The sequence below is a fragment of the Schistocerca nitens genome, chromosome 7 (genome assembly GCF_023898315.1).
Source record: "Schistocerca nitens isolate TAMUIC-IGC-003100 chromosome 7, iqSchNite1.1, whole genome shotgun sequence".
Classification (NCBI taxonomy): Eukaryota; Metazoa; Arthropoda; class Insecta; order Orthoptera; family Acrididae; genus Schistocerca; species Schistocerca nitens.
The window spans coordinates 297,616,735-297,688,823 of NC_064620.1; the positions used below are offsets into that span (position 1 = coordinate 297,616,735).

At 42.0% G+C, this 72,089-nt stretch overlaps 2 non-coding genes across 2 annotated transcripts; both read left to right on the plus strand.

Moving 5' to 3' along the window:
• The first annotated feature begins 39,901 nt into the window (after window positions 1-39,901).
• On the plus strand, window positions 39,902-39,973 carry Trnaa-ugc (transfer RNA alanine (anticodon UGC)). Its single transcript has one exon. It is a non-coding gene; the product is annotated as a tRNA-Ala (tRNA).
• A 475-nt stretch (window positions 39,974-40,448) lies between these two features.
• On the plus strand, window positions 40,449-40,521 carry Trnar-ccu (transfer RNA arginine (anticodon CCU)). The gene has a single exon. It is a non-coding gene; the product is annotated as a tRNA-Arg (tRNA).
• Window positions 40,522-72,089: the final 31,568 nt, after the last annotated feature.

A 72,089-nucleotide genomic window follows, 5' to 3' on the forward strand; every position in this document is an offset into this window, starting at 1 on the left:
GCACAAAATCCTGCACCGGCAACACGTTCGCAATTATGGACGGATATAGAAGCAGTATGGCTCAATATTTCAGCAGGGAAATTCCAGCGACTGCAAAAGGAGATTATACAGGGTATTGGGAGGTATCCCATGACTTTTGTCACCCCTGTGTAAACGCTTATGTTTCATAACTGTAGTCTGTATTCACGTCCAACGTCAATTGAAAGTTACGGCGTTATAACTAGGTTCCCCCTACCAGTGAATATGTGTAAAGCAGTCTCAAGTTACCAACGTGAAATATATCTGCTTCTCGTCACTTCGTTCAGCATTTGTGAAACTTCGTTTCTGTCACCTGAAAATGTAAGACGGACATTGTGTTCCCCGTATCTGTGTTGTTCATTTTCCTGTAATGATAGGGTAGCGAAATCTGAACTCATTCTCTTCACAGGCCCTAAGGGTATCGTTCCACTGAAAAGGCTGTGCAACGGTTAATGAACGTCCCAATTACACCGACATCACGTAGTGTGAATGGACTTGCTCTGATTGTAGCCTTGTGCACCCAAAAGCGTGCTCGGCGGCATAATTAATTACCATTACGCTCGCTGTCTGATCCAGCTAGAAAGCACGACAGAAATTTTTTTCAGATGAGATACGTCTAGAGAGAGCGGGCCAGAGGTGGCCACGCTAAATCACTGACCACGAATTCCAAATTATTGTCGGCTAATTATGTTCGGACAATATACAAATTTATGGTGCACAGTCAACAATCCTAATATTTGTTAGTCGAGAAGTTGTTTTTGGGAATGGGGAAGCGCAGAATTTTGACTTGTGGTCTATTCATTGTTATCGTTTAATAGACACGACGGCTAGTGAAATTATATTGCACTTTCTCTCGGCAAAATACACTCACGAATTTCTCTGATTCTTATAATTCCCCACAAATTGACAGTAAGCAGACTTGTTGGAATGACGCTCACAGCGAAGCTGTTTCTCAGTGGTGAGATGAAAAGATTTAAACAGACATTAAGATATGGCCAGATAGGTGCTATTCCATGCGGTATTATAGACAAATTGGGTAGAATGGCGTACAACGGTCACACAGTCGTTTCTTCAGAACTACTATCCAAGGGATATAGGAACCCTGCCAGTCACTTTACAATGGTACACTGGAACAACGAAGGGTACCTAGCGACTGGAGAAAAGCGTAGGTTGTAGGACGGATGCATATAATTATAGGCCTCTATCGCTGATGTCGGTCAGTTGCAGAACTATGGAACATGTTTACGTCCAGCTATTATGAAGTTTTTTGTGAACAAATATCTCTATAAAAATCAACATGGATTCCTCAAAAAGATATCTTGCGAAACTCAGCTCGCTGCGTTCCTCCTCGAGATCCACGAAGTTCATATTGCCTAGAAGCTTGTCATTCACACAAAACGGATCTGTTGGCCGTGATTATATGTAAAATACAATTAGTAATGTAGTAACTATGAGTACAAATTAATAATTAGTAATGGCTCGTACTGTCAGCCTCCGGTCCTTTTGGAGCTGGTCACTTGGCTGCACCTTTTGCACCCCCATATAAGGCTGCCTCTTTATGTAAGTGCTACTCTGAGATGCTGATTTTGGCGCAGGAGAGAAAGTCGAGGAGGACCACATGAAACCAGTGAGAAAGATATGATGGCTTTCAGCGCAGATAACTCCAAAACACTTACAGTGGGTGGTCAAAAATACACACATCAAAAAAAGTATTGCATCACCTCGATTCAGAGAGCTCCGGAACCTGTACAGAAAATTGGGATAGAGAGCTCCGGAACCTGTACAGAAAATTGGGATAGAGATCAACATAAACATCATTTCCGCCCTTTTTATTGCTCATGAAAACCACATATTGCATGTTGTACCGCCATACAGCGAGATCTTCAGAGGTAGTGGTCCAGATGGCTGTACACACCAGTACCTCTAATACCCAGTAGCACGTCATCTTGCATTGAGGCATGCCTGATGCATGCCTGTATTCATCGTGGCATACTATCCACAAGTTCATCAAGGCACTGTTGGTCCAGATTGTCCCACTCCTCAACGGCGATTCGCCGTAGATCCCTCAGTTGGTAGGTCGCGTCGTCTATAAACAGCCCTTTTCAATCTATCCCAGGCATGTTCGATGGGGTTCATGTCTGGAGAACATGCTGACCACTCTAGTCGAGCGATGTCGTTATCCTGAAGGAAGTCATTCACAAGATGTGCACGATGGGGGCGAGAATTGTCGTCCATGAAGACGAATGCCCCGCCAATATGCTGCCAATATGGTTGCACTATCGGTCGGAGGATGGCATTCACGTATCGTCCAGCTGTTACGGTGCCTTCCATGACCACCAGCGGCGTATGTCAGCCCCACATAGTGGCACCCCTAAACAGCAGGCTACCTCCACCTTGCTGCATTCGCTGGAGAGTGTGTCTAAGGCGTTCAGCGTGACCGGGTTGCCTCCAAACACGTCTCCGACGATTGTCTGGTTGAAGGCATATGGGACACTCATCGGTGAAGAGAACATGATGCTAATCCTGAGCGATCCATTCGGCATGTTGTTGGCCCATCTGTACTGCGCTGCATGTCGTCGTGGTTGCAAAGATGCATCTCGCCATGGACGTTGGGAGTGAAGTTGCGCATCATGCAGTCTATTTTGCGCAGTTTGAGTCGTAACACGACGTCCTTTGGCTGCACGAAAAGCTTTATTGAATATGGTGGCTTTGCTGTCAGGGTTTCTCCGAGCCATAATCCGTAAGTAGCGGTCATCCACTGCAGTAGTAGCCCTTGGGCGGCCTGAGCTAGGCATGTCATCGACAGTTCCTGTCTCTCTGTATCTCCTCCATATCCGAACGACATCGCTTTGGTTCACTCAGAGACTCCTGGACACTTCCCTTGTTGCGAGCCCTTTCTGGCACAAAGTAAAAATGCGGACGCGATCGAACCGCGGAATTGACCGTCTAGGCATGGTTGAACTGCAGACAACACGAGCCGTTTACCTCCATCCTGCTGGAATGACTGGAAATGATCGGCTGTTGGACCCCCTCCGTATAATAGGCGATGCTCATGCATGGTTGTTTACATCTTTGGGCTGGTTTAGTGACATCTCTGAACAGTCGAAGGACTGTCTCTGTGATACATTATCAACAGTCAACCTCTATCTTCAGTCAAAGGGACTATGTTTGTGATACAGTGTGCACTGTCAACGTCTATCTTCAGGAGTTCTGTGAACCGAGGTGATGCAAAACTTTTTTTTGATGTGTATATGAAAATATCAGAAACACAATACATAACCGTGCCTAATACGGCACCGGGAAACGGGTGGCAGTTGTATCGCAATGAATAAATATAGGCCCTACCGGAAATCTTATACCATTCATCCTGCAGAACAGTGGCGAGCTCAGATAAAGATGATGGACGTCGTAAGCACTCACGCAGCCTTCTCTCCAAAGTAGACCACAGAGACTCAATAATATTGAGATCTGGTGTCTGTGGCGCTTTCCCTAATTGTGGTATAAACTTTTGATACGGTACCTCTTGAAACACCAACTTCGGCTACCTTGGTTGTGGTAGTACCTGCCATACGAGCACCACAAATTTGCCCACGTTCGAATTCACTTAGCTCCTGTATAATGCACTCTCAACTATAAAGAACACTTTTATGATCACGACTGCAAGCTTTAATTCTTCGTAGTTACTCCTCTATACATCAGACGTGTTTAAGAGCCGTACTTAACAGGAACCCATAATTAACGTATACTCCTTGGTGTAAGGTTGCTACATCCGCGTATACTGGTGAGCCAGAACATAATGACCAGTTGCTTAATAGCTTGTTTGTCCGTCTTTGGAACGAAATACGTCACTGATTCTGCGTATCAGGGATCCAGTAGTCTGTTGGTAGGTTTGTGGAGATATGTGGCACTAGATGTCTCCGCACAGGTCACGTAATTCGCGTATATAACGGGCCGCTGATTTGCGTACGCAGTGATGGCGCCCGCCAAGACATCAACGTGAGTTCACCATAAATGCTCTTCAAACCACTGTAGCACGGTTCTGACTCCGAGAGGCAAAGATGACGTAGCCGTCGGGGAAGAAATCAAGCATGTAGGGATGCGGATGCAGCTGTCAGCGTGTCTTCGATTACTACTACAGGTTCCTTGCAAGCGCGGGAGAATGTCTCCCATAGCATAATACTGTTCCCACCAACTTGCGTCCGCGGCGCGTTGCACGTTTCGAGCCGCCTTTCATCTCGATGACGGCGTTTGTGGAGACAATCGTCGACCTAGTGTAGCAAAAATGTGATTCACCCGAAGAGCCGACACGTTTCCATTGATCGACGGTCGAATCCCGATGGTCGTGTGCCCAATGCAATCGTAATTGACGATGTCGTGAACACGCAGGGGTGGTCTGCTGCGGAGCTCCGTTCAACAATACACTATGAACGGTGTGCTCCGAAACACTTGTGCGTGCACCAGCATTGTGCTCTTTCGGCAGAGGTACCACAGATCGTGATCTATCCTGCTTTACAGAGCAGACAAGCGTCCGCACCCCACATTCTGTGAAAAGTCGTGGACGTCCAACCATTTAGCGCCTAGTGGTAGTTTCACTGTCCTTCTACCTCTTTCCGTAGATGCTCACGACAGTAGCACGGGAATATTCGAACAGCTTCGCCGTATTCGAGATACTCGCTTACAGGCTCTGTGCAGTAGTAATCTGTCCTGTATCAAAGTCGCTTATCTCAATGGATTTCACCATTTTCTGCCAATATCTTCGCTAAGGTGACCCCTCTTCCGTATCTGCTTCGTTTACATACCATAGTTACTGCGTCACGTGCCCGCAACGCCACTAGGTGGTAATTAGTGTAATACATTACCTTGTGAATTTACCCATGTGTTTACAGTAGGGAGAGAGATAGTTTGTCAGCAGCTCCCTAAGCCACTCGTGAATTACAACTACCGACGTAGCAGGGATCCCATTTCATTCACCTTACATTCCCTACCTGATTCTTCAATCCTTTGGAATATTTTCAGTGTGCACTATATTGTTGCTAGTCTAGTAGACAATGGACTTCCACGACTCTATTGTCAGTCTTGGAAAAATACTGACAATAAGAAAGAGGAGCGTAGCTGACGAATGAAGCGTCAGTCTCCATCTGCTCACTATCACTGACTTCCCGCAGCGCCTTCTCACTCGTTATCGCTCTCTCAATCTGTATGCCGCATTAACGGACACACTCTCGAATTACCACCCCCTTTTCATCCTCTATTCTTGCCGTAACTCGTTTAGTAACCTATATTCCTTTCATTGCTGTCCCGCACTTTCACAAATCCTCTTCACTAAATACTTGGCCATAAAGTTAAACTGGCAGGTGAGCTGTGCCATGAAAGAGGGGAGCTGGACTCGAATACAGCAGGGCACATTCACTTCCAGACCGCACAGAGCCGGGGACTGTAGAACAGCTGACGTCTGACTTTCGCCACCTACGCATCGCTGGTAAGAGGGACTCCACTCTCTGCGCGTCAATGTGTTAAGAGTGAAGTTTTTCACGGCCTGTTTGTGAACTTTCAGTGAAATGTCCCGCAGGCTGTCTGTAGGCAAAACGTTGAACCTGAACCAAATTTCAAATTGATGTAGTGAATGGCTGCCTTTTTTAAATGTGCAAAAATGGAAATAATGGCTAGAACGATAAGGAAGTACCTCTTGAGCACGTCAAATCATGTTAGTATTTAGTTTAACGCATTTTAGGTAGCAAATTACATGGGAAGACCACATAAAATCAGTATTAGAGAAGCCAAATGGAATACTCACATTTGCAGGAATGGTATTGAACAAATGCAATGAAACTGTAATGGAAATAGCACAAAAGAAGCTAGTGCGACCAGTTCTGGAGTATTGTTCCAGTGTTTGGAGTCCTTACCAAGTAGGCATGGCAACAGGCATCGAACAGATTCAAAGAGGCGCTGCTAGGGTCATAACCTGTCGGCATAGCCCATACGGATGTGTCATAGAAATGCTCTGGGAAAGTAAATGAGAACCCTTAGAGGAAAGACTACGTAGTCCTCGCGAAACCCTGTTAGACAAATTTGGAGGACCTGTCTTTGAAAGGAAGGAAGAACGAAGATTATGGTTTAACGTCCCGTCGACATCGAGGTCATCAGATGTGGAGCGCAATCTCCGGTTGTTTCAAGAATGGGGAAAGAAATCTCCTGCACCATTTCAAAAGAACCATCCCGGCATTTGCCTGGGGCGATTTAGGGGAATCGCGGAAAATCGACGGCTGGACGCGGATTTGAGCCGTCGTCTTCCCAAATACGAGTCCAGTGTGCTAACCACTGCAACCTGTGTTTGAAGAAGCGCTTGCGGCCATTATGCTGCCAGGTCATATATCTAGGGTAGGAATCATAAGAGATGTTATAGCACGTATAGAAGCGTATATATATCGGTCATCAGTCTTCTGACTGATTTGATGCGGCCCGTCACGAATTCCTTTCCTGTGGTAACCTCTTCATCTCAGAGTGGCACTTGCAGCTTACGTCCTCAATTATTTGCTGGATGCACTCCATTCTGTCTTCCTCTACAGTTTTTGCCCTCTGCAGCTCCCTCTAGTACCACGGAAGTCATTCCCCAATGTCTTAACAGATGCATCATCCTGTCCCTTCTCATTATCAGTGTTTTCCACATATTCCGTTCCTCTCCGATTCTGCGTAGAGCCTCCTCATTCCTTACCTTATCAGTCCACCTAATTTTCAACCTTCGTCTGTAGCACCACATATCAAATGCTTAGATTCTCTTCTGTTCCGGTTTTCCCACAGTCCATGTTTCACTATCATACAATGCTGTACTCCAGACGTACATTCTCAGAAATTTCTTCCTCAAATTAAGGCCGATATTTGATGTAGACTTCTCTTGGCCAGGAATGCCTTTTTATCGATAGCTAGTCTGCTTTTGATGTTCTCCTTGCTCCGTCCGTCATTGGTTATTTTACTGCCTAGGTAGCAGAATTCCTGAACTTCATCGACTTCATGACCATCATTTCTCGCTGTTCTCATTTGTACTACTTCTCATTACCTTCGTCTTTCTTCGATTTGCTCTCAGTCCATACTATGTACTCACTAGACTGTTCATTCCGTTCAGCAGATCAAGTAATTCTTCTTCACATTCACTCAGGATAGTAATGTCATCAGCGAATCGTATCATTGATATCCTTTCACCTTGAATTTTAATTCCACTCCTGAACCTTTCTTTTATTTCCATCATTGCTTCCTCGGTGTACGGATTGAACAGTAGGGGCGAAAGGCTACATCCTTGGTCTTACATCCTTCTTAATACGAGCATTTCGTTCTTGGTCGTCCACTCTTATTGTTCCCTCTTGGTTGTTGTACATATTGTATATGACCCGTCTCTCCCTATAGCTTACCCCTACTTTTTTCAGAATTTCGAACATTTCGCACCATTTCAAAAGTATATTGTCGAACGGTTTTTCCAGGTCGACAAATCCTACGAACGTGTGTTGATTTTGTTTTAGTCTTGCTTCCATTATTAACCGCAACGTCAGAATTGCCTCTCTCGTGCCTTTACTTTTCCTAAAGCCAAACTGATCGTCATCTAGCGCATTCTCAATTTTCTTTTCCGTTCTTCTGTATATTATTCTTGTAAGCAACTTGGATGCATGAGCTGATAAAATGATTGTGCGATAATTCTCGCATTTGTCAGCTCTTGCTGTCATCGGAATTGTGTGGATGATGCTTTTCCGGAAGTCAGATGGTATGTCGCCAGACTCCTATATTCTACACACCAACGTGAATAATCGTTTTGTTGCCACTTCCCCCAGTGATTTTAGAAAGTTTGATGGAATGCTACCTATCACTTCTGCCTTATTTGATTTTGTCCTCCAAAGCTCTTTTAAATTATGATTCTAATACTGGATCCCCTATCTCTTCTGAATCGACTCCTGTTTCTTCTTCTATCACATTAGACAAATCTACCCCCTCGTAGAGGCTTTCAATGTATTCTTTCCACCTATCCGCTCTCTCCTCTGCAATGGAATTCCCGTTGCACTCTTAGTGTTACCAACCTTGCTTTTAATGTCACCTAAGGTTTATTTGATTTTCCTGTGTGCTGAGTCTGTCCTTCCGACAATCATTTCTTTTTCGATGTCTTCACATTTTTCCTGCAGCCATTTCGTCTTAGCTTCCCTGCACTTCCTATTTATTTCATTCCTCAGCGACTTAGATTTCTGTATTCCTGAGTTTTCGAGAACATATTTGTACTTCCTCCTTTCATCAATCAACTGAAGTATTTCTTCTGTTACCCATGCTTTCTTCGCAGTTACGTTCTTTGTACATATGTTTTCTTTCCAAACTTCTGTGAAGGCCCTTTTTAGAGACGTCCATTCCTCTTCAACTGTACTGCCTACCGAGCTATTCTTTATTGCTGTATCTATACCTTACAGAACTTCAAACGTATCTCGTCATTCCTGAGTGCTTCCTTAACCCACTTTTTTGCTTATTGATTCCTTCTGACTGATGTCTTAAACTTCAGCCTACTCTTCATCACTACTATATTGTGATCTGAGTCTATACCTGCTCCTGGGGACGCCTTACAATCCAGTATCTGATTTCGGAATCTTTGTCTGACCATGATGTAACCTAAAAGAAATCTTCCCATAGCTCCCGGCCTTTTGCAAGTCTACCTTCTACGTCGGCATGTGTACATCAGCTATCGTTGTCGGTGTTGGTTTTCTGTCTATTCTGATAAGAACGACCCTGTCACTGAACTGTTCGCAGAGACACACTATCTACCCTATCTTCATATTAATTACGAATCCTACTCTTGTTATACCATTTTCTGCTGCTGTTGATATTACCCTAAACTCATCTGACCAGAACTACTTGTCTTCTTTCCACTTCACTTCACTGACCCCTAGTATATCTAGATTGAGCCTTTGCATTTCCATTTTCAGATTTTCTAGTTTCCCTACCACGCTCTTCTGACATTCCACGCCCCAACTCTTCGAACGTTATCCTTCCGTTGATTATTCGAGCTTTTTTCCTGGTAACCTCCCCTTCCAGAGATCTGAATGGGGGACTATTCCGGAATCTTTTGCCAATGGAGAGATCATCATGTGTAAGATGGCAAGAACTATGCCCCTTACATCAAGTCATTAAAGATCACCTAACTCACGTTGAGCAAACAGTGGGGCTGAATAAAAAATGACTGACAATGCACAATGCATCTTGTAGAGGGTATAGTATGGACGTATTGGAATAATAAATATCAGATGATGGTTTTAAAGTAATTCACACGACATGAAAACTTTGTGGGAATGAGTCGATTTACTGGACGATAGTTTACCCCAGGGAAGCATTTAAGAGTTGAACGTGGCCGGCTGGGGAACGGCGAAGGGAAGCGACAATAGGCAGCTTAGGGCGGCTCAAGCTCTGAGAAAGTGGTAATGCGGCGCAGCCTCCAGCCGCCTTAAGATGAGTGACAGTGAGTGGGTGGTTGACTCTGACTCCATGCTGGTGTACCGGGAAACAGATGGAGAACTTGTACGCCTGTTGATAAATGTCCGTCATCCCGTTTTCTGTAAAGCATGCGACAAAGCCGCACAAAGCTACGGTGGAGCGGTCAACAGAGGTCAAAATATGCGTGTTCGTGACTATAGCAACTTCACGCTGAATTCACGGTCCGCAGAGCCTGAAGTAAATCAGGTGAAGAGCGACAGCATGAAATACGCCGGCCTCCGATGGGAACATAGAACCAAGGAATTTGAAGTACTCTCCTGGGAGTCAGAATTCCGGAAAACTTGGTGTTTGTGCAGACGCTAACCTTGATGGGTGGCCAGGAGGGAGCTAAATAGAAGAAGTTGAGAGGAAGGGAAATTTTGTGGGAATTTGTTCACTTCCCAGAGCAGGCATTGGTCGGCGCTGGGAAGTGATGCATAATTTACGCGACTTGCGCTGCAATTGGCGTAAGTGATTTTGCTGGAGGGGAAACCGAGGCGAAGAGCAGACTGGCAGAAGTCTCAGTAGAAGTCTTCCATTCCCAGCTTGCCTAGAGTGCGGACGTGGCGTTCTTTACTCAGCTTACCTGAGAAAGAGTGAGCATCTCTGCAGTTTAGGACTTAGCACATGGAACGATTGAGCTTGGAGATAGAAAGTTTTTGTTCAGCTATGTACTGAGCAAGATAGCTAGGAGTGAATAGACAAGCGCACCTTGCAGCACCATGAGGTCGGCCGACGTCCACACGACGATGACGCTCCACCACACTGTATTCGGTGATATTGCGGCCACTGATTAATTTGTTGGATCACGTCGGCAAATTTTCCACGAGGGTTTCATTGGCCATGTACTGTAGAATTCTTCTCGCACTTCGAATTACGCCTGGGTCAGTCGATAGGAATTACTTTTGAATTATCGAGCTTTACTCCACGCAAATGCAATTTATTACCACTGCCTGGTAGGAGAGTCTTGTGATGATTGAAGGTCGTGAGTTAAAATAAATACACTCCTGGAAATGGAAAAAAGAACACATTGACACCGGTGTGTCAGACCCACCATACTTGCTCCGGACACTGCGAGAGGGCTGTACAAGCAATGATCACACGCACGGCACAGCGGACACACCAGGAACCGCGGTGTTGGCCGTCGAATGGCGCTAGCTGCGCAGCATTTGTGCACCGCCGCCGTCAGTGTCAGCCAGTTTGCCGTGGCATACGGAGCTCCATCGCAGTCTTTAACACTGGTAGCATGCCGCGACAGCGTGGACGTGAACCGTATGTGCAGTTGACGGACTTTGAGCGAGGGCGTATAGTGGGCATGCGGGAGGCCGGGTGGACGTACCGCCGAATTGCTCAACACGTGGGGCGTGAGGTCTCCACAGTACATCGATGTTGTCGCCAGTGGTCGGCGGAAGGTTCACGTGCCCGTCGACCTGGGACCGGACCGCAGCGACGCACGGATGCACGCCAAGACCGTAGGATCCTACGCAGTGCCGTAGGGGACCGCACCGCCACTTCCCAGCAAATTAGGGACACTGTTGCTCCTGGGGTATCGGCGAGGACCATTCGCAACCGTCTCCATGAAGCTGGGCTACGGTCCCGCACACCGTTAGGCCGTCTTCCGCTCACGCCCCAACATCGTGCAGCCCGCCTCCAGCGGTGTCGCGACAGGCGTGAATGGAGGGACGAATGGAGACGTGTCGTCTTCAGCGATGAGAGTCGCTTCTGCCTTGGTGCCAATGATGGTCGTATGCGTGTTTGGCGCCGTGCAGGTGAGCGCCACAATCAGGACTGCATACGACCGAGGCACACAGGGCCAACACCCGGCATCATGGTGTAGGGAGCGATCTCCTACACTGGCCGTACACCACTGGTGATCGTCGAGGGGACACTGAATAGTGCACGGTACATCCAAACCGTCATCGAACCCATCGTTCTACCATTCTTAGACCGGCAAGGGAACTTGCTGTTCCAACAGGACAATGCACGTCCGCATGTATCCCGTGCCACCCAACGTGCTCTAGAAGGTGTAAGTCAACTACCCTGGCCAGCAAGATCTCCGGATCTGTCCCCCATTGAGCATGTTTGGGACTGGATGAAGCGTCGTCTCACGCGGTCTGCACGTCCAGCACGAACGCTGGTCCAACTGAGGCGCCAGGTGGAAATGGCATGGCAAGCCGTTCCACAGGACTACATCCAGCATCTCTACGATCGTCTCCATGAGAGAATAGCAGCCTGCATTGCTGCGAAAGGTGGATATACACTGTACTAGTGCCGACATTGTGCATGCTCTGTTGCCTGTGTCTATGTGCCTGTGGTTCTGTCAGTGTGATCATGTGATGTATCTGACCCCAGGAATGTGTCAATAAAGTTTCCCCTTCCTGGGACAATGAATTCACGGTGTTCTTATTTCAATTTCCAGGAGTGTATGTGATAATCGACTGCATCTGTTTTCAATCAAGTAGTTGAAATCCCAAGTCACTTTCTTAATTAATTCTATGTTCAACAATTGCATCTGGTGTTCAATAGCTGCATATAACATCAATGTGCACCCCTTTTTAATTAAAAGTGATCAATTCTGAATCAATTAATGTCAACACTGCCACCGCAGTTCAATCAGGAGTCACAGGGCCTTATTACTTTCTTTGCGTTATCTGATATTGGAGCAGTTTTGCACTCTTTGTTGATCTGTTAGTCAATTAGCTAGGGTGAACACACGCCAGAACCAGATAAGTGACGGGTGGGGTTTTACACATGACACTTCTTCAATTACAGGCCACATGTGTTGTGGATATATGTTACGTGTCTTTAATGCAGTGGTTTCCATTGCTTTCTGCATCCTCATGCCGTTGATCATTGCTGATTCTTCCGCCTTTATGGGCAGTTTCCCACCCCTCGGACAAGAGAGTGTCCTGAACATCTGTCCGCTCCTCCACCCTCTTTGACAAGGGCGTTGGCAGAATGAGGGTGACCTCTTATGTTGGAAGTCTTTGGCCGCCAATGCTGATTATTTATCAAAATTTAAACAGCGGCGGGATTCGAACCCGGGACAGAAGATGTTTTGATTATGAATCAAAGACGGGACCAGCCATTTTTTTTAATTCTCTGCATTTTGTTCGGTATTTGTTCGATGCGCTTGGTCTGGGCGGATGTCAGATGACATCCGTTCACGTTGACCGTTGATTCCTTTACTCAGTTTTTTTTTTTATTACAGAGGGCAACCAGCCCTTTGACCGAACACGCTGAGCTACCGTGCCGACGTGAAATGATGACGAGGACGAGACAACACCCGCTCCCCGAGCGGTGAAAATCTCCAACTCGGCCGGGAATCGAACCCGGGCCCGTTTGCATGGGAGGCGAGCACGATACCATCCAGCTAAGCAGGTGGACGTCCCTAGACCACGGGACACTGACGTAGATTATGTATACATAGAATATATATAGTATATCTCTTGTGTTAGCATGTCAGCATTTCTCCTCACATAAGGAATTCTGCTGCTTCTTCTGACATCTGAAAGTTATAACTGTTCATTTCTTTGTGTTCCCATCAACTACCCACTGATATGATTTAATGCACTCAAAATTAAAAAAAAAAATACTATCAAGTATGAATTTGTTCCCATAAGCGTAAATTTTTACTCGAAGTCCATCAACTCCATATGTGAACACTGTCTAGAAATTGCTATTATGAATCAGAAGAAAATTATATTTAAAAAATTAGACTTCCATAATGAAAGTACACGTTTAAATTGTAATTACATGAATAGTCAAGGGATTCTCAGTTTGTATAAAAGAAGAATAATAAAATTATACCGTTACTGCACACTGGATGTGGACCAACTAACTTCAACAGACACTTCTGGTGGACTGAAGTAATTTTTCAGACTAGATTCAGTCTGTATGCCATTAGCATCCTTTTGATTGTTTCTGCCTCATTCGGGAATGCAAGACTACAAAATTGACTGTTGTACCAGTAAAAAATGCCCCTGTCCTTAAATGACGACATTGGGAGGTGGGACATCATAGGTTAATGGGTTAAGTCGACAAGAGCCACACTAGATCGTGAGTAGTCGTATTGTGGCCACCACTGCTGCAAAGGCTTTCTAGTAATGACACCAGCGTACATGGCCATTTTTACGGTATTAGTTGCGTCTGTGTTACAGTACCACGTGTCACAATGATGCCGTGGTATCTTAACAGTGCACACATTACCACCTTAATGTTGTTTCTTGGGTCTCTGAAACCCCATAACTAATGGACGTGAGTTTGCATAGCGCATGTGTTAATTTTATAAAATGTTATCATGGATGGGACAAGTATGTCTTTGTAAGTATAGGCTTCCACGGCCGTTGGCACAGTCAGTAAAAATTCTTCTGGATATGTAACTGCATTTGACAGTGTCTAAATTCTCCAACGTTTCGGCTTCTACTGCAAATGGTCTTCCTCCAGAATTTTAGTGACTGCAGAAGTAGGTCTTTGTTTAGTAGAAAGGTAGCAGGTTCCCATACCTAAAAAGCATCTCTATCAGTTTCATATGTTTCACAGCAAGCTCTCACAAGATCGATTCTGACACACCAAATGACACACTTACTTTATGTAATAAAGAAAAATAAACCACTGAAATATATATCATGGGACATTTCACATACTTAACAATCCTTCATCGAAATATGTAATCAATAAAAAACAAAATACAGCATTTTGAATTTAGCTCCAATCTTTAAACTGCACAGTATGAGCACTGGTGTAGAGACACAGAAATGCAACATTTCTTATTATCGTCTTATGAAAGGACAGACTCTTACTGTAGAACAGTTACAAAGAGCGAAGGATCACGAATTTATAACAGAAAACGAAGACAGCCCAAATTAGGACATGACTGTAGTACAATAAGTGAACACACACTTTGAAATTCGTATCAGTTACTAAATTAACAGGGCTTGACAAAAATAAGAAATTAATCATTTTGCCTGTGTACCGATCACCCTGTGATATTGTGGCAACTTTTTTCAGTAAATTAGCAGACGTCCAAGACGAAGTCAACATGACATGTCGCTGCATTGATAAGTGACTACGTAGCTGTAAGAAATATTGGTCTCGCAGACCATTTCTACCAAATAATATAATAAAATCAGGTATAGAAAGCGTTTCTAAACTGCAAGTCTACAAAAGACATTTATCATAATTCAGACTACAATATTTTTCAAGAGAAACAGCAAGCTATAGCTGGGATGAAACCAATGTAAATGTGAAATTCTCTAAATTTCTAAACATTATTTAAATTGGCCTCTCAAAAGATGTTTCCAAAAGGACCCACAATAGTAGAAATGTCTGAAAAAAAAGTAGCAGGTATAAGGCCGTCCTCCCAATCCTTTAGGTACCCCAATTCAATGAAAAAGAGTCGTAATGAGTCAGAGTTCTTAAATTCCTATGATACATGATAATTAAGAAACCCTCAGCTGCCGACAGGTGTTGTTGAAGTACCTCGATGGGGTCAGCTAAAATGCGTGCCTCGACCGGGACTCAAACCCGGGATCTCTTGCTTACATGGCAGACGCTCTGTCCATCTTTCTTTTCGTTGTTGATCGTTGTGTTTGGTCGTTGCGGACGTCACATGACATCCGGTCAAGTTCGTTTGTTGATCCTTTCACTCGGGTGTTTTTTTTAATACAGAGGGCAGGTACCCTCTGACCGAACACGCTGAGCTACCGTGCCGGCAGCCACCGAGGACACAGATGAATAGCGCGACTGCAGGGACTTATCCCTTGCTCGCCTCCCGTGAGATCCACATTGCCAACTGTCCACATCTACATACGTAATGTACCTAATAGATATTTGCCCATCCTATGCCCATTCCTATGATACGTTCAAAAGGATTTGTAAGATAATGCTAATTGTTGTAAAAATATCATTCAAAGGCAAAATAATCTATAGTACAGGGAATAAAAGCAAAGTAGAATGGGATGTCATTAAACAGGAAACAAAAGCGTAATATGCTGATAAGAAATGGAATGAATTAATTAATGATTCATTCTCCTAATGAACTACGTGAACGAGCATTTTTCAAGTACTGAAGAGAAATTTAAAAAATAACAACAGTATAACACCAATAAATAATCATGCACAAAGTACGATAATCTTATTATCAACCTCAAGTGTATAAAGTTAGTAGAACTGCGTAAGACGTAAAAAAGGTCTGAGGGCTTAGATGAAGCACCTATATGTGTGATGAAACGAGTCTTGTACAGTGTGATTAATAAAATCGGCAGACGGCAGGGATGAATTCCTGACTGGAAATGGAGTACGAATGAAAGTTCCTCTTACCACGTGCCGTTTGTTCCTTAAGTGTTGCACGCTGTGTGACTGATGCAGCCTATTGTAAGCGGCAGAATGGTCCGGTATTCATGTCGGGTACAAGTCGAGATGGTGCTTGCGCACGGCCAAGTAGATAGAAACGGTCGAGATGCAGCATGGCTGTATCAAAACCAGTACCTTTTCAGACACCAACCACATAACACAACACTTCAAACCCTTCTTGGGCTGCGTACGCCAGATTTGGAGGATCGGGTTATACAGGTAGTTCGTCGGTTCTCCAGATCTAGTGTACGCATAGTCCGACGCATACCTACCCGTTCGTCTTTCTGATCACACTGACGCCCAAAAAGGGTTTGAAATGTTGCTTGGTGTGGGTAGAGTTTGTGATTGTTTTGGTATAGCTGTGCTGCCTCTGGATTGTTTCTGTTTGGCTGTACACAAACACAATCTCGGCTTGTTCCCGACGTGAATACCGGACCATTCTGCTTCTTACAAAAAGCTGCGACAGACTGGGAACACACGGTACGTCGTCAGAGGAACTCTCATTCATCAGCGCCCTCTTCCGTGGCAACGATGCATTTCCGGACACATGTTCATAGGACCTTTTTTCCTCCATTTCCAGTCAGGGAATCCGTCCCGACAGTTTGTCGGTTTTATTAATGTTCACATTGTAGAGTGAAAAGCTCCCATAACGCTCCCTTAACAACCATGAGTCATTCACAGTTTAAAACAGGCAACAGGCGTACCTCTCTAAAGAACGGTAATGCAGAAAACGTAGAACCCACCGGCCCATTTCGTAGCTGTCGTCGTCCTTGCAAATAATGTAATCAGTTGTGAAAGACGTATTAATGAATTACTTGAATAAACAAACCTTGTGAGTGAAGAACAGCTTGAGTTTCGATGTGGTAGAAGTACAGAATCAGCCGCAGTAGAGTGTTAGTTTCGCCATGCCTGGTAAGTGCTATTATCCCGCTGCTATATACTAAATTAATGAAATGCCGCTTCAGTTGCTGGTATGTACCGTACTTAAGACCACGACCGGTTTCATCTACCGTTGCTTCACAACAGCACAATATTTTCAGACCTATTTGAAAATCTCCTGGATGTGGAGGGCAAAACCGGTATTGGAGTACATATCAGCGACTTTTGAACAGCCATAGCAGAATTCACAAAAGTGGTACTTGATACTATTGACAAGGATGAGTATGTCATAGGTAGATCTTTCTTAAGCATCTGTGACTCTTGACCATAAGATTCTACTACAAAAACTAGAATTTTTAGGCGTAAGAGGCATAGCTAAAGATTGGTTGGGATCATTCCTAGCAGGCAGGGTACAATGAGTAGAGGTAACACAAATCTGAAATAAACTTAACTTTTAGTGGAACACTTACCAGAACCAGAATGCATTAGTTTAAGAGTACCTCAGGGTAGCATAATAGGACCTATAGTGGTCTTGATTTACATCAGTTACTTCCCACTAATGTTAGTCATGGGGAAAAATTATCTTTGTAACAGCGCTGTTATCAGCAGTCACTGACAAAACAAAATAACTTCTTGCAGAACAAGCAAACAAAACTCTCAAGAAGTTTACAGTAGGTCAGACGCAAAAAGTTACACCAAACACAAAGAAAACAAATGACATTAATTTCATTAAAAGAGGAAAAAATGACACTGTTAAACTACATTTAGATGGATACTTCCATAGACTGTGTTACAACCAAAAAACTGTAGAAATGAATATTGTTTTTCAGTTGAAGTGGTGTGAACACTCAAAGATATTTGCAGACAGAAGGTCATAGTATGCTATGTGCTTAGAATCCTGTCATCAGTATGTAACAACCAGTGTCTGTTAATGACATACTATTAATGTATGCACTCAGTTCGTAGCTATGGAATTTTTTCTAGGGAAGAAATTGCACTAAATAGGAACACAGTTTTCAAACTACAGAACATAACCTTAAGAACAATTAGCAAAAATGATAGGAAGAACAAACTTTTAATTCAAAACAACATTTTCAAACAAGGAATAAAACTGTACAACAAATTTCCCACGCAGATACAAAGAAATTAATAAAACGAACTTACTTGAAAAGGCAATTAAAAAGTATGTGTTAGGCAAGATGTCTATATAGTAAGGATTACTTACATAACACTGAGTAAGGGCTTGGCACAAAACATAACTCAAGTAAGTAATAATAATAATAATAATAATAATAGGCCTCCGGTATGTTCTGCCAGTCGTAAAAGGCGACGAAAAGAACAAACCACTAATAGGGCTAACCCCCCTTTTAGTGTGATTACTTGGTTCAGGACAGAACTAAAGAAGCCTCGGACAAGCGCCGTCATGGTCGGGGACGACGCTTGAACCCTATGCCCGCCCACAATGGTAACAACACTGCTAGCCAACTGGAAAATGATTTAAATCCAAATAGAGGTGTTTTGCAGGATATGCTTCCTGCAACCACCCTAGAAGGAAAACAAAGACAGAGGATGAGATGGTCAGATGAAGTTAATCGACACCTCATGTTCTGTTATTACCAAGCAACAAACCTAGGAACCAACACAACTGGATACAGATCACAAGTATACACAACATTTATTACCAGATACCCAGAATTAAAATTTTTAACAGAACAACGACTAGCTGATCAGATCCGTGTAATAATCAAAAATAACAGGATACCCCAGTCAGAATTAGAAAACATCAAACAAGAAGTACAACAAATACTGGAACAAAATAATGTGCAATCAGAAGAAGAAGAAAATACAGTAATGGACTCAAACATCCCAGAGCAAACAAACAAAGAACAACACGCACCAATTAAACAATCAGAGGAAAACGAAATCTTAAGACAGCCACCAGAACAAGCACAAATAGAACACGAAGTGACACACATGCTAGATATAGAAGAAAAATTTCAGCTAACATATATAGAATACAAAGACACAAATACAGACATTAGACCATTCTTGCATAGACCACCAAATAACCCACAAGTCGAAACAACAATAAAAACTATCAACACAATCATACACAACAAAATAAATGAAAACACAACTATGGAAGAGTTACAACTACTGGTTTATATAGGAGCACTCACTACACTAAATATACACACTAGACAGAGATCAGAACCAACCAACACACAGAAGAAACCCACAAAACCAGCATGGCAACACAGGCTACAGATCAGAATAGAAAAACTGAGAAAAGACATCGGACAGCTAACACAATTTATAAGAAATGAAATCTCGGAAAAAAAACGAAAAAGGTTAGGTAAAATCTCACAACAAGAAGCGACAGAGCAATTAGACGAAAAGAAGCAGAAATTACAAGCATTAGCCAAACGACTTAGAAGATACAAAAAAAGTGAAAATAGAAGGAAACAAAACCAAACATTCAACACAAACCAAAAGAAATTTTACCAGACAATAGATAACACACACATTAAAATAAACAATCCACCAAATATAACAGACATGGAACACTTCTGGAGCAACATATGGTCTAACCCGGTACAACATAACAGGCATGCACGGTGGATACAAGCAGAAACAGACACATACAAGATGATACCACAAATGCCTGAAGTGATAATTTTGCAACATGAAGTCACCCAAGCAATTAATTCTACTCACAATTGGAAAGCCCCTGGAAATGATAAAATAGCAAATTTCTGGTTAAAGAAGTTCATAAACTTTTAAAACAACAAGTTCCTACATACAAGTATGCACCACAAAATGTACTGGAGAATGATGAATACAAATTATACTGGAACAGAACCATTATAACAGATAAAACAACGCCACATAACAAACCTGACATCATACTCACCAATAAAAAGAAGAAATTAACACAACTAATCGAAATATCCATACCCAATACAACAAATATACAAAAGAAAACAGGATAAAAAATTGAAAAATACATCCAACTGGCTGAGGAAGTCAAAGACATGTGGCATCAGGATAAAGTTGACATCATACCAATTATACTATCAACTACAGGAGTCATACCACACAATATCCACCAGTACATCAATGCAATGCAGCTACATCCAAACATATACATACAACTACAGAAATCCGTAATTATTGATACATGTTCAATTACCCGAAAGTTCCTAAATGCAATATAACACATACCGTACAGTTAATAGGAAGTGACGCTTGATCAAGGTCCGCGTCACTTTCCATTCTCAACCAGACTTAACGTCTGAGAAAGTAAAGAAATAATAATAATAATAATAATAATAATAAAGCATCCATCATTTCATATAACACTTCCACACTATTTTTTTTTTCTGGAAAACCTTACTCCCAAAGCTGTGCAGCGTATAATACGAGCGCCTTATCTTCTGCCTGAGCCCAACATCTCACTCATTATAGACTTGGATCTCTTAGACTAGCAAATGAGAAACTGTGGCAATGTTTGTTGACGTGAAAAATGCCGAATTGCATCGTGATTCGGGATCCAACGTTAAAGTACAGATAATCCTATAACTGGCTGGATAAGTCAGTTCGAGGCCCCTCCCACCGGAGGTTCGAATCCCTCGGGCACGGGTGTGCGTGTTGTTCTTAGCATACGTTAGTTTAATAAGTGTGCTAGTCTAGGGACCGATGACCTCAGTAGTTTGGTCCCTTAGGATTCACACACAACAACGACATCAGTCAGTCCGAAGATCGGAAGGCAACGGCGTACCACCAGGACTATGCGTAGTAAGGCACTATGATGTTTAAAACAGTCTTCATATTGATGATTGCTTTACGTACTTTTTGTAGTTCTTAAATTTTTATAGCATGCACGTCCAAATCCTTGTAAAAGTGATCCGCGGGTGAATAAAGCTACTAATAGTACTGCAGCTGCATGACTGCGGTCCATCAAAGTTTTTCGTTCCTGACGTTTCGTTCATGGCTATGTTGGATGTTTTCGCAGGGTCTCCTGTTCCACCGCGTCGGTAAGACTGAAGGTGTCCAGCGCAGCTCTAGACGATACATCATGATGAACCACTACATACAATCCGGAAAATTCACCAGCAACTGAGTTAATTTTAGTTGCGGCAGGAGGAAACATAGACCATGAATGAATAGGAAATGGAAGAGAGAGAGAGAGAGAGAGAGAGAGAGAGAGAGAGAGAGAGAGACTCTGTGGTGAAGGTCGGCAGACACTGACCGAGACATTCAGCCTGGAGCCATCTAGGTCAGTTGTAATTTTATGCATTGGGCGACTGGTTTTGCCAGTTATGTAGTTGTCCCGTTTAACATACCAACTTCCACGTTCGTATGTAGAATTGTGGGTGGCTCACAAAAAGTCGGAAAGGCTATGATTAAAACAACTTGTGAAATAGGAATGGCGGTGTGAAAAGTCAGAGCTGAGATTGATCTCCTGTATATTTGAAATTCATGAGACTTTTTCCTGGGCTCTGCTTGTTAGCCTGTGTTTGATAGAAAGGATCTTTAATAATTCCAGCGATCCTCGAGAACACTGACTCTCCATATATCCAGTGATGAAGCAAATATTTGCGTTAAATGTACGTAGATAGAAAGGAAAGGACGTGGAAAGCATTTTTACGAAAATCCATTACATTGTAGTTGATGATGATTATTCACTTACTGTGTCAAAAGCAACCAACGTGCATCAGTCATAAGTTAAATAAGAACATCAGCTGTGTTAAAAAAAGAAATGTTTGTTCTTTGGAAACACTACATGCGTTATCACCTTCAAAACAATCCTCATTAGATGTTATACACTTACGCCAGCTTTTTCAAATCACCGACGTACTTCAGGAACTCGATCTTTGGGACAGCTTTTGGCACTCTCAGCGATGCGATTTTAATCTCATCTCTGCTTCTGGAAAGACGGTCCTTTAAGGTAATCCTTATTTTTGGGAACAGAAAAAAGTGACGTGGGGCTATGGCTGACAGAAGGTTGGGGCTACATTGGTACAGTATTGTTTATGGCCAAGAATTCATGAACAAGCAACGAAATGTGAACTGCTGCATTGTCATGATGCAAAAGTCACGAATTCTTTCGCCACACATCCGGGCGTTTTTTCTTTTGAATTACTCCACGCAAACGGCGTTGAACTTATAAACAATACTCCTTACTGACCGTTCGACCTTGTGACGAGAACTTATGATGCACTATGCCGTTAGAATCTAAGAACCTTCATATTTGACCGAGCTTCCACTCGAACGTTTCACCTTAGTTTCGACGTCATATCCGTAAACGCGTGTCTTTTTGCCTGTTCGGCCACGTTTCAGTAGTTCTCCATAGTTTCTAACTATCTAGCTACTCGTGAACAACTTGCATTCACTGCTGTTATTTTGGAAATTTGACGATTTTGGAACGACGTTTGCTGTCAAGTTTCATTTCCAAATCATTCGAAAAAACTGGCATGTATGCATCATCACCGACTTCTCTGATGCCAATTCGGGGATAGGTCATAATTATTTATTTCACTTTTTCCACGATTTCGTTGGTTGATGTGCTGGGCAATTAGGACGTTCGTCAGCTCAGCGTCTTCACGGCCTTCTTCGAAACGCTTATACCACTAGTCAGCAATTGTTTTACTCATAGCAGACTCACCAAAAGTAAGATTTAACATTTCTAAAACTTTGCCGAAGCTTATTCCGTTCTTATAATGAAATTTAATACAATTTATTTTTGTACAACGCTGGCTTAGCACACGCTGGTTCACTCGCGTTGACTGCATGGTCTGCACAATTTTTTTGTTTTTATTTAATCGAATTTTATATTGTTACGCCCATTCCTCACGTGTAAGTCAACACATTGTGCAAACAGTGTAAAACCAAATACCAACTTTCGTAGTTCTAGCTTCAAATTGCCTTTCAAAAAACCTTTGGCCCCTTTAGGGGTGGAATTTCGAAAAATCCCTTCTTAAACGATGTCTACAGTATAAGATTAAAACCCTTTGCAAACTACAGGTTTCTATGCTTAGCGATTTGGACTGAACCTTGGTAAGTGAATGAGTCAGGCCGTGTTTCACCCTGTTATGGGTTTAATTTCCAAAAACACTGAAAAGTGTATTTTTTTTATTTCTAACCGATAAGCCAAATACAAGTGTTCATAGATACAGCTTTAAAAATGCTTTCATAATGAAATCTTTTCATAAAACTTTTTATCCCGTATTTCTCATCCTTAAGGTTAAATTTTCAAAAACAATGAAATATTTTTTAAATTCCAACCGGGAACTCAATTATCTATTTTCATAGATGTAGCGTTAAAAATGATTTAGTATTTCTGTAATAATGATATTTCTTTTAAAAAACCATTTCAGACTATTTCACCTCTTTACGGATTGAATTCTCAAAAAAATGCTGAAACACGTATTTTTTTATTTCTGACCGATATATCAAATAATTTTTCGTAGTTCTGTCTTCAAAATTGCCGTAATAGCGACATACTTTACAAAATTTTTCATCTTCTGCTTCTTCCCCATAGGGTTGTAGTTTCGAAAGACTCCTTGTTAAGCTCCGGTCGCAGGTTCGAATCCTGCCTCGGGCATGGATGTGTGTGTTGTCCCTAGGTTAGTTAGGTTTAAGTAGTTCTAAGTTCTAGGCGACTTGTGACCTCAGCAGTTGAGTCCCATAGTGCTCCGAGCCATTTGAACCAACTCCTTGTTAAACGATGCGTACAGTATAAGATCAACACCCCTTCCTAATTCCAAGTTTACATCATGGGCTTGGCGTCACCGATCAATCAGGACATTACCTTTTATACAGCGAGACAATCGCCTGCTCCACCAAAATCCATGTAAACTGTTCAAAAGCTAACAGTAGACTAAATATACGATTCGGCTATCAGTGTACAGATACTTTTCAGACTTGTTTACCAACATAACGGGAAAAAAAATCATTCGATTCGGACTAACATGATAGACGAAATTATAAAATTCCCGTTAACTTTTTTTAGGCAACTGCAGAACATGCCATGATAGCCTTAAGTCCACTGATCGTAGCTATTGCCAAGCCGTGCATTGTGTACGAGATTGGGCATAGAAGACGCTGTAGGAAGTGAGCTGAGGCCCGGTCAGACCCACAATAACATAACATACCTACACTCCGCACTTAGATCACATCTATACAGGTTAATTTTACTCCTTGTTAGACCAGGTTGCAGTCGACTGACTGTCGTCCAGGTGGTCCGTTCTCCTGTGTGATGAAGATGGAGTCCTTTTCCAGGTGCCATCCATCTTCCCAGCTGCTGAGTTCTAGCGCACCACGGTTGGTGCCTCGTTTGCTTTGGTGATGGATTAAACTGTTGTCTTGAGTAAACCATTCTTTGACTCTGAACGTGTTTGCTGGTAACTAAACAGAGGATGAGCTTCTTATGCTGTTGCTTTCACCTTTTCTTTTCTGGCTTCTACTTCTCTTAGAATGTCGGGTGTATGATTCCAATGGGGCAATATGGCTTCTGTAGAGGAGTGGACCATAGACAGCCTGTAATGGTACGGCATGGTTTTTGAAGATAACGGAGTCGTTCGCTGATTTAAAAACCAGGTTCTCTAAAATAGATTAAAATTTATTTCTGAAAATCAACTTAACGGTAATAGTATAGATGTACTACCTAAAGCAATATACGAAAATTTGTGGGTGACCGGTAAGACGGGCCTGTGACGAAAGTGATAACAATAGTTGTCTTGACTTTGACCAGCATCGGAATCACGAGATGAGCGAGTGTGGGTAAGTGAATTAATAATACATGAGAAGAAATAGAAAGGTGTGTGACGTGGAAGTCTGAGTCGGTCCGGGGAGAGTGTTCCGGTTCGCCACAAATTTACTTTTGTCGCTTTATGTCGTACTTCTATAACTATTACAGTGAAGCCGATTTTCCGAAATGATTTCCAATATTTGAAACTGTAGTTTGTCATCAAATATAAATAAAACATATTAAATCCGAATTGCCGGCCGCTGGTGGCCGAGCGGTTCTGGCGCTACAGTCTGGAACCGCGCGACCGCTACGGTCGCAGGTTCGAATCCTGCCTCGGGCATGGATGTGTGTGTTGTCCTTAGGTTAGTTAGGTTTAAGTAGATCTAAGTTCTAGGGGACTTATGACCTCAGCAGTTGAGTCCCATAGTGCTCAGAGCCATTTGAACCATTTTTTGAAATCCGAATTTCTCGAGTAAATAATTTTAAGTTTACATCTGGCATTGAAGACGTTGTTGAACTCTGCGTTTTCGGTGGAAGGAAGATTCTTGCTGAAACAGCAACCAGTCGCAAGTTTTTCGCTATAAAAAGTTATTTGCCCACGATGGCTTTTACCGTATTTCGATGTATAGGTAGCCGCCATAATTGTGGCGCTGATGGAAACAGGATTAGAAAATGTAGATCACATTCATAAGTGGTTAAAATAATAAAACCCTTATGTAAAAAATTTCAGTGAACGAACGGTTCGATTTTATCTAAGTTACTTCACTAGCGACAGCCTTCTTTTATTTACAAATGACTTACTACGGTTTGGAAGTTACTTATGGGAGAATAAATATTTCAAGGCAAAAACTCGGGACATTGTTGCTCATTCTGCAGCTGCTATGCACATGACAGGGAGGTTAGGACCATAACATTCAAATTTCCTTCAACTACAAAGGTTAAAACAGTGCACGGTTCGAGTTGTATTGCAGGTTGCGAATGTAACGGCTTCTAGGGACAACAGAAATTTGATGTTCAGTACGTCACGTAATTTTTGTCCGGATTTAAAGATTTAAAACGCTTTCACAATCTACTGCCTAAGATGTACAATCTTACATTAAAGGTTACCACAGTAAGTCTGGTGTTAAAGTTAGAAACTGTGTGTGTGTCTTGAAGCAGTGTAACTCATGATGCGTAAATAACATAGGTTATATTCGTACAGTAATTGAGAATGAGAACACTTAGCGACTTCCAACAAACTTTAACCATAATTTAAAACCTTTTCGAAAATTTTCTCGCTGACTCTTCTCCCTTCCCCAGAAGGTAATCAGAGGAAAAAAGTTCAGCACTTAACAGCATTTTCGCTGTTAATGCAATAAAACTTCAGCATGAGGCATGACCTTTTAATTTGTTACTTCTTTACTAATAACTTTATTCACAACACAGTTTTCAGAAAGTATCCATGTATGCCACTGTGTGTATCTATAAAATTATGTCATTGTATGACAGTTCACGAGATATGACGTTTTGTACATTGGATTTCGATTCTATAAAGAACCGCTGGTGGGGTTACTTTTTCTTACTAATCCAGTTAGCTGTAGCGAAACAGGCAAGTGTAGCACTTGGGACCAATTATTAGCGAACAAACGAAACGTAGTTACCTGCTCACCAAACCCAAGTTCACTGTCCGCAGTAGAGAGCCTGTATACAGGCTCTCTAGCCCGCAGTTTCTGGTACTGCCATCTATGTGTGACGGCTGTGCGTAATGCTGTGTTATGATAAAGACTCGCTGAGGTGTGTGAAGTTGTGTCCATACGATGCTTCTCTTTCCTCGTGTGTAAATCCACACTCAAAAAGGCAAACTCGAATACGTCACGAGTAGGAGAACACATATAATGGAGATACAGGTGCTACATTCTCTAGATCCTGTTTTTTGCCATCCCCACGAAAATCACAGCAAGAGTTCGGCATTCTGCTAGGAAAACGTAAAAATGTTTCTTTAGGCATGATAAGGTTCATTCTTGTGGAGATAGGACTTCCAGTTAAGCTTTATTACATGGAAATCTATCTCCATACAGAAGTCTCACTTTAGAAACATAATATTTCTGTCATTGGGCCTGCTATCAAGTTTTTGAGAAGTTGCATTAATTTACTTCCCTCAGCCAGTGGGTTAGCTATGATTCATGTTGAATGTACCTTTAGAATAATAAAAACACCATGCCTATATTTTCACATCTACAAAAATAACAGAAAAAGTTTTGTTAATAGCTTATAATCAACTGAGTATTGTTTCGAAATTATAGAAATTTAGGCAGTTTGTGCACGAAGCGCTCCACTCGTTTGTATGACGACTTTCCTCTTTGCAGCAACTCGCTCAGTTAATTAGACTTTGAATTAATTACTATGCGTTTTGTTAAATCTTGTGCTCTCATAATCATATGTATTTATGAGTTGTTGTTGTTGTCGCACCAGTTGTTTACTTTTTGCAGTATGTGTGTCCTGAACCGGACGTTTTCTGTGACATCAACCGTTTTGCAGATTCAATTATATATTGGTGATAAACCTAATGACATTAGGGCGTGGAACACTTGATACCTATAAATAGATAAATCATTTTTAAACGATGTCATCGTGCTTTCAGCTGTTACAATTTTTATTGCATGGTGACATCCTTTAAAAAAAAATACAGAGCTGTGGACCCGTATTACAAGACATTAATGGACATAAATAATTGCTTGCCGAAGAAATATTACTTTGAAAGAATTTAGAATCCCAGACAAATTAATGTAGCCTGTAAAAATATATATTCAAAATTCAAATTTTAGAGTTAGAACACAAAATAGTCTCTTGCGAGTTAGGATAGAATAAAAGAAATTAATTCAGTCACCGCAATATTGTATAACAGCTTAATTGGAACAACACTGGGAATTAATACCAGTAAAACCAAATAGCCTACTACTGTAAACTCAAAAAAAGAAAACTTACCTTTAAAACTGGTGCACAAAAAATGGAAACATGGACAAAATCAGAACAAGGGAAATAATCTATGCAAGGAAAATTTTGAGGAAAATAGTTTGCGGAATTTAAGGTAAGAATACAGCGGAATGGAGAATATTAACAAAGATGAATATGATCTTTCATAGGGCCCCAGACACTGTGTACTAAATTAAAGCTGGACGACTTCATTGGAGTGAACATGACTGCGAAATCCAGAAGAAAGGATAATTTATCAAATAGCAAGGAACATCCTAAAGGAAGACCAGCTACTTCGACAGTGTCAGAGAAGACGAACATCTTACATGTAATGAATTGAAAAATTAAATGCTAGGATATAATTACCTGCAAAGCATTGTGACGTCAGCACTGAAGAGCTTTAATAGTTTGTGAAGCTTGCTAATAATAATAATAATAATAATAATAATAATAATAATAATAATAATAATAACATCCCGTGGAGGCCCGGGAAAAGAATAGGCCTCCGGTATGTTCTGCCAGTCGTAAAAGGCGACGAAAAGAACAAACCACTAATAGGGCTAACCCCCCTTTTAGTGTGATTACTTGGTTCAGGACAGAACTAAAGAAGCCTCGGACAAGCGCCGTCATGGTCGGGGACGGCGCTTGAACCCTATGCCCGCCCACAATGGTAATGGCACTGCTAGCCAACTGGAAAATGATTTAAATCCAAATAGAGGTGTTTTGCAGGATATGCTTCCTGCAACCACCCTAGAAGGAAAACAAAGACAGAGAATGAGATGGTCAGATGAAGTTAATCGACACCTCATGTTCTGTTATTACCAAGCAACAAACCTAGGAACCAACACAACTGGATACAGATCACAAGTATACACAACATTTATTACCAGATACCCAGAATTAAAATTCTTAACAGAACAACGACTAGCTGATCAGATCCGTGTAATAATAAAAAATAACAGGATACCCCAGTCAGAATTAGAAAACATCCAACAAGAAGTACAACAAATACTGGAACAAAATAATGTGCAATCAGAAGAAGAAGAAAATACAGTAATGGACTCAAACATCCCAGAGCAAACAAACAAAGAACAACACGCACCAATTAAACAATCAGAGGAAAACGAAATCTTAAGACAGCCACCAGAACAAGCACAAATAGAACACGAAGTGACACAGATGCTAGATATAGAAGAAAAATTTCAGCTAACATATATAGAATACAAAGACACAAATACAGACATTAGACCATTCTTGCATAGACCACCAAATAACCCACAAGTCGAAACAACAATAAAAACTATCAACACAATCATACACAACAAAATAAATGAAAACACAACTATGGAAGAGTTACAACTACTGGTTTATATAGGAGCACTCACTACACTAAATATACACACTAGACAGAGATCAAAACCAACCAACACACAGAAGAAACCCACAAAACCAGCATGGCAACACAGGCTACAGATCAGAATAGAAAAACTGAGAAAAGACATCGGACAGCTAACACAATTTATAAGAAATGAAATCTCGGAAAAAAAACGAAAAAGGTTAGGTAAAATCTCACAAGAAGAAGCGACAGAGCAATTAGACGAAAAGAAGCAGAAATTACAAGCATTAGCCAAACGACTCAGAAGATACAAAAAAAGTGAAAATAGAAGGAAACAAAACCAAACATTCAACACAAACCAAAAGAAATTTTACCAGACAATAGATAACACACACATTAAAATAAACAATCCACCAAACATAACAGACATGGAACACTTCTGGAGCAACATATGGTCAAACCCGGTACAACATAACAGACATGCACGGTGGATACAAGCAGAAACAGACACATACAAGATGATACCACAAATGCCTGAAGTGATAATTTTGCAACATGAAGTCACCCAAGCAATAAATTCTACTCACAATTGGAAAGCCCCTGGAAATGATAAAATAGCAAATTTCTGGTTAAAGAAGTTCACCTCAACACATTCACATCTAACTAAATTATTTAACAGTTACATTGCAGACCCATACACATTCCCTGATACACTTACACATGGAATAACTTATCTGAAACCTAAAGATCAAGCAGACACAGCGAACCCAGCTAAATATCGCCCCATAACATGCCTACCAACAATATACAAAATATTAACTTCAATCATTAAACAGAAATTAATGACACATACAACACAGAACAAAATTATAAATGAAGAACAAAAAGGCTGTTGCAAAGGAGCACGAGGATGTAAAGAGCAACTGATAATAGATACAGAGGTGACATATCAAGCTAAAACTAAACAAAGGTCGCTACACTATGCATACATTGATTACCAAAAAGCTTTTGATAGTGTACCCCACTCATGGTTACTACAAATATTGGAAATATACAAAATAGATCCTAAATTGATACAGTTCCTAAACATAGTAATGAAAAATTGGAAAACCACACTTAATATCCAAACAAATTCAAATAATATCACATCACAGCCAATACAGATTAAGCGTGGAATATACCAAGGAGACTCATTAAGTCCTTTCTGGTTCTGCCTTGCTCTGAACCCACTATCCAACATGCTAAATAATACAAATTATGGATACAATATTACTGGAACATACCCACACAAGATCACACATTTGCTATACATGGATGATCTAAAACTACTGGCAGCAACAAATCAACAACTCAACCAATTACTAAAGATAACAGAAGTATTCAGCAATGATATAAGTATGGCTTTTGGAACAGACAAATGTAAGAAAAATAGCATAGTCAAGGGAAAACACACTAAACAAGAAGATTACATATTGGATAACCACAGCGACTGCATAGAAGCGATGGAAAAAACGGATGCCTATAAATATCTAGGATACAGACAAAAAATAGGAATAGATAATACAAATATTAAAGAAGAACTAAAAGAAAAATATAGACAAAGACTAACAAAAATACTGAAAACAGAATTGACAGCAAGAAACAAGACAAAAGCTATAAATACTTATGCCATACCAATATTGACCTACTCATTTGGAGTAGTGAAATGGAGTAACACAGACCTAGAAGCACTCAATACACTTACATGCTCACAATGCCACAAATATAGAATACATCACATACATTCAGCAACAGAAAGATTCACATTAAGCAGAAAGGAAGGAGGAAGGGGATTTATCGATATAAAAAACCTACATTATGGACAGGTAGACAATTTAAAAAAATTCTTTATAGAACGAGCAGAAACTAGCAAAATACACAAAGCAATCACTCATATAAATACATCAGCTACACCACTACAATTTCATAACCACCTCTACAACCCTTTAGACCACATAACATCAACAGATACGAAGAAAGTAAATTGGAAAAAGAAAACACTTCATGGCAAGCACCCGTATCATCTAACACAGCCACACATCGATCAAGACGCATCCAACACATGGCTAAGAAAAGGCAATATATACAGTGAGACAGAAGGATTCATGATTGCAATACAGGATCAAACAATAAACACCAGGTATTACAGCAAGCATATTATTAAAGATCCCAATACCACAACAGATAAATGCAGACTTTGTAAACAACAAATAGAAACAGTAGATCACATCACAAGCGGATGTACAATACTAGCAAATACAGAATACCCCAGAAGACATGACAATGTCGCAAAAATAATACATCAACAGCTTGCCTTACAACATAAACTTTTAAAACAACAAGTTCCTACATACAAGTATGCACCACAAAATGTACTGGAGAATGATGAATACAAATTATACTGGAACAGAACCATTATAACAGATAAAACAACGCCACATAACAAACCTGACATCATACTCACCAATAAAAAGAAGAAATTAACACAACTAATCGAAATATCCATACCCAATACAACAAATATACAAAAGAAAACAGGAGAAAAAATTGAAAAATACATACAACTGGCTGAGGAAGTCAAAGACATGTGGCATCAGGATAAAGTTGACATCATACCAATTATACTATCAACTACAGGAGTCATACCACACAATATCCACCAGTACATCAATGCAATACAGCTACATCCAAACACATATATACAACTACAGAAATCCGTAGTTATTGATACATGTTCAATTACCCGAAAGTTCCTAAATGCAATATAACTTGTACCGTACAGCAAAAAGGAAGTGACGCTTGATAAAGGTCCGCGTCACTCCATTCTTAACCAGACTTCTAAAAAGTCTGAGAAAGTAATCAAATAATAATAATAATAATAATAATAATAATAATAATAATAATAATAAGAACACTGCATGCAGCCTTACACATGACATTACGGATTTAAAGCATAGCGTTTAAGCGAAGCAAAATACTATGAAATGTTCAGTTTCGCCGTGATTCATTTTTAGCTATAAATATAAACAACTTTGGGTTTTAGAGTATTTTCTTTAATTATTTTTAGCGTTTCTACGTATTCACGTTTCCATTATTTTCATTAACCTGCAGAGAGTTCTGACAAAAGGGAACTCTTTATTTTTCAGCCTCAGATAACACTCTTGGTACCATAACTGATTTCAACTTTTTAGCTAGTCTTTGATAGATTATTTGAATGCGTTACACTATACTTTGACGATGTAGCGTATCTGATTTCAAATCATCTTACGATGATTTGTTATAAGCTGAAACCATCGGTGTGGTTTGAGATCCAAAAGTAAATTAAAGTCTTTCGTTCACAAGATGGTCTATCTAAGTACTGGAATACTCTCATCTTTGTTCACATTGTAGTCGTAAATAATATTATTCTACAGTTCTAAATAAGGCAAGTATTAAATAAGGTAAGTATTAAAGATGGATCAAACATGCTAATAGGATGCCTCTGCCTCGGGGTCGTAATGGCGGAACATTACGTGAAAATTCGGAGAAAGTCTGAGAAGATAAATTTCCTGAACGCTACGGACCAGAAGATTATTGAGGATGTGTGGCAGGAACTATGTTCCGTGTGACATTGTTCTAAATGACTTATCCGAAAATTACTTTGAGAATTTATTACAAATAGACCGAACATTTGATTCATTTAAATACCTGACTCAAACAAAACTACACTCAAGCTCATAAATGAAGGATAATGTTGATACATGGTGAAATAACGCTCTGGTAGGCGGTTTGCGGGTGTAAATCACCTCGGGGTTTGATCATAGGTGGCATTTGACCTGCGGTCGTCGCACGGTGGCGCTGGCAGCAGTCCACATACGCAGAGATGTTGGTGCATGTCGCAGTACGGTGCAGCTAATAAGTGTGCAGACGTTTTCAGACGTGCTAATGGTGACTGTGTGTTGAAAATGGCTCAAAGAACACATATTGATGACGTTATGGAGGCTGGCCAAACACAGCAGGTCGTAGCACGGGCCCTCCGTGTGCCACATAGTGTGATCTCAGGATTATGGCAACGATTCCAGCAGACAGGAAACGAGTCCAGGCGCTACAGTACGGAACTTCCACAGTGTACAACACCACAAGAAGACCGATATCTCACTATCAGTGCCCACAGATGGCCACGGAGTACTGCAGGTAGCCTTGCTCGGGACCTTACTGCAGCCACTGGAACAGTTATCTCCAGACACACAGTCTACAGACGACTGAACAGACATGGTTTATTCGCTCGGAGACGTGCAAGGTGCATTCCACTGACTCCTGGTCACAGGAGAGCCCGTAAAGCCTGGTATCAAGAATACAGTACTTGGTCATTGGAACAGTGGTCTCACGTTATGTTCACGGATGAGTCCAGGTATTATAGTCTGAACAGTGATTCTCGCCGGGTTCTCATCTGGCATATACCAGGAACCAGATACCAACCCCTTGATGTCCTTGAAAGGTACCTGTATGGAGGTCATGGTTTGATGGTGTGGGTTGGGATTATGATTGGTGCACGTACACCCCTGCATGTCTTTGACAGAGGAACTGTAACAGGTCAGGTGTATCGGGACGTCATTTTGCACCAGAACGATCATACATCAGACGGAGAATAGGGAATCACCCCAGAAGACAACATATGGAACGATTCTGACAACACAGTCACTGACTCGAATGCCTCAACAAACTCAGAACAAGACAATATTGATTCGTATAATTATATAAAAAATAAGAAAAATAATAAAAAAGTATTTATTAAACACTATCCAACGAAAGAAAATGTATAAAAATGTATCAAATGTGTAAGGATGTGACTATAGATAAGTAACATGTAAATAATTGCTAAATTAACTTCATAATGGCGTACATACACTGAGCTAAAGCTTCCAGGGGAGGAGAGGCTTGACGAACTTCCGAGGCTCCTCTCCCGCAGGAAAAACCATGACATTGCCAGTAACCAACAGTAAAAGTAATATGAGAAATGTATACTTATTTATTATCTTCAGTGAAAAATTTTAAATAACATATTAATATCATTTGTACTTAGATCTAAGCAAATTGCTGCTCCATCTCGAACTGGATCTAAGTTGTTTCGATGCCCTCCCACCTAGAACAGCCAGTTAGTGGGACAATTTCTCCCATTAAAAACCTGTGTTCTCACCTATTAGCTTCTTCTTAAAATTTAAAATTATTTCTGTTTTCTTGTACTCAGTTTATGTTCATTTTATTCCAGTACCAACTCATTACTGTTACTCCTGTTTTATTGCTCAGGAAAAAAAAGTTAGGAATATGGAGCAAAGTATTGTAACATGCAAACTTGTAAAATGTACGATATGCTTTCTAAAATAGGCTACAGTCCTTTCAGTATGCAGTAAATGAAATGAAAAAAATAAAATGAATTCAGTTTACACAGATTAGAGAATCAATCACAAGGCCGTTACAGCATCACTAACATAGGATGCTACGAAAGGTAGGAAAATATTTCTGCTTTGCATTAGAACGTGGGTAAAGGAATGAAATGGTAGAATTTTACACTAGAGTCCGGTTTAAGAGCTTTATTTAAGAATCATTGAACTCCAGACTCCGACCGAACGTCTCGGAAGGCCCAACGGTATCGACTGACCGCCGTGTCATCCTGAGCCGATATGCGTCACTGTATGCAGCTAAGGAGGGGTATGTTGTCAGAACACCACTCTCCCGGCCGTTGTCAGCTTTCGCGACCGAAGAACCATACGTGGAAGAGATATATACAAATAATATTTAATATTGTACAGGATGTCCAACATAAAACCGGCACGCTTCACGTACCGTTCATTCATCTGTATTCGAACAGCTTGTGAAATGGCAACACTGTCTCGGAAGTTGGCTATACTGCATTTTATCGGAAATCTGAGTGCACCTGTGTGTTAGTGCGTCGGTTGTTGTGAGAAGCTCGTATTGTTCAGTTGTTACAGAAATGGGGCAATTTGCATTAGAACAGTGACTTGATGCTGTGGAATATTTCATAAAGACTGATTCCAACAAGGAATGTAAAGAAATGTCGCAGCGGAAGTGTCCTGGTAGGGAACTGAAACAGAATTCGCATGGACATTACGAGTAGTCCCCGCTAGGCGGTAAGGAGGATCTGAACTCTGACAGTTGAAGATAGCAAAACGAAAACAGAAGTTTTAAATTTCAAGTTCAAGAAATCTGTCACATAGGAAAATCGTACAAACATGCCGTCATTTGACCATCTGACAACTCCAGCAGGCGCGCGATGTAGCCGCGCGGGCTGAGGCGTCTTGTCACGGTCCGCGCGGCTGCCCCCGTCGGAGGTTCGAGTCCTCCCTCGGGCATGGGTGTGTATGTCGTCCTTAGCGTAAGTTAGTTTACATTAGATAAAATAGTGTGTAAGCTTAGGGACCGATGACCTCATCAGTTTGGTCCTGTAAGACCTTACCATAAATTTCCAAATTTACAACTCCAGCATGGACGACACAGTAATTAGCAACCCTGGCTTAGAGAAACAGGTGTAAGATTTGAAAGCAAATAAATCCCCAGGTCCGAATGGAATACAAATTCGGTTTTTCGAAGAGTACTCCACGGCATTGGCCCTCTAACTAGCTTGTATTTATCGTGGATCTCTCGCCCACCTCAAAGTCCAAAGCGACTAGAAAAACGCTCAGGTAACTCAATTATGTAAGAAGGGTGAAAGAACGGACCCACAAAATTACAGTCCAATATTCCTAACTTCGGTTTGCTGTAGAATCCTTGAACATATTCTCAGTTCGAATATAATAAATTTGCTTGAGACAGAGAAGCTTATGTCCACGAATCAGCATGGTTTTAGAAAGAATCGCTCATGCAAGACTCAGCTTACCTTTTCTCACGTGATACACTGCGAACTATGGATGAAGGGCAACAGGAAGATTCCATATTTCTAAATTTCCGGAAAGCGTTGAACACGGTACCCCATTGCAGGCTGTTAACGAAGGTACGAGCATATGGAATAAGTTCACAGATATGTGAGCGTCTGGAAGACATCTTAAGTAATAGAACCCAGTATGTTGCCCTCGACGGCGAAAGTTCATCAGAGAGAAGGGTATTGTCAGGAGTACCCCAGAGAAGTGAGATAGGACCGCTGTTGTTCTCTATATAATAAATGATTTCGCGGACAGGGTGGGCAGCAATTTGCGGTTGTTTGCTGATGTTGCTGTGGTGTACGGTCAGGTGTCGAAATTGAAGGACTGTAGGAAGATAGAAGACGACAGCCGTTGTGGCCGAGCGGTTCTAGGCGCTTCAGTCTGGAACCGCGCGAACGCTACGGTCGCAGGTTCGAATCCTGCCTCGGGCATGGATGTGTGTGATGTCCTTAGGTTAGTTAAGTTTAGGTCTAAGTTCTAGGGGACTGATAACCTCAGATGTTAAGTCCCATAGTGCTCAGAGCCATTTTTTTAGAAGACGACATAGACAAAATTTCTAGTTGGTGTTATGAATGACAGCTCATATCTCTGTGCAAAAATGTGAGGTAATGCGGATGAGAAGGAAGAACAAATCTGTAATGTTCGGTTGCAGTATTGCCAGTGTCCTGCTTGACACAGTTACGTCGTTTAAATATCTGGGCGTAACGTTGCGGAGCGATATGAAATGAAATGGAACGAGCATGAGAGAGTTGTGCTAGAGAAGGCGAATGGTCGACTTCGTTTTGTTGGGAGAATTTTAGGAAAGAGTAGTTCATGTGTAAAGGAGACCGCATATAGGACGCTGGTGCGATCTGTTCTTGAGTACTGCTCGAGTGTTTGGGATCTGTACCAGGCCAGATTGAAGGAAGACATTGAAGCAATTCAAAGGCTGGCTGCTGTAATTGTTACCGGTAGGTTCGAGCAACACGCAAGTGTTACGGAGATGCTTTGGGAATTCAAGTGGGAATACCTGGATGGAAGGTGACTTCTTCTCGGGAAATACTATTGAGAAAATTTAGAGAACCGGCATTTGAAGCTGACTGTCGAACGAGTGTACTGCCGCCAATATTAATTTCGCGTAAGGACAACAAAGATAAGATATGAGAAATTAAGGCCCATGTGGAGGCATATAGACGGACGTTTTTCCCTCGTTCTATTTGCGACTCGAACAGGAAAGGAAGTGACTATTAATGGTACAGGGTACCCTCCGCGACGCACCCTATGGTGGCTTCGTTGCGGAGTGTCCATGTCGATGTAGATTCGCAGCGTGTTGGTGTATCTCGTACACTGTCATCGTGCGTTAAAAGATATGAAACTAAAAGTCTATCGTGTTCGTAGAAGAGTTGAAATTTGAGGATCAGGAAAAAGAGTTCATTATAGTAACTGACTGTTAACATCTGCTGCTAACGATTACTTGAACCCTTTGCTTTACTTCATGTCAGATGAGGCCCGTATTTGTTTGTCAGGTCACGTAGGACTTGTCAGAAGAGGCCTCTGGCCCCCAAGGTCCACCGACGTACCATCATGTGATTTTTGTTTATGGGGCACACTAAAAAGCAAAGTGTATGCTTACAATCCTCGGCAATAGACAATTTAAACGGTACGTTACTAGAGATATTAATAACATGACTCTTGTAGAATTACAGTGTGTTGCTGGTAGCGTCATCACACGAAGTCAGCGATGCCTGGATGCACATGGCCACCACTTCCTGCATCTCTTATAAACAGGCACCTACATGTTTTTTAACGTTACTATTATCTGTTCTTTTTTAGTTCGTGAGACGTACCTTTTTTATGTGGCACACCTAACATAATTCGCAATTTGTGTGTGCATTCATTCACATATTGTGTACCGTACTGTAAATCCCAAACAAGAATTTAAAACACGCAAGTGCAATTTTAGCGTCTTTAATGTTCTTACTACAATGAATGGCACTGTCCTTAGTCATTTCCTACTGAAACTACCAATAAATAATTTTATTTTGTTTCTCATCTTAAATCGATATTTTTCGTTTCCATCTCAATACAGTGGTAGTTAAAGGAATAGAACTGGACGTTGGAAAGTTTTTTAAAATTCACTTTAAATTTCTCCAAACGTGCAACCATGCCCGTTTTTCAGCTACTGTCATGTGTCAAATTGTCAGAAGAGAAATATGGTGTAGGTGTATGAAGTACCTTGCAGAAGGAGACTCAAAAGGGTTTGCAAATATGTTGGAACTTGAAACATATGCCATATGTAAACAGTTTCAAGACTGAAATCGTAGAGTGTTAGAAATGTACAAATGAGGATGAGTACACATTTACATAAATTGGTAAGGGATATGAGAAGGAAAAAGCTGAGTGATGGCAAATGTGTAGATGGTCGTGGTCATCTTGTAAAGGAAGAAGTAGACAATCTGCAGCTCAGTTATGGTTTAGCCATAAGGATTCAGTGTGATAGAGGCCACGAGGAAAGTAGTTTGGCCTACCTTTTTCCATAAAGCCTCTGCAGAATGGTAATCCACAGCACGCACTTTGTGACAGTGGTGTGGAATCGTGGTATGGATTAAGAAAAGCACATGGAAACTGGTGATGTTCATGTGCACCATTACTCCCCGCCATTTACAGTACAAAAGCAGTTAAATCAACATAAGAGATCTAAGTAACATCTCATTATTGTGACTGTGCTTATGTGGTTACAGACAAAACATGAACGAGAGTTTCAACTATTTGATTTGGGAAGCACACTGAAAACGGCGTTTGTTGCCTTCAACACAACGAGATTAGATCTGTTAGGCATTGTAATTTGTTTTGATGATAGGACAGTAAGTAGGAATGAAGTTTTAGAGTTTCAAGGAATATGAGTTCAATATGAAACAATCACTGTTGACAATTGACTCCGTTAGAATGACCAAAGCTGAAAACTGTGTCCTTCTGACAACTTAAGAAGTCAGAATAATAGGGAGAAACAAGAAAAGGAAATGCAAAAAATGTAAAACTTTGTATAGAGTCACTTCCAGTATGTAAGATGCACGAAATAATGTTTCGTGTCAAAACACTGATTAATTTTTCTGTTTTTCTTTGCAGTGCTGAGTGAAGACCAAGGAATTACAGAAAAATGAGCTGTACTATCATTGGTGTCTTTTATAATGTAATTTTAATGACTTTTTTGTGAAAATTCTGTAAAATATACGTTTGTTTACTATCTTATTGTAACTAGCAAATATAGTATGTCACAGACTATAAACGCAATTATACATAAATTGATATATATATCACTTTATTTTCGCTATGTAAGCTTTTTTGTACTACAAATGCAATCATACATAAATTCATATATATCACTGTATTTTCTCTATGTATATGTAAGTTTTATGTAAACATGACGTGTCCAATGTTGTTGTAAGAAATGTTCCACGGACAAATAAAGCACAAGAACAAAAACATGACTGCCAATCAACAATAGCGAATATACATACAATGCCGATTAATTATAAGAAAGTAAATATTTCTAGCATAAAAATTTCATACAAATAACATGATTTTAGTCTACCTTTTAGATAGTTTTGTTAATGTGTACTTAAACTTTTAATCATTTAAGTAATAAAGTTACACATAGCATATCCTTTTAAGTATGGATAAAAAATAAATAAAAATAAACGTTTATTGATTCAAAAGCTGTAAAAAAAGTCCATGAACTAGTGTAATTAACTGTGTATGAAAACGTTCAGTAACAGACACTCATATTGTTCCACAGTTTTTACTATTTCTAAGAGCTCACAATTTTGAGTTACAGCCATGTAAACTGTATGAAATATCATAGCATTTTCCAGGCATTCATAGGGAAGTGGTCTTAATTGCTGAATCCCTTACCTTTACATTTAATGGCAATTGCGTGCAATGGAAAAACTATATTAACTGTACTGCTGCAGCGGCGTCTTTATTTCTATGTATGTAGGTTGGAATTTTTTCTGGTACATCAGTCATTATGTAAATTGGGAATTTGGTTGATGTACAGCTAAAACATTTAAAAAGTACACCATAAAAGACATGAAACTCATGTTTAGAAAAAATATAAGAAAAGAACAATGGAACAGAGAAAAGTGGTAGTATTATAACAAGTCCGCCAGTGAGGTCCACGGCGGGGATGTAGCTCAGTGGTAGAGCGTTCGCTTTGCATGTGAAAGGCCCCGGGTTCGATCCCCGGCATCTCCACAAAATTTTTACAATACGAAATACCGTGCGATTTACTGTGTCACTGGGTTCTTTCAAGAACCATATTTATTTATGCATTATTTTGAACATAATTCTATAGATTAATGATGCATATGGAAGCAGAGGATGTACCCAAAAATAAAAATAACGTTGTATGAAGCTAATAATATGGTTTACGATATATTATCAGTGTTAGTTTTACTGCGTTAAGTTGCTACCACAAGGGTCAGGAACGGGTGTTCAATCGTTCGGAACCTACTGTGCATCGCATGTGAGCTGTGTACCGGCATGCAGACGGGAGTCATAAAGCGCGAACAGCGCACCTATTTCGCAATTTCCAGATTTTTTTAAATTGCCCAAATGCGGGCTAGATGATCATTCACCCGCTAGCGTGTTATATGTTACATGTATGCATTAAAGCAAACGAGGTTGTATCACGGTATAACACGCGTTACGTAGAGACGTATACGCGTCGGCCCCTGTGGCCTAATGGATAAGGCATCGGTCTCCTAAACCGGGGATTGTGGGTTCGAGTCCCACCAGGGGTACGAAAATTTTTAATTTGAGAACAGATATGATCTGACACCACTCTTCGTAACTAACGCATTCGATTGCTTCAAAGTTTAATGAAGGTTATAAAGTACGTAGAAGACACCCAGATGTTAAGGGGCTCCGGAACGCCCTATACTTGCAATGTTAAAATAACGCTTATAAATTACATCTTTCCTCACAAAGTATTTGAGGTAGGAAGTTGAACTTTTTACAGATTATTTATTGGAATATGGGCTACAACTTAACACAAGGATTTTACAAAATTTTAGTTCAGTTATTAAAGATGATTTTTTTCAATTTTAATGAAAATTCACAACATTTTTTGCAATTTTTTATTTATATATTCAAAATATACAGTTTTTTGGAAAAAGGCTGTGTTAAATTATGCAGAAGGTACTGTGTAACATTTACTGAAAGTTTGAAACAAATATGTTTGGAAGATCCTTAGAAAACATGTAATTAGTATGAGAAAATAAAAGTTTTGTGAATCGAGCGACAAAGATTGGATTAACGTTTTAGTGCATTCCAGGTCCATAGGATGGATTATCTTCATCCTCTGCAAACTCCTCCTCCAGCTTCCTCTTGTTCCTCCTCCTGTTTACTCTTGCTTGTATTTCTAGACTCTTTACAGCCCTGTCTGCAGTCCGAAGGCGTTCCTTGTCTAAAGCAAGCATCGCTCGTACCATGTTAGAACCCATCTTCATTCCCATATTTCTAAATACCTTGCACCTTACAATGTTGCCATCATTGAAAGTCGCAACAGCATCATACACACCAAAGTGAAGTGTTTCTATTCCAACAAATACAGTCTTGGGGATTCTCGACCATATAACACTATTTACACTTTCATTGGGGTTTTGAGCTTTTCCGTGAATACACTTTTTCAACAGTTCAGGTGCTGCTAAGTCTCTGAAAATAGGTTTTATCACCTCCATTATTGCATGAGGCAGACTATGCTTATGAGTGTACACTTCACCAGTTAGCAATCCTTTGTTATATTTACACCAACTGTCTTCTTCTTTGGGACACAAGCTATGTTGGGGATTTTCATAGTCTTTATTGTTTACAGTAATAACACATACCTTTGGCTTTCCAACACTTCTCCTTTTCTTAAAAGCCTTCAGAGGATTTCTAACAACTTTACTTTTACTCATTATTATACTTCAACAAAACAGACTCAAGAAACAGAATTAATTACGAATATTTTCGAGATAACGACAGAGTAAATAAACATGAAACAATCGACAATCACACCAGCGATATATATTGAACCATCACAGGTTAGCCACAACACATACTTTATCTCACATCACTAAAATGTACCTAATGAACACGGACGTTAATAATAACACCATTTGACAGCAGTTTAACAGCGCCACAGTGGGTCACGCCCATGTAGAACACATTTCAAAAAAAAATTAAAAATAGTTGTAGTCTTCAGAATTGAATAAATTATATATCTATTAAAAGGTAATAGTCTGCAGATTCAGAAAACGCAGAAAAGTAAAAATTGAACTTTTCATGATTTTGAGCCTTTCCGGAGCCCCTTAAGCGGTTTGAGCTGCGCCACTTGTGTTTTTTCCGAGACGGTTGCAACGAGCAAGTGTTCTTTCGAGTCTCTGGTTGGGAGAACGTCGTAGACAAATAAAAGTAACATGCCCAATAAATTCAGCTGTCCATCAAGCTTTAAGTAAGACATTTTTGTGGATGAATAAACCTTGGAGAATTACTTAATATAGTGAAGAAATACATCGGATTCTAGAAATTTTTATGTAACACTTGTAACATCTGTGAGGTTTCCCGCTTAATAAAGTTCGGAACCATGGCTACGATACGAATATCTTTGGTTAGCAACGTCAACAACCATCAGCTTTCGTGTAGTTCTCGAAAAATATTGAGAAGTGTAGCAAATTTAGTATCAGTTCATTTCTAAATTGTCTTGTCGTTTGGTTACAGTGTCAACACATCCCTGAGCAGGACTCCGGCAAGCGAATGCGACAACGTAATCAGCGGCAGGAGTGACTGCAGACAGCCATTCCCTGTTTCACCGTCTCCCTGACTCTTTTTCGCGAGTTTGTAGTTTTGTACTACAAGTGTTTTTTGTTTGTTTTCTTGTTTAGTGCTGTTTTGGAACTTGAAGATTGATCTTTCTATGTGTAATTTTTGAAGATGAATACGACTTCTCGTAGAGATACGGTCAGGTTGTCGTTCAGTCGTGAGTGTTCTTAGTCGAGTTCACTTGAAATTTATAAGTTTGTCACTGGAGAGCCATGAATAACCTTATCTCACAAAATTGGAATTCTAGTGTCGCAGATTGCTTCTGTGGTTTACGCAAAATTATCGGATACGAATTGTGTTATCGAGTTGTAAAAAAAATGTGGCAGTACTTTAAAGTTAACTCACATAGATGGGAATATTAGTGAGGTGAAGATGTCGCATGCAGGAATGGGCTTCGATACTGCCCGGATGTTTGAGTTGCCTTTTGAGATACCATCTGATCAAATTAGCCGGGCGCTTAGTCAATATGGGCGTGTGAGGAGAGGTGGGGTAGCCGTTTTCCATTGGCTGTGCTGAACGGCGTTCGCGAGGCGGAAATTGATTGGGTGAAACACATCCCGTCATTCATCACTGTCAGGCTACAGAGCACTGGTCGTGTATGATGGATGTCCAAGAACGTGTGCCATTTGCGATTGTCCAGATAACGTTCGCGCAGAGTGCCCGCATCGCCGCGTGGCCCAGCTGCCGCCCGGCGACGACGCGTCTCACCCAGCCGTTCCGGCCGTCGCAACTCGAACGACCTTCGCGCGAGAGACAGCCCTCCCGAGGAACAGACTCAGCAAGTACACCGAACGGCACCTGTCACCTCCCAACAGAAGACTGCAGATACACCGTCGTTCGCTACACTAGTTGACAATCAATGCTAGTAGAGACACCTGTCACAGATGCGACAGCCGTCTCATCCGTAGTGCATACCGTAACTCAGCTCCCTCTGCCATAAGTCAATCAGGCATCAGGAATTCATTGTTAAACCTAGTGACCCAAATTTACAGAAACCTTTCACGGACACAGCGCCAAGTACAGAAAGTGAATCTGCGTTGGATTAGCCGAGCGGTCTGAGGCGCTGCAGTCATTGACTGTGCGGCTGGTCCCGGCGGAGGTTCGAGTCCTCCCTCGGGCATGGATGTGTGTGTTTGTCCTTAGGATAATTTACGTTAAGTAGTGTGTAAGCTTAGGGACCTTAGCAGTTAAGTCCCATAAGAATTCACACACATTTGAACTATTTTTTGAATCTCTGTTGTCTTACGATTCCGAATCAACTTTGAAACATAAGAAGAAAAGACCCATAGGTCATCCAAGGCAGAAACGTTGACTCCTATAACTAGAAAGAAACTGTCACATAAGCAACAAAACCAGACAGAACGTTGTCGCGCAGTTGATTGTGGCAAGAACAAAACACCAAACACGCTAATGGCAAAGTCAGTGGACAGTGTTTCTGGTGCTGATACTGGTGCGGAAGGACGAACAAACGACGGAGCAATTGCCAAAACTGTGGACCGTGAGAAAATGTAAAAGTGGACCATAACATGGACTGGGCAAATGATATTGAAGGAGAGGATGTTTCGATGCAGGCCACGGCGAGTAAAACAGTGCCGGCAGACGTCATAGGCGTACAAGTCGCAGCATCTGAAGTTACTTCAGGAAAGAATCGTCCTCTGTCTAACTCCGTTGTGCAAATGTCAGTTCAGCGTTCACTCTCATATGCCAGCCACAATGAAGTACCCGTTGTCACTTGAATCATGGAGGTTTGCGTGATTACTGACAATTTATTCCCTTCATCCTCTACAACCACGGATCAAACATGTAGTATAATAATCTTAAACATCAATAAAATGCAATCTCCGGTCACAGTTAGTGCTTTGAAGGAGCTTCTTTATGAATCAGACACGGATGTTGCAATATTACAAGAAGTAAATCTTATGGATCTTCGGATTCCAGGCTATCAGATCTTATGTGTGGCAACCGAAAATTCAAGTGGGACAGCCTTTCTAGTTAGAAAAGGCATACCTGTTGCAAATGTAAAATATTTAGAATCAGGGAGAGGGATTAGTTGTCAAATTTTTGATTTTACAATTATTAGTATTTATGTTCCATCTGGTAATAATTCAAAATGGGAGCGGGCCGTGTTCTTTAAACAAGAGCTTTTGTACCTTCTGAATGATGATGTCGAACACATGAAAATAGGTGGCGATTGGAATTGTGTACTTAGTAACAAGGACCAGTGGTCAAATTCCAATTTTTCTCGCGAACTCTTTGATTTAGTTAAAAATCTCCAAATGAAGGGTGTTTGGGAACTCATATATCCATCTACTGTCAAGTTTACCTTTCTCAACAACGTGTCGGCAAGCCGTCTGGATAGAATATACACACATCAAAAAAAGTTTTGCGTCACCTCGTTCCGAGCGTTCTGGAACCTGTACAGAAAATCGGAACAGAGATCAACATAAACATCACTTCCGCCCTTTTTATTGTTCATGAAAACCACACATTGCATGTTGTACCACTATACAGCGAGACCTGAGGTAGTGGTCCAGATCGCTGTACGTCGGTACCTCTAATACCCAGTAGCACGTCCTTTTGCATTCACGCATGCCTGTATTCGTCGTGACATACTATACACAAGTTCATCAAGGCACTGTTGGTCCAGATTGTCCCACTCCTCAACGGCGATTCGGCGTAGATCCCTCAGAGTGGTTGCTGGGTCACGTCGTCCATAAACAGCCCTTTCAATCTATCCCAGGCATGTTCGATAGGGTTCATGTCTGGAGAACACGCTGGCCACTCCAGTCGAGCGATCTCGTTATCCTGAAGGAAGTCATTCACAAGATGTGCGCGATGGGGACGCGACTTGTAATGTAGTCCATGAAGACGAATGCCTCGTCAATATGCTGCCGATTTGGTTGCACTAGCGGTCGGAGGATGGCATTCACATATGGTATCACGAAAGTAAGTTTTGCATAATGTGTCAGACCCAACTAACATAGCTCGTTGAAACTTGGACAATATGTAGAAAGAATTGCTATAGTAAAGTGCAGATTGTTGTAAGTCCCACACTATACGTTTCTGTATGAAATTTAGCCCAACTTTACCTCCCACTCTATAAAAAGTCTAAGTATTACCAAAACTATGTCCCCACAACCGTTGTGCAACTTAAACTCGTATGTTAACCTTTTACTAAACAGAACCTAACTTTAACTGAAGTGTAACTGGTCAGAATACAACTTGTCTTTACATTAAATACACAGCTGAAGCAAAACAATTATCTGGCCCTAATCAAATTTCCATTTACTTACTTCGCTTCTTGAAAACATTGTTGCAGATTTTTCGAAAGCACAGCAGCAAACAGCAAGCAGGCAGCGGCGCTAGATTTCCACTTTTAAATAAAATTTCCAAACAGTATTCAAACTGGAATGAGATTTTCACTCTGCAGCGGAGTGTACGCTGATATGAAACTTTCTGGCAGATTAAAACTGTTTCATATTATATGGTGCAGTGTCGTAATGCGTAATGATTAATGATAAACCTTCTTCAAACAACATAATGAGGACAGTAACTATTCCTGTGAAATGATATTCCAAGACAACGATTTTAGAATGAAGTATGTACTGAGAAAGACAGGTTAAAATTTCAGGTGATCTTCAGATGTAACATTGGTACAGGGTGTTTCAAAAATGACCGGTATATTTGAAACGGCAATAAAAACTAAACGAGCAGCGATAGAAATACACCGTTTGTTGCAATATGCTTGGGACAACAGTACATTTTCAGGCAGACAAACTTTCGAAATTACAGTAGTTACAATTTTCAACAACAGATGGCGCTGCGGTCTGGGAAACTCTATAGTACGATATTTTCCACATATCCACCATGCGTAGCAATAATATGGCGTAGTCTCTGAATGAAATTACCCGAAACTTTTGACAACGTGTCTGGCGGAATGGCTTCACATGCAGATGAGATGTACTGCTTCAGCTGTTCAATTGTTTCTGGATTCTGGCGGTACACCTGGTCTTTCAAGTGTTCCCACAGAAAGAAGTCACAGGGGTTCATGTCTGGCGAATAGGGAGGCCAATCAACGCCGCCTCCTGTATGTTTCGGATAGTCCAAAGCAATCACACGATCATCGAAATATTCATTCAGGAAATTAAAGACGTCGGCCGTGCGATGTGGCCGGGCACCATCTTGCATAAACCACGAGGTGTTCTCAGTGTCGTCTAAGGCAGTTTGTACCGCCACAAATTCACGAAGAATGTCCAGATAGCGTGATGCAGTAATCGTTTCGGATCTGAAAAATGGGCCAATGATTCCTTTGGAAGAAATGGCGGCCGAGACCAGTACTTTTTGAGGATGCAGGGACGATGGGACTGCAACATGGCCGGCCGAAGTGGCCGTGCGGTTAAAGGCGCTGCAGTCTGGAACCGCAAGACCGCTGCGGTCGCAGGTTCGAATCCTGCCTCGGGCATGGATGTTTGTGATGTCCTTAGGTTAGTTAGGTTTAACTAGTTCTAAGTTCTAGGGGACTAATGACCTCAGCAGTTGAGTCCCATAGTGCTCAGAGCCATTTGAACCATTTTTGAACTGCAACATGGGGCTTTTCGGTTCCCCATATGCGCCAGTTCTGTTTATTGACGAAGCCGTCCAGGTAAAAATAAGCTTCGTCAGTAAACCAAATGCTGCCCACATGCATATCGCCGTCATCAATCCTGTGCACTATATCGTTAGCGAATGTCTCGTGCAGCAATGGTAGCGGCGCTGAGGGGTTGCCGCGTTTGAATTTTGTATGGATAGAGGTGTAAACTCTGGCGCATGAGACGATACGTGGACGTTGGCGTCATTTGGACCGCAGCTGCAACACGGCGAACGGAAACCCGAGGCCGCTGTTGGATCACCTGCTGCACTAGCTGCGCGTTGCCCTCTGTGGTTGCCATACGCGGTCGCCCTACCTTTCCAGCACGTTCATCCGTCACGTTCCCAGTCCGTTGAAATTTTTCAAACAGATCCTTTATTGTATCGCTTTTCGGTCCTTTGGTTACATTAAACCTCCGTTGAAAACTTCGTCTTGTTGCAACAACACTGTGTTCCAGACGGTGGAATTCCAACACCAGAAAAATCCTCTGTTCTAAGGAATAAACCATGTTGTCTACAGCACACTTGCACGTTGTGAACAGCACACGCTTACAGCAGAAAGACGACGTACAGAATGGCGCACCCACAGACTGCGTTGTCTTCTATATCTTTCACATCACTTGCAGCGCCATCTGTTGTTGAAAATTGTAACTACTGTAATGTCGAATCTTTGTCCGCCTGAAAATGTACTGTTGTCCCAAGCATATTGCAACAAACGGTGTATTTCTATCGCTGCTCGTTTAGTTTTTATTGCCGTTTCAAATGTACCGGTCATTTTTGAAACACCCTGTATGAACAAGTGAACAATGATTTGAAAAGGGTACAATGTTAACAGAGAATTTCTATAAAAACCAAACAGCTGTTGATATCTAAACACATCGCTCAAGCTCTGAGCAAGATAACCGGCTGACAATAATTATTCCCACAAACTAGCTGCGCAGTGCTGCACTCTTATCTCAAACCTCTTCTCTTGAAAAATTGTAACATTATTGAAAATTTATATTCCCTTAGCTTTCCAATATATACATCATATTCATCCTTTACAATAGATCTTTCTTCATCTAACAGATTCAATTATAAGTCATCAGAGCACTGCCACATTTAGACTAAGAACGTATCAGACTGCGCAGTGGCAAAGACTGTGCCACAACAAGACCAAAGATTGTTTAACGGTAACACAACTTGCTCTCTTTGACGTCAATATCGATGCAAAATCAAAATGACATGCCCACCTTACAAGGTAACTGAAAGAAATACGCAATGAGACGAAGAGAAATGACAGTTTTATTCAAAGGTAATAATTACGCTTAACGTACCGCGATTCGTGCGCTGTCCTGAACATTACACAATGCGGGACGTGGTTATTTTGTGTGTGATCACCACGAATGGCAATGCACGCTTTCCAAAGGGTTCCCACGCTGGCCAAAGGGTACCCACGCTGGCCAAAGGGTTGATGAGGATTTCTTGTGGAAGGCGTTCCATTCCTCCATCAACGCGGTTGACAACTGCTGGACGATCGTTGGTGCACGTCAGTTTTATGCAGTACGTTTCCCCAACGCATCCGGTACGTGCTCAATGGAATTTAAGTCGGGGGGAACGGACAACCAACTCCATTCAGGTCCTCTCGCTCCAAGGGTGTGTGATCACCACGAACGGCAGTGCATGCTCTTGAACATGCTCCCACGCTGACCACAAGATGAGTAAAGAGTTCTGGTCGTAGGACATCCCATACCTCCACTAGCGCGGCTGGCAGCTGCTGGATGGTCCTTGGTGCATGAGGACGTGCTTCAGTACGACTCCCCAACCCATCGCACACCCACGTCATGGGTTTTAAATCGGGGAACGGGCAGGCCAGTCCATTCGACGAAACCTCTCGTCCCAGGAGCTCTTCCAACTGCAGTGTTCGATGCGGTCGCTCATTGTCATCCGTGACAGCGAAGTCAGGGCAGAAACCATCCGCGAAAAGACCCACATGGGGAAGGGGTACAGCGTCAGAGTACAGTTGACAGATGATTTTACCGTGTTCAAACACGTGGTGGTCAGTAGGCCCATGCAACATTATGCCGTCCCGCACTATAATACCTGCACCACAAAAACGATCGTATTCGACAAAGCTGAATGTACCCTCATATGGTGAGAGGTGCGGACGCTCAACATTGTCGAATATCATGATCATTCACGTCTGGCCGTTCACCAGTGAAATGTTCGTCATGAAATACACCGGGAGAAGCTCAAGAATGAAATTAAAGTAAGTTGCAAGAGGCGAGTGGAGGTTTTTGTCAGCAAGAAAAATAATTTCATAACACCAGATTTGAAGATACATTTCCCTGTTGATTGCCGGGTCTGTCTATTCAGATTAGCTTCTTTATTTTCGATTAATACAACTACACACATTCACTACGAACTTGTTAAATGGTAACAGCACTGTTTTCTGAAGCTGTAAACTACTGCCATAAATTAAATTTTGGCGGCCGCGGTGGCCGTGCGGTTCTAGCGCTGCAGTCCGGAACCGCGGGGCTGAAACGGTCGCAGGTTCGAATCCTGCCTCGGGCATGGATGTGTGTGATGTCCTTAGGTTAGTTAGGTTTAAGTAGTTTTGTTCTAGGGGACTGATGACCTAAGATGTTAAGTCCCACAGTGCTCAGAGCCATTTGAACCATTTTGAATTAAATTTCCTTTTTGCATTCCGGCGGGCCAATTTCGGCATTAAACGCTACAAAAGTTAGGAAAAGATCAAAGATAGTACGTGTAATGGGTCACCCTCCACTAACATTATCTTTTTTTACAGAGATAACCGAAACCACCTCCCCATGACCCATGGACCTTGCCGTTGGTGGGGAGGCTTGCGTGCCTCGGCGATACAGATAGCTGTACCGTAGATGCAACCACAACGGAGGAGTATCTGTTGAGAGGCCAGACAAACGTGTGGTTCCCGAAGAGGGGCAGCAGCCTTTTCAGTAGTTGCAGGGGCAACAGTCTGGATGATTGACTGATCTGGCCTTGAAACACTAACAAAAACGGCCTTGCTGTGCTGGTACTGCGAACGGCTGAAAGCAAAGGGAAACTACAGCCGTTATTTTTCCCGAGATTATGCAGCTTTACTGTATGGTTAAATGATGATGGCGTCCTCTTGGATAAAATATTCCGGAGGTAAAATAGTCTCCCATTCGGATCTCCGGGCGGGGACTACTCAAGAGGACGTCGTTATCAGGAGAAATAAAACTGGTGTTCTACAGATCGGAGCGTGGAATGTCAGATCCCTTAATCGGGCAGGTAGGATAGAAAATTTTTTAAAAAAATGGATAGGTTGCAGTTAGATATAGTGGGAGTTAGTGAAGTTCGGTGGCAGGAGAAACAAGACTTTTGGTCAGGCGAATACAGGGTTATAAATACAAAATGTCCGTCGCCGGTAGCTGAGTGGTCAGCGCGACAGACTGTCAATCCAAAGGGCCCGGGTTCGATTCCCGGCTGGGTCGGAGATTTTCTCCACTCAGGGACTGGGTGTTCTGTTGTCCTAATCATCATCATTTCATCCCCATCGACGCGCAAGTCGCCGAAGTGGCGTCAAATCGAAAGACTTGCACCAGGCGAACGGTCTACCCGACGGGAGGTCCTCGTCACACGACATTTCATTTTCAATACAAAATCAAATAGAGGTAATGCAGGAGTAGGTTTAATAATGAATAAAAAAATAGGAGTGCGGGTAAGCTACTACAAACAGCATAGTGAACGCATTATTGTGGCCAACATACACGAAGCCCACGCCTACTACAGTAGTACAAGTTTATATGCCAACTAGCTCTGTAGATCATGAAGAAATTGAAGAAATGTATGATTAAATAAAAGAAATTATTCAGATCGTGAAGGGAGATGAAAATTTAATAGTCGTGGGTGACTGGAATTCGGCAGTAGGAAAAGGGAGAGAAGGAAACATAATAGGTGAATATGGATTGGGGGTAAGAAATGAAAGAGGAAGCCGCCTGGTAGAATTTTGCACAGAGCACAACTTAAACATAGCTAACACTTGGTTCAAGAATCATTAAAGGAGGTTGTATACATGGAAGAAGCCTGGAGACACTGACAGTTTTCAGATAGGTTATATAATGGTAAGACAGAGATTTAGGAATCAGGTTTTAAATTGTAAGACTTTTCCAGGGGCAGATGTGGACTCTGACCACAAACTATTGGTTATGAACTGTAGATTAAAACTGAAGAAACTGCAAAAAGGTGGGAATTTAAGGAGATGGTACCTGGATAAACTGACTAAACCAGAGGTTGTACAGAGTTGCAGGGAGAGCATAAGGGAACAATTGACAGGAATGGGGGAAAGAAATACAGTAGAAGAGGAATGGGTAGCTTTGAGGGATGAAGTAGTGAAGGCAGCAGATAATCAAGTAGGCAAAAAGACGAGGGCTAGTAGAAATCCTTGAGTAACAGAAGAAATATTGAATTTAATTGATGAAAGGACAAAATATAAAAATGCAGTAAATGAAGCAGGCAAAAAGGAATACAAAAGTCTCAAAAATGAGATCAACAGGAAGTGCAAAATGGCTAAGCAGGGATGACTAGACGACAAATGTAAGGATGTAGAGGCTTATCAAAATGGTTCAAATGGCTCTGAGCACTATGGGACTCAACTGCTGAGGTCATTATTCCCCTAGAACTTAGAACTAGTTAAACCTAACTAACCTAAGGACATCACAAACATCCATGCCCAAGGCAGGATTCGAACCTGCGACCGCAGCGGTCTTGCGGTTCCAGACTGCAGCAGAGGCTTATCTCACTAGGGGTAAGATAGATACTGCCTACAGGAAAATTAAAGAGACCTTTGGAAAAAAGAGAACGACTTGTATGAATATCAAGAGTTCAGATGGAAACCCATTTCTAAGCAAAGAACGGAAAGCAGAAAGGTGGATGGAGTATATAGAGGGTCTATACAAGGGCGATGTACTTGAGGACAATATTATGGAAATGGAAGAGGATGTAGATGAAGATGAAATTGGAGATATGATACTGCGTGAAGAGTTTGACAGAGCACTGAAAGACCTGAGTCGAAACAAGGCCCTGGGAGTAGACAACATTCCATTAGAACTACTGACAGCCTTGGGAGAGCCAGTCCTGACAAAAGTCTACCATCTGGTGAGCAAGATGTATGAGACAGGCGAAATAGATTTCAAGAAGAATATAATAATTCCAATCCCAAAGAAAGCAGGTGTTGACAGATGTGAAAATTAGCGAACTATCAGTTTAATAAGTCACAGCTGCAAAATACTAATGCGAATTCTTTACAGACGAATGGAAAAACTGGTAGAAGCCGACATCGGGGAAGATCAGTTTGGATCCCGTAGAAATAATGGAACACGTGAGGCAATACTGACCCTACGACTTTTCTTAGAAGAAAGATTAAGGAAAGGCAAACCTAAGTTTCTAGCATTTGTAGACTTAGAGAAAGCTTGTGACAACGTTGACTGGAATACTCTCTTTCAAATACTGAAGCTGGCAGGGGTAAAATACAGGGAGCGAAAGGCTATTTACAATTTGTGCAGAAACCAGATGGCAGTTATAAAGAGTCGAGGGACATGAAAAGGAAGGAGCGGTTGGGAAAGGAGTGAGACAGAGTTGTAGCCTATTCCCTATGTTATTCAATCTGTATATTGAGCAAGCAGTAAAGGAAACAAAAGAAATATTCGGAGTAGGTATTAAAATCCATGGAGAAGAAATAAAAACTTTGACAGAATTACAATGTCATCGGCGAACCTCAGAGACAGCAAAGGACTTGGAAGAGCAGTTGAACGGAATGGACAGTGTCTTGAAAGGAGGATATAAGATGAACATCAACAAAAGTAAAACGAGGATAATGGAATGTAGTCGAATTAAGTCGGGTGATGCTGAGAGAATTAGATTAGGAAATAAGACACTTCAAGTAGTAGATGAGTTTTGCTATCTGGGGGGGCAAAATAACTGATGATGGTCCAAGTAGAGACGATATAAAATGTAGACTGGCAATGGCAAGGAAAGTGTTTCTGAAGAAGAAAAATTTTTTAACATGGAGTATAGATTTAGGTTTCAGGAAGTCGTTCCTGAAAGTATTTGTGTGGAGTGTAGCCATGTATGGAAGTGAAACATGGACGATAAATAGTTTGGTCAAGAAGAGAATGGAAGCTTTCGTAATGTGGTGCTACAGAAGAATGCTGAAGATTAGATGGGTACATCACATAACTAATGAGGAGGTATTGAATAGGATTGGGGAGAAGAGAAGTTTGTGGCACAACTTGACTAGAAGAAGGGATCGGTTGGTAGGACATGTTCTGAGGCATCAAGGGATCACCAATTTAGTACTGGAGGGCAGCGTGGAGGGTAAAAATCGTAGAGGGAGAATAAGAGATGAATACACTAAGCAGATTCAGAAGGATGTAGGTTGCAGTAGGTACTGGGAGATGAAGAAGCTTTCACAGGATAGAGTAGCATGGAGAGCTGCATCAAACCAGTCGCAGGACTGAAGACAACAACAACAACAACAACACAGCCGATACCATGTATACTATCGACTCCTGTATAGGTGAATATTGTATCAGCTGTCCAAATGAATGAACTTCATATGATTTTGTACACGATGTGTTACATTTCAGGCCAAAATGTATAAAAGCAAATTAGTTTGTTAGTACTTTCAACGTACAGTTATAATTACTCTTCTTTTAAAAATATTTGATATTACGAAATTTCTGGTATACTTAAAATTCGCATTATTAATATCGCAGTCTAACGCTAATTAATAAATTTATTTCCGGGCTCATTAGTAAAATAATGTTATATCTTGGTGATGATTCTTCTTTTGCCAAGAAACTTTGTAAACTCCTTTGCTTTGTGAGCTCTTTGGAGTATAGTTAGTAACCTCAGTATGTTGTTAGTAGTAGTGTTCATACCTCTGATCGAAGTAGTCCAATTTCTAATCTTGTCTACAACAATGTGAATTAGTGTTCTGAAATTGAGATTTTAAAGTCTGTGTGATATAAAAGAATCGGATAAAATAAAAACATATTCGTAGCAACAGGCAAATCTTCATCAGTTATTCAGTTCAACAAGAATCCATAACGTTATAAAAATGACAGCCTCAAGAATGTACTCTAGATGCAAGACTTGGAGCCATAAACAACGATATAATGAAGATAAGTAAAAAGTTTTTCTTTTGTATTTCTTACGTCTGTGGAAGCTTTTGAAAATAATGAAAAGGCTAAGAGGGATTTAATGGTGATGTGTGAGAGAGTAAGATTACATAAAACACAGATAGAAGTGTGTCTTTATCAACACCGTGCCTCCTTATTTGATAATGGAGAGAGGGAAAGATGAATGCTTATTTCCTTAGATATCGTGTCTCCAACTCACAGTCATACCTGTGACCTGCTCATCAGTGACAAAGATTACGAAAACTACATTTAGCTGGAGGTAGCAGCTCTTGTTAAATGGCTGCGGCTCCTCCATAGTCTTTCGGTATTCTACACTGACACCTACACATCGCAAGCTAGTTTGCTATATATGGCAGAGGGTACATTGTCTACAACTTGGAGAGTAAATCACACCGTCATGCAGATCGCCTCTCTTGCAGCGTCTGCCACTGGAGCTGGTCGATCATCTCCATACACTTACATGCTGTACCTGTAACGAAACGCGCTGCTCTTCTTTGGTTCTTCTCTATTTGCAATGTTTTCTTCAGGCAAGTGTTATGTTTGAGAAAACTCAGAGACTTGGCTGCATTAGAACATTCTGTTAATTTGCTACCGGTTTCGGTCAACGACCATCGTTTGGCACGAAAACTTGTCTGCTGAAAGTTACATCTCACTCATGTTGGACCATTAAGTCGCATTAACTGTGAATTTCTTGAATAATAGTACAGAAGAACAATAATTTTCTCACGACAGCAACCTTCGTCATGCATACACAACAGGAAACTGTGTTATGTCCACGTAAACTGCCAGTGATCGATAAATTAGTCAACAGAAAAGTTCATATAAGCACCAGTTCCGTTGAGTTTATCTAACAAACTGCGTGAGTTAATTTAGAAAAGCAAGAGTAACTTGAAACTAACGACTTCGCGGTTCCCTCATCAGAACACACGCAAATGCGGCTCATACTTCCCATCATTTTAAAACACATGAACACCTGTTCAGAGGATGGTTGCAGTAATAGATGAAAGCTGTAAATACAGCCCCGCTACCTCTGATCAGCTCTAGTACAAAATCCTCCCTCTCTGCAGCTTTAAGAAGGCGTCTGTCTCTGCTACGATCCAAGAAGAAGAAATTTTCCCTGTGGAGAACAAAGGCGAAGTGTTTCCTTTCTGTAGATCGAAGACGAGATGCGAATTTGTCCTCGTCGTCAAAATCTTGCTGGTTCTGCCAGCACCGGATTCTAGCTGGCCAGTCGGAGTAGACCTTCAGAGTTCTGACCAATGAAAAATTTGTAACAACAGGAACAGTGTCCCCTCTCCTAAGGAATTTGCTAAGATGAAACAGTAATACACTTTTCTCTCTTAGGGTAGGGCAGAAAGCAGAAATTCTCTCTCAACACGCGAGCAGTTTCACGTTTCGGCCAATGATAGTAGCTGCGCGTACACACTCACGAATCTCCATCCCCGCTACGAAAACAATTTTGGTGAGCCGGCCTGGGACTCCCTTACAAAACTTAAACGTCAACTGCTGCTGAACTCATTCGAGTCCAACAGATTCTTCTCCTGTCATTGTGTCCTGTTTTTGGATCCCCTCGCAGATGCGTATCGTTTTTGGGGGCGTCATTTGACTGTGGTTCACAATGCCAGTTTGCAACTTGTCGAGTTCGGCCTTGTCGTTCCTCTTGTGGCCGACTCCGGGGCGCCGTGGCCGTCTCAAAGAACGCCACTCTGCCTTTTAGCGAAAGAACAGTTTTTGCCATTGTACCCCTGCCCTCTTCACTTTCCCACAGTCGGCCAACGGACCCAGCTTCAAGAAAAACATAACACAACTCCTTCACCGAAGAAATCGATTTAAGAAGTACTTACTAGATTTGAATCATTGGTGTTTTGATTCCGATACATTGGCACTATCACACGTCATTTAATTTGAAGTGATTTGGTAGTGTAATTGGCCTATCAATTAAATTACGGAGCAATTTTGGAAAAACTATCCAACAGCACAGTTTTACTACACGGATGGGGAAAAAATCGCAACACAAAAAAAAAAGGTTGTGTACAGTAACGAATTTTTGGGAATGCTTTTGTTTAGGTAACATATTTCAGTGGTTAACATGGCAAGGTCACAGGTTAATGTAAGCACAAGACAAGCCATTGCAAATGAGAAATTCTGTTACGTTAATAACCGGTGTAACCGCCAGAATGTTGAAAGCAAGCATGCAAACGTGCTTGCATTGTGTTGTACAGGTGTCAGTTTGTGGGAAGAAGTTCCATGCCTGTTGCACTTGGTTGGTCAGTACAGGGCAGGGTCGGTTGATGCTGTTTGTTGATGACGCTGGTGGAGGTGTCGTCCGATGATGTCCCAAATCGACTGCAAACAGATCTGGTGATCGAGCTGGCCAAGACAACATGTCGACACTTTGTCGAGCATGTTGAGGTTAAGACAGCAGTATGTGGGCGAGCGTCAGTTATAGAGGCAGCTTGGCTCAGTATTTCTGCAGTGGACTTCCAACGCCACATCGAGTTACTGCACTGCACCGGCAGGAGGTGGTCCGACAGCATATTAGCAGATATCGCATGACTTTCGTCATCTCAGTGTATTGGCGTGAATTAACCGTAGCCAAGCCGGCCGCGGTGGTCTCGCGGTTCTAGGCGCGCAGTCCGGAACCGTGCGACTGCTACGGTCGCAGGTTCGAGTCCTGCCTCGGGCATGGATGTGTGAGATGTCCTTAGGTTAGTTAGGTTTAAGTAGTTCTAAGTTCTAGGGGACTGATGACCACAGCAGTTGAGTCCCATAGTACTCAGAGCCATTAACCGTAGCCAAATCTGACACTTTTATCCAACACCTCCTCCAACTAGTCATTACTAGTCTCTCTCTCTCTCTCTCTCTCTCTCTCTCTCTCTCTCTCTCTCTCTCCGTGTGTGTGTATGTGTGTGTGTGTGTGGCCGCGCGGTTTGAGGCGCCATGTCACGGATTGCGCGGCCCCTGCCGAGGTACGAGTTCTCCCTCGGGCATGTTGTTCTTAGCATTTGTGTAAGTCTAGGGACCGATGACCTCAGCAGTTTGGTCCCTTATGAATTCACACACATTTGAACATTTGTGTGTGTGTGTGTGTGTGTGTGTGTGTGTGTGTGTGTGTGTGTACACTGACCAAGCCCACACTCACTAATCTGCAACACTCGCAGAGAAAAACAACGCCTAAGAAGAATTCAACGCCAGCGCGCAGGAACGCATATCCTAATGCTTTGTAGGTTTCTCCGTACCGCAAGATTATCCTTGTTGATTACTAACTCCAGACGTCAGACACACCTCAGCATCACGACGGCTGCCGGCAAACTCTTCGATTTCACGTGTTCTTGACCGTTCTACGTAATTATTTAAAATATATACAGTACCTCTCAGCCGTTCAGAAACAGGAGCATAATGTAGTTATTCTCACTGGCTGTTTCCTGCTCCTCCTTACAGCGTTTCTGTAAGGCGCTGCCTGCTGGCCATCACAGGAAAAATTTTCGCCCTTAAAATCAGCCCAGTCGGCTCCGAGCATCAAGCATTTAGGATGATTAGGGAAATCCCAGACCATCAGCTTCACGCACAAGGAAAGTTCCGCTAACCCTGCAAACGGAGACTAGTCCATGCGACTAGAACTGCGACCACGGTCAGGCCAGGAAATGATATCTTACAGGATTTGAAGGTTCCTGTTCAGTTGCCACAAATGTGAGGTGCCCATCTACTGCGCAGAAATCATATTTGTATTAAGAAAAAGAAAAAAAACAGCAGCTAGATCGCATTGCTAAATTTATAAAATTTCTATCCCAGCCTCCTCCGAGCCTCTTCTCCTCCAAGCTCAGCAACGGAGGATCCAACATGTTTCAAGATTAGGCGTCCTTGTTTGAGAAAGTTACTGCTTTGACCGCCAGTCATCGAGTAGTCTACTCTCCCACACTATTTACTGCAACTTTTATTTGCCGTCACATAGTCTAGAATTTATTTAGACTAATGGTCAGTCAGTCTGAAGTGTGTATACAATAATTCTGCATAAACCATTAATCTATTAATACCCAGCATTTGTTAGTGCACGAAATAACTTCCTATGATTCGCGCATTCGAATACTAATTAAAAAAAGTCTAGTGTTAGTTGGCCACGGTCATGTACGGTATGGTTGCCCTTGGTTTCACGACCGCTCACTGCATAAAGCCTGGCCTGCCCCCCCCCCACGCCCCCCCCCACGCCCCCACCCCCCCCCCCCACTCCCCCAAGCTGCCTTCCTCGTCTTCGATCAAAACCAGCAAACTTGACGTAGTGTGAGTCCACGCACTGAGTGCTGATAGATTAGTTCATCTTCTATACTGTACTAACATAGGCCGACCACCAAGACATTTCACGTCGCGTCTGGTGACATTGGCATCATTAGTACAGTTCTGTTGTTCTGAAGCCGTAATATCTTGTTCGTGCAATATCAACAACTAGTTTTTTCGCAATGCAGCGGAATTCAACAACATTAGACAGTGAAACAGGCTACAACGCTTTTCTAAATACCCGTTATAAGTATCGTGTGTTGATTATAAGTAAGACTTCCGGAATGAATCTCAGAGGAGTCCAGGATGTCAAAGGAGAGCAGAATTTACGAGTTAGTCAAGCGAACTGTTTATGAATAGCAAGCTAACAATAACTTGTTGTTTCATGCTAAATTAGTTTACTGAACGATTAAGTTGAAGACGATGTAGTAGAAACTGAAAATGAAAGCGTGAACAAACAAGCTAAACTGGCCATTTCATCTCGTTTACCGTACGGAAGCCATGTCATCCGAGAAAGCAGGGCGCTTCACGAGGTGAACGTGAAGTGATTAAGTGTGAATTAAGCATTAGTGCAAGTCATTGTTGCAGCGCCGGATGACGTAAACTGACAACGTTTCTTCCTATACTAAGTATTCATTTTTCTGCAGCTAGAAACCAGTGCCTTCAGCTGGCGATTAAAATTCGTTAGTTCATCTCTCTACAGCAGGAACATTTTAACTGCTACTTTGGTCGGAAAATGACGTGGTTAAACCGTGACTGTGTGAAAATACGGTTTAGTTATTATAAAAAAGTAAAAAACAGTAATCAGCCACTCGCAGTAATGCTTTTTCATAGTTGCTGTTTTTATTTTTGTGCAAGAAATAATCTGAACACTGAAACTGTCGACTGATGGATTGAAGGGTCGATGGCGTCTATGATAGTATTGGTAATTGCGAGGCGACGTACAGGAAAAGAAACGTTATCGTAACTTGTAGTTGTGCTCCAAAAAAGAGGTAGGCAGGCTGATTACAAAAAAAGCATTTGAAGTTCGCTTTGAAATTGCACACATTTTCAGAATGAGATTTTCACTCTGCAGCGGAGTGTACGGTGATATGAAACTTCCTGGCAGATTAAAACTGTATACCGGACCGATACTCGAACTCAGGACCTCTGCCTTTCGCGAGCAAGTGCTCTACCATCTTTTTTCCGATAGTGTTCGTTGTGTTTGGTCATAGCGGACGCCACATGATATCCGTTGAAGCTCGTTGTTGATCCCTTCTTTCAGTTTTTTTTATTACGGAGACCAGCCAGCTCTCTAATCGCACACGCTGAGTTACTGTGCCGGCGCCGTCTGAGCTTCCCAAGCACGACTCACGACCCCTCCTCACAGCTGTACTTCTGCCAGTCGCTCGTCTCCTACCTTCCAGACTTCACAGAAGCTCTCCTGCGAACTTTGTAGAACTAACACCCCTGGAAGAAACGAGATTCGCAGGAGAGCTTCTATGAAGTCTGGAAGGTAAGAGACGAGCGACTGGCAGAAGTACAGCTGTGAGGAGGGGTCGTGAGTCGTGTTTGGGTAGCTCAGACGGTAGAGCACTTGCCCGCGAAAGACAAAGTTCCCGAGTTCGAGTCACACATTTTTAATCCGCCAGGAAGTTTCATGCACAGACGGTCTGGAATGATGTTCACGGTGAGAGTCGCATAGGTGGTCAGGGAGCTTTTCAACCCGTGCCGAAGGAATCCAGTAATGATGAAGAAATTGCCTTGCAGACAATCGTAAATATGCGCTTCCTATTTGATGGCACCATTCCAAGAACCATAATAAAACCCTGCATGACATTGCTTCCAGACCAAATGCGATGGTACGGCTTTACTACAAGGCGTACCAAAGATTAAAAGTAACCGAGACTCAAGTTGCGTGGTCTTCTTCCATGTACATTTGAGTATAGTGTCATTGATATATCCGTTAACCCACAACAATATGACCATTTACCTTTCAAGAGATGGGCGCACTCTCGGAGGGCAGGTGACAAAGTGCAATGCTTTCCATAAATCGAAGAAAAATCTGGAAAATTGTAAAGCTAAAAATGGTTGTATATGGAATCTTGTGAAACTAGGTCAACATGTGAACGCATAAGACGGCGTAATAAAATATGAAAACATAGTTCCCCACAAAATTTTACGTTCTATTTATAAAATATATGAAATTTAGAATGTTGATGTTTCTGAAAAAAGTCATACACTATCGGATCAAGAGCATGCGGACATCTCTACGTAAAGTGAACTGACAACTAAATGTTACGAGAACGAGACCTTCAAAAGAAGGCGGGGAGTGTTGAGTTGTCAGTAAAAGAGCAGCACGTAAGAGCAGAAAGGAGAGCTCAGTGAATTCGAATGTTGACTACCCACAGGATGTCACCTGAGTAACAAATCCGTCAGGGACATTTCAACCTCTGTAAAGTTACCGAAACCGACTGTTGGTAATGTGACTGTGAAGTGGAAACGCGAACGAACAACCACACCTAAAGAAAGAAAGACCAGTCAGACTTCATGTACTGGAGGTCAGGGACCCTAGGGCATTGCGGTTTGTGCTTGTAAAAAAACTTTTAAATTAGGGAAAGGAATCACTTGTGCGTTCCAAAGTACTACCAGCGGTCCAGTTAACAAAATAACTGTGCATAGTGAATTGCAGTGACCGAGCAGTTCCTCATAAGCCGCACGTTTCTGTGTTCAGTGCACTGCGACGCTTGAGGTGGTGTAAACAGCGACGCCACTGGCCAGTGGATGACTGGGAACGAATGATTTGCAGTGATCACGCTGCACTCTGTGGCAGTCAGGCAGAGCAGTGTGGGTTTAGCGAATACCTGGAGAATGTTACCTGGCAACGTGTGTAGTGCCTGCAGTGAACTGAGTAGGAGATGGTATGGAGGTAGTTTTCGTGGTTGCGATGGGTTCCCTTAATTCCACTTGAGAAAATGCTAAAAGCGGAAGGTCATGAACACATTTTACAGCATTGTGTACTCTATGCAAGTGAGTAACAATTTAAAGGCGATGCGTCAGCATGACAGTACACACAGTCTAAAACCAGGGAATGGTTTGTGGGCAATAACATTCCTGAAATGGACCAGCCTGCGCAGCGTCCCGATCTGAACCCAATGTAACATCTTTGGGATGAGATAGGACGTCGACTTCGCTTCAGACCCTAGCGTCTACTATCACTACTTCATCTGGTTTCGTCTCTTGTGGAAGGCTGCCATTCTTCCACATTCAGACACCTAATTGAAATTGTCCGCAGAGAGTTCAAGCTGTCATAAAGGAGAAATGTGGACACACCCCATGCTGACGTCCACCAATAGGTCCGATGTCCGGATACCTTTGATGCGATACTGTACTTGGAAGCCAGCAAGAGCTGATGATAAAAATTTTCTTTGTTTACAATCGGCTTCAATCTTGTGGACATCTCCAAGTTTGGTAATATTATTTACAACAGCCTACATGGCAACTTTCTTCTAGTTGCGTCAGATAAAATAAACGACTTCCTGCATCACTGCCGTTGATAGTAAAATACAATACACAGTCAATAGGGAAATCTGCTGACACAGTTATCCAACCTTCGTCTACTGTAGTATGTTTTTACTAATGATTGTAAAATGTTCGAGGGGCGTCAGTAATTAATGCAACACATGTTTCTTGCTAACAGCAGGTTGCTTTTATGCGAGATTCCAATACATCGTATTATTCCCCACTCTTTTGGCTACAGAACCCTATTTTTCAACACAACCTCCGTTCAATGCGACGGCCTTACGCCATCTTACGGGGGAGGGCTTGCATGCCCATATGGTACTACTCTACTGGTTGACGTCGGAGCCAACATCTTTCTTCATCAATAACCTCCTCATTGTCCACGTACTGCTTCCCGTGGACGGCGTCCTTCATTGGGTCAAACATTTGGATGTCGGAAGGCGCGATATACACGCTGTAGGGTCGGTGAGGAACACGTGCTATGAAGTTTTGCGAGCTTCTCTCGGGAGCGCAGACATGTATGAGGCTTTGCGTTGTCATGGAGAAGGAGAAGTTCCTTTGCATTATTGTGGCGACGAACACGCTGAAGTCATTTCTTCAGTTTCCTGAGTGTAGCACAATACACTTCAGAGTTGATCGTTGCACCATGAGGGAGGATATTAAACAGAATAACCCTTTTGTCCCAGAAGACCGTCGCCATAACGTTGTCTTAAAAATGAGATCTATGTATAATTAATAATGTAACATCTTTGTATCATCGAAGAAATAACGACACCTGTGTATATGTTGAAAAGTAATATCTTTATATTTTGGTGTTCTTTGACTTGTTTTAATTTGTGTCTACAAGTGTGCTCTCTCTCTAGCCAGCAGATGTGAGGATGATTGGCAGCAGTTCCCTGCTTGTCCGCCTTCCGTTTCAGCTCGTAGTATGAAGAACAGTTCATATCTTCCATCATTTGTTTAATGTACGCCTGTCTGCGTTTCCTCTGTAATTTCTGCCTTCTCTGCTCCCTCAGTTATTGTTTGCAGTGGACCATTATATTGGATGGCCTATCAGCTGAGCCTTTCTTTTTAGATGTTTCATGAAGCTTCTTTTCTCTCTTGCTCGTTCGTGACAGTTTCTGTCCAGTTGGTTCTCATCATTCTTTTGTAGCACCATGTTTCTAATGTAGTGGTCTCCTCTACTCGCTCAGTCCTATCGTCCAAGCTGCGCTGCCGTATGTTGCAATACTCGACACGTACGTGTTCGGCATTTGTTTCCTCACGTCAGGGTTGATATTCTTTGGAGTTAATATGTTGTTCTTCTTACTAAAAGCATTCGTGGCCAGGGCAATCCTGCATATCATCACGATTTCACGTCCCAGGTAATGAAACTCGTTCACTTCGTTAGTCGATTAATTTTTGAACTTAGCGCTGTCTTGCTTTCTTTTGTATCTACTGCAGCTGCCTTGGTTTCTTTTGACTTTACTGCAGAGTAGAACTTTTGTTTAATGCATGTTTGTGATATGGAGTTCCTCCTACATTATTCTGTCCCTTATGTTCAGGATTTTTTGCAGGTCTCTGAGTTTCTGCAGTTAGTGCTACATCGTCAGTAAATCTCAGCACGTCTACTTTATCTCCATGAATTGTTACTCCATTGTTTACTTATCTCACCCTGTCGTTTGTCTTCTGTATGTAAAGATTAAATAAGTATGGGGATAGAAAGCAACATTGCTGTACCCCCTTCTGAATGCTAATCGATTCTTCTTTATTACCACAGCGAACTGCTTATGTTATGATAAGTTTTCTTTCTCTCTAAAGTTGATTGCTGATTGGCGAAGGATACTGACATTGTGAAATGCTTTCTCCAGATCTACAAATGCGGTGACTGTACTCTTACCCTTCTTCTGCTGTTTCCGTATCACTTGCCTCAGTGCCAATATTTCTTCCTTTATTCCGACATCTTTTCTAAAATCATACTGGACTTTAGATAATTGTCTCTCTCTTTGGTTTTCTGTTCTTCTGAGAATAATTTTGGTGACTATTTTCGATGCTTGGCACACCAAGGTAATGGAACTACTACTCATTTAACAACGTCTTCTGGTAACTCTCTAGAACTGTAAATATCTTATTCTTGCAAACTGGGTCGGACATTAGGTCACCGGTGGGCGGCTGGTGCTGTGTCTACAGCTCGCAGAATGCCCCGGGTTCCGACGAGTGGTCGCTTTGCGGTGAGCTGCCCGCCGCTGGCCAGCGCCACGTTTTATTCGGTCATCACAGGGAAGCCGGGGCCGCCGACAAACCGGTCCCTGGACCGGACGTGGCGTCGTGTGCCTCTCACTATCGTGCTCCAGATGTGGCCCCAGCCGGGCTAACGAGGCGATCGCGCTTACTCATCACTGATTTTGCCCAAATTTATGATAATGCAGGGATTGGCCATAAATGAAAGTGACGGAAGTGCGAGCTCCACATGGCCAAGCGTTAAAATAAAAAAAAAAAAAAGTAGCATTACTGGCGAGGGTCGGGCGAGGCATGAGCCCGTTATGCTAGCGCAGATTCCAGACATAGGTTGGTACAGCGGAAAGAGTACAGAACGGTAATCCGACGGTCGTGGGGTCGAACCCCTGTACGGAAACTTTCTCTCATTTTCAATTTTTACATTACTTTCACTGCAAATAAACTGACATATGAGCACGGTAACCCACTCGTATACAACACATACGCCATAACCTCTTATGGAAAATTGTCAGCAATCTACGTATGCCTACAAGAGAGTACTGGCCCTTTTCGACCGAGATTAAAAAAGAAAGAAAGACAGTGAATGAGTTTGAGGCAAAATACAGAAATATCGTCATTACTTCTGGGAATCTGGGAAACTTAAACAATCTTATACAAAAACTTTTTGACTCGTGTGATGAATTTGATGAAGCCCTGCGTGAAGAACAAATTCTTCTTCTTCTTTTCTTCTTCTCTTCAGGTATTATGCGAAATTGTCTGTACGGTACCCATCGTTGCCGGGGTCTTCCTCTTCCCTCCTTCCTTGGCTGTTATAATTCCTAGCCTATTAGGAGAGTCTGTCGCTCTCCATTCTTTCTAGACGTTCGATCCATTTTCTCCTACAATATAGAATTTTATCATTTAGACTAAAAATGTTTAGTGTAATATCTTGATTCCTTAATCTGTCTTTTATTATTAAACCTTTGTCCCGGGAATTTCGTTTCTTGGGCCTCAGTGCGGGTTTCTTGCTTTCTGCTAATCACTCAGGTCTCGCTTCTGAAGAGGGCTATGGCGACTGCAACTGTTTTGCTGAATTTGAGTATCTTTTCTGATTTTGTTCTAAGGTCTCTGTTGATTGTTCCGCATACCCGGCTGAATTTACTAAGCTTAATCCATATATCTTTGCCGTAGCCATATATCACGTCTCATCCTGGGTAACTGAAGTGGTTTAATTGCTTGAAACTCTTCTGATCTAACACTGTTTCGATTATAATGTGTCCTTTCCCTATAAAGGCTATTGTCTTAGTTTTTTCCGTTGAGATCTCAGTGTCAAATTCCGCACTTATATGTTTCAATAAGTACTTTCCTTTCTGAAGCTCCTCTTCTGCATCTTATAGGATCACAGCATCGTCAGAATATAGTAAGTTATTTAAAAGAATCCTCCTGTCTAGCTATACACCTTTTTCAAATTATGTTTTCCATACATGCATTATTTCTTGAATGCAAATGTTAAACAAAATTTGGGGAGATATAGAAGCGTTGTGTTACTCTTTTGTTAGTTGGTATCTCATTAGTTGTTTTTCCGTTCAGATCTGTAATGTTCTGATATAATCTTTTTATCGCATTTATTAGAAGTTTCGGATGTCCGTGATTCGTCATCATCATCATCCAATGTTTCTGCCTATTCACACTGTCAACAGCTTTTTTTAAAAGTCTGTAACATTCTGCGTGGTGTCTGTTGTTCTATGTTCTCTGAGCGTGTTTTTTAGGGAATTGACTAGTTTGAACCTGGGACCTGTTTCTGGTAAGGAGACGCCAGACCACACATGACATGTAGAGTTCAGAAGAGATCAGTGAGACTAGCGATGATATAACCCAATGATTTCAGCGTCAGCTCCACTGCACTCCCTGTAAAAGAATCTTAATACTAACTAAATTTAGTGGAAGGGGTTCAAGGCTTTCCTATTTTTAGTTAGCTGGTAAAATAACGTCGAAAAAGCAGTTAAGTTTACCATTGGAAATTTTATTCTACTCACAAAACATTGTTTATAAATTGCACTATTGATAAAAGGAAATGTTTTAATACAGGATGATAAAAACCAACTGCGTTCAACAAAAATGTGAACGAATATTCCCTGAGTGGGTTTCCAAGTTCTACAATGGATCGAAGGATGACCTATGCCATATCACATCTATAATCTAGGTTTATATTAAGTTTCACAAAAGAGAAAACTATCAAAATGGTCTACAGTGACCCTCAATTATCTTTAATTACTTATTTAACTTGTCGTAAATTACAGTGGTTGATGTGATGTGGCTTCTCAATAATTATATAACAGAAAAATCATCGCGTTTCAGATTTTAACTTACGTAGCAAATGTGAATATCATGAGCTTCAATTGACGATCAACACTAGTATTACGTAAAAAGGGGATGTAACAGATGAGACTTCTGCAGTTCTGAGTGACGCTTTATGCGCTGTTATGCGGCATCGCGTGCGTTAATTACCTTGTCATTGGTTAGGCAGTGTCAGGGGGCGTCGGTCGGCACAGCTCCACACACCTCGCCGACTCGGAAGCAACTCTCTCCTAACTTCTCCTTACTACAATTTACCGAATTTGGTTTAAAAAAAACTATCTGGCTGTGTTTTCATCTGACCAATCAGGGTCTCAATGATAACCTTAAGCTCCGCCTACAAAAATTCTGTCTATCCAATGAGAAACGTTATACTTTTCGTGGTTGGGCAATGTTTTTAAAGTTTGGAACGTAACAGAGACGCGAAAAAGTCTCACGCTAAAACTTGCGGCTGGTGTGGCCCTTTTAGTGTTATCGTAAGATCTATACTGTTCTTCTGGAGGGCTCTAGCTTTTAACAAGGGCTGGGGGTGGTCCTGGCGGTTAGCTGGAGATGTGGGTGTCCGTCCCTTATCGTAGGGGCCTTCTAGCCTAACACGGTTCTGCTCTCGGCTTCTGTTCTCGTTTCTCCCCTCGGAACTGCGTCTGTCTCACAGTGGGAAGGTATGACATGCATTTAGGCATTCTTGTGTTAGTCTGTGGTATTCCATTTGCCCACTCATTACTCGTATTACTTTGGTTAATTTAATGTCACGTTTTATACTACTGGATTTGCTTATCATGTCAGGGTTTTCATGGAAGGTGTTGGATTTGCCTGACACCTTACAAGTCGATGAAAGCAATGGATGTTTCTTTAGGTTTTTAAGACTTATACGCTAAAATTTTAAACATATCTTGTATACTGGATCTTTTAAACTTATTCCTCTGTAGTTATTGCATAGGATTTTGTATCCTTTTTTAAAAACTGAAAGGACATGGCTAACTTCCTTCCTCACTCCGAGGTATTGTTCTGTCTGTAATGACCTCAGAGTCAACAGGATGTCAAACTCTAAGCCAAATTTCATGACGTAGGCAGACAAGCAACACGACCAACAGGGACTTAATAAAGGTTTTGTATAGTCCGTGTGCAAACTAAAGAGAGAGCAGGTGAGTGTCAACGCTCTCTACTCAAATACGTCACAAGGGAAAAAAATGGCTCTGAGCACTATGGGACTTAACATCTATGGTCATCAGTCCCCTAGAACTTAGAACTACTTAAACCTAACTAACCTAAGGACATCATACAACACCCAGTTATCACGAGGCAGAGAAAATCCCTGACCCCGCCGGGAATCGAACCGGGGAACCCGGGCGTGGGAAGCGAGAACGCTACCGCACGACCACGAGCTGCGGACTCGTCACAAGGAGCAACTCTAGACTATTTCACAAAGTTGTATCGACCCTTCCTGCAGCGTGTCTTTTAAAACAGTGGCGACGCTGTGCGCAGTCATGCCGATGGGATGTTTATTTCCCATTAAATACTGAAGACAGAAATTAGTTACTAGTAAAATTATCACAATAAATGCACCCGAATGGAGTCGATGTAAATCACCGCATGCACTGCTACATGGGAAATTGCTTCTTGGTAATACAACACGGCAGTAGGAGGCGGAGCAAGAGATTAGTGTTTAACGTTCCGTCGACAACGAGGTCATTAGAGACGGAGCATAAGCTCGGATTGAGGAACGACAGAGAAGGAAATCGGTCGTACCCTTTCGAAGCAATCCTCCCGGCATTTTCCACAAGCAGTTTAAAAAAAATGACGGAAAACGTAAATCACCATGGCCAGACGCGGGCTTGAGCCGTCGACCATCCGACTGTGAGTCCAGTGTGCCAGCCACTGCGCTCGGTACACGGCAGTTGTACGCGTTTTTCCGGGAGAGGCCAGTTTTCACCTCACAGGCGCGGTATCCGACTCGAAACGCTTAGCTCGTAATGAATACAATTAGTGTAAGTGATTGTATTTCTTTTTGAAAGACATCATCGTCGCTTTTGACTGTTAAAATGTTTCATTTTAAAAAAATTACAATTTCGGCCATGCAGCCATTTACAAGACGAATAGCCTGCAAATTTTGCGCTTCAGCACTTGTCTAATTTTAAAAAGAAGACGTAAGTACAGAGGTTGCAGAAAAATTTGGAAATACCGAGGGAAATGCATGCTTCAACACAAATGCAGATGACAGCCAGGTCTGGAGATTACACTGTTGTATTTGACCACGAACGGCACCTGTGCAATGTCCCCCGTATGTTACGTGTGTCAGTTGTTGTCAGACATCCGCAGCTCGTGGTCTAGTGGCTAGCGTTGCTACCTCAGGATCACGGGGTTCCAGGTTCGATTCCCGGCCGGGTTGGGGATTTTCTCTGCCCGGGGACTGGGCGTTTGTGTTGTCCTCGTCATTCTTCCATGTTCATAAAAGCGGCTAGGTTGGACTGTGTACAGAGTGGGAATGTATACGGGTGCTGCTGATCGCGCAGTTGAGCGCCCCACAAACCAAACATCATCGTCGTTGTCAGAACAGTGTTCTGTTAGTTGTCAGTGGATTGTGTCAGAGCAAATTGAATTTGAACCTGGCCAAATTGTTGATGATCGTATGGTGGATGCTACCGTAACCGAGGTAGCCGAAGTATTCAGTGTTTCAAGAAGATTTATACCGCATACGGGGAAAGCGTAAAAACAAAATCTACTAAGCCACAACGCGGCCGTAAGTGTGCGTAAGTGATCAGTTTATGAGGAGGACTGTGACGAAAAATAAGGGGAAGACAGTTGCAAAAGTCACTACAGAATTGTGGACTCGCGAACCGTGTCAGCACCAAAACGACACGCAGTGATCTCCAAAAGCAGGGAATTACAGGGAAAGCTGGAATTCCAAAACCACTCGTCAGCGATATAAATGACCATAGCAGGAAAAAATAGTGTCGAAGCCATAAAACCTGGGCTGTGGAGCAGTGGAACGAAGTCATTTGATTGGATGAGTCTTGTTTAACACTGTTTCCAATTTCTGGCCGAGTTTACCTACCCAAGAGTCAAACATGGCGTGGATTGGGTGATGATTTGGGCAGCCATACCGTGATATTCCGAGGACTCCGTAGTTACCCTGCAAGGTCGTATTACTGCCAAGGATTATGCGACCATTTTGGCTGATGAGGTCCATCGCGTGGTACAGTGTTTGTTCCCCAGTGGTGACGCTGTGTTACGAGGCGACAGAGCCCCCGTTTTCGAAGCTCGCGTCGACCAGGACTGGTTTTATGTGCACGAGTATGAAATGTCGCCTGGCCCTGGCCACCACATTCACCAGATCTGAATACTGGACGTTTGTTGTCTGCCTCGAAGAAACGAGAGTGCGTCTTGAATGCCAATGGGTTTCCTACGCCATATTATGGATGTTAATGTATTGTGTTTGTAGTGTTTCCATCTTTTTGTACATGCCCTTGTAAACGTCGTTGTTACGTCTTATGTGTCGGCTATTTTTAAAGTTTTGCTTATGCTGAAGCACGAAATTTGCGCAGTATCTCACTTGAAAATAGCTAACGAATTTACAATTGGGGGTTTTATTAATAAATAGTTATACCAATAAAGGGAGACGACATGTCCTTCAAAAAGTCTTACATTGCCTCGAAGTGTGGTGTATGCTGCGCTCGACTAGAAAATTTTCCTACGATCAGGAATCATCAAACAGGAAGCTCCGTGCTTCAAGATGGAGTCTTCTACAAGGAACGTTGGAATTTCCGGAGCTTCGGCAGTCGGAACAGCTTTGCTGACAACGTAACTGTGAATCCAGAGAAGAAAAATTAATTTTAGCATTTCGAAAAGGTAATCCTTTACATTCCTGTTTTAGTTACGATGCTAATATGCGGGTCACGGTGGGCGCGTGTGTTGCACCCATTGCAGTAATTACACACTTGCCAGAGAGAGCCTGACGCTGTCCCGTTTTTCGTGGATGTTATCTCCTGTGAGCAAGAGAGAGTACATCAGAATACTCGAGTTCCACAGCTCTGTCGCAGAGCTTCTGCGTTCGTCATCACCTTCTGTTACGCCTCCTAGCAAAGGAACTGACACAGCTAGTTACGTACCATAAATTAAGTGAGAACGGCTTGTTTTGAAAGCGGTAGCCGTAGTCGCCGTGAAAATATGCGCAACTAGGTTGCATGGAGGTTATGCTGCGTGAAAAGGTAAGACCGGCCAATCATTAACACTATTCCTTCTACAAAAATACACTGAAACGCCAAAGAACTGGTATAGGCATGCATTTTCACGTACAGAATACCACGCTGCGGTCCGCAACGCCTATACGAGACAGCAAGTATCTGGCGCAGTTGTTAGATCGGTTACTGTTGCTACAATGGCAGATTGTCAAGATTTAAGTGAGTCTGAACGTGGTGTTATAGTCGGCGCACGAGCCATGGGACACAGCATCTCCGAGGTAGCGATGAAGTGGGGATTTTCGCTTACTACAATTTCACAAGTGAACCGTGAATATCAGAAATCCGGTAAAACATGAAATCTCTGATATCGCTGCGGCCGGAAAAAGATCCTGCAAGAACGGGACCAACGACGATTGAAGAGAATCGTTCAGCGTGACAGAAATGCAACCCTTCCGCAAATTGCTGCACATTTCAGTGCTGGGCCATCAACAAGTATCAGCGTGCGAATCATTCAGCGAATCATCATCGATAATGAATGGGCTTTCGGAGCCGAAGGCCCACTCGTGTACCCTTGATGACTGCACACACAAAGCTTTACGCCTCGCCTGGGCCCGTCAACACCGACATTGGACTGTTGATGACTGGGAACATGTTGCCTGGTCGGACGAATCTTGTTTCAAATTTTATCGAGTGGATGGACGTGTACTGTTATGGTGACAGCCTCATGCATTCATGGACCCTGCATGTCAGCAAGGCACTGTTCAAGCTGGTGGAGGCTCTGAAGTGGTGTGGGGCGTGTGCAGTTGGAGTGATATGGGACCCCTGGTACGTCTAGATAAGAGTCTGACAGGTGACATGTACGTAAGCACCCAGTCTGTTCACCTGCAGTCATTCATGTCCAGTGTGCATTCAGGCGGACTTGAACAAATCCAACAAGACAATGCGACACCTCATACGTCCTGAATTGCTACAGAGTGGCTCCAGAAACATTCTTCTGAGTTTAAACACTTCTGTTGGCCACCAAACTCCCTGTACATGAACATTGTTGAGCCTATCTGGGATGCCTTGCAATGTGCTGTTCAGAAGAGATCTCCACCCCCTTGCACTCTTACGGATTTATGGACAGTCCTGCAGGATTCATGGTGTCAGTTCCCTCCGGCACTACTTCAGACATTAGCCGAGTCCATGCCA